This window comes from Ammospiza nelsoni, chromosome 4, assembly GCF_027579445.1.
Source record: "Ammospiza nelsoni isolate bAmmNel1 chromosome 4, bAmmNel1.pri, whole genome shotgun sequence".
Lineage (NCBI taxonomy): Eukaryota > Metazoa > Chordata > Aves > Passeriformes > Passerellidae > Ammospiza > Ammospiza nelsoni.
In genome coordinates this window covers 2059213-2129160 of record NC_080636.1, presented here as the reverse complement: position 1 = coordinate 2129160, position 69948 = coordinate 2059213, and the positions used below count along the sequence as shown (strand labels likewise).

Sequence of the window (69948 nt, the reverse complement as noted above, 5' to 3'; positions counted from 1 at the left end):
AGAGGCAGGATGCAGACACCTGGATGCTGAGCATTGAGCTGCACTGTCAGACCCATCCCTCTGCCTGTCCTCCTGGGCCAGCTGGCAGAGAGAACACCCTGTTCCCACCCAGAGCCCCTCACAAGCCTTCCCTCCTCAGCCAGAGCCTTGCTCTAGGGCTCAGGCAGAAGATGCTGGGAGCAGGGGACTCATTTCCATCCCTTTGCCCTGGGTAAGCTGGAGCAGAAAGGAGCCACGCTGGCTCCGAGAGCCGGCTCCCTTGAGATGCTGATGGGCAGAGCCGGGAGCCCGGCCAGGGGCTGCGTGCGCCAGATGCACAATCCATCCCCTACCCTGGGCTCTGTGTCTGACTCTCCTCCCCCAGTTACAGCATCACCTGCCTGTTTATACGGGAGATTTGAAAGCTGTTACCTCCAACTCTTTTTATACCTTGGTCTAATCTAGATACTGTTAATGATATTTACTTTCAAGACGCTCACCTTAGATTGGCTTTTCAACATCTAAATTAAGCGTTCCATCCCAGTCTTTGATATCATGACGGCACTTCAGCTACCTTTGATCATATCTACTAAGTATTCTCATTAGTAATCAACATTACTTACTTAAAATAAACACATGTTTTCTTGAAGCTTTGTGGTTACGCTTAATCAGCCACAAAAATTCCCCTTAAGACGGTTTGTATCATTCAAGGGCATTCGCGTCCATAACCCTAAACAACAACCGTAAATAGCTGTTGTTTTCCCTGCGCTCTCCAAAATGCTGTCTGCCCAGATCTGACTTTGCAGTGAAAGGATTTGATATCTGTAACATCCCCCCCACCAAACCGCTGTTCGATACTGCCGTGTAAACTGGACCACGGCGAGAATCGCTGTTGGCAAACTCCACCTCTCCCATCCCGGACTGCCTTGGCAGAGGGCAGCAAACGGCTCCGTGGTGCTGGGCCTGACCCCTGACTTCCCAGCAGTGGTGAAATCACCCGAGTCACGGCAGGAGATAACTGGTGGTGCTTTGGATGGGGTGGCTTTGTGCAGTGCCTGTGCCCTCAGACCGCGCCGTGGCGTTCAGACAATGCAGGCCCTTACAACAAAGGTCCCTCTGACACGCAGAAAATGGTGAGAGGCTTCAATGTTTTGGGTAGGGTGCGTGACTCAGCTGCTATTGCTGCACCCTGGGCACATAAACCCTGCCTGGCTCAGGGTCCTGCACCGGCACTTCACGTTGCTAATGAGCAGTTTGTGTATGAGCAGCCCTGACTCACCCCTGCCTGCTCTTGAGGAAGCTCCCAGGAGAAGCAAATAGCTGCCTCCTCCTCCTCCCAGCTCTGAAAGTGTCCCCGTGTCCCGTTCCACCTCCTTTCTCTTGCTCCCACCTTGCTCCTCACCTCCTCCCTTGGGAAACCCTATCCTGGTGTCCCACATGTTGGAGCAGCCCCAGATCACCCAAATCCATCACAGCCCTCTTGGTGAGGGATGGCAGAGGAGGCCGCTGTGGTGATGATGGGCTCCCACCAGGATTTCTCCATCCTATCTGTCTCCAACGGGAGAGGACCACGCCACCTCCCTGCCTGGTAGGCACAGAGGGATTAGGAACACAAAGGCCCTGCTGGGGGGTGATTTTGCAGGGTCTAAATCTTTCCTGCTGCTGATAACACTTCCTCCAGCTTCACCCAATCCCCTCCAGCCTTTGATGTCAACTGGAGGCACCAGGTCTAAAACAGCCACTGCTGTTCATTAGACCTAATTAGTCCCTAATGCCCTCTGAAATCCCATTTTAAAAGGGGACGTCCAGGGCTGAGACAGCCCTGGCTGAAGGCAAAGTTAAGGGGTCTGTGATCAAAAGGAGGGAGAGTGCTCACCAGGTAATTCAAGACGGAGGGATTTGCAGGCTGCTACCAGCTCTCACAGCACCAGCTCACACAGACTGGGCAGGAGGGCAGGCAGCATCCCTCACAGCTGGAAGCAGCCCAAACCCATGGATTCCTCATGGAGGAATTGTGTCTCCACTGAGATGCTGTTTTCTGACGGGGGCAGGCACCATCAGCAAGGTGAGGAAGGGGAAAGGGTCTGGGGGCTTGCGCAGTCCAGGAATAGCGCATCTGGTCTGACACAGTAGCAGTGTTTTTCCAACCAGAGGTATTTTTAGAAATGTGTTGAATCAACACCTCTTGGGGGCCATCCCTTGGCTGGGAAAAGGAGAGCATCTCCCCCTTCATCCAGCTCATCTCCCATGAATGCAAGAGGTATGAACACAAGCCAGAGCTGTGTGATTAGGGCTTTGATTTTGAAATACTCAGTGGGGATGGAATACTATTTATCCCATGCTCCAGTACCACTCAACACCACTTCTCCTTGCCACTCCATCCCCATCCCACCTCCTTTGTCAGGCTCAAGAGCTGCAAACGGGATATTCCCCAGCCTGGGCCTTTGCCTGAGCCACACAACCAACCTCCCGCCTTTAGGTCCAACTTTCTCTAGAAACCAGGCCCACGTCCAAATTAATTTTCTGTATGTGTTGTTGGAGTGATTAGATCTGCAAATCAACATAGCCACAAACTGAATAATGCACCAGCGCCGAGCGCTGTCGGGGCAAAGCCCCAAGTTCCTCGTCAAGTTCAGTCCTGCAGAGCCTGTAACTAATGATTTTTCTCACTTGGCCCGGAGTCAGCGCCCTGTCTCACATGCACACACAAACATTGTACGTGTGCCTTGTTAGCATAGCACGATCTGCAGATAAAGGGAGGGAGGGCAGAGCACTGGCCCTGGGACACTCATGTGGCACCTCGCCCTCAGCTGAGCTCTGAAACCAGGGGAACTGGCAGGATGTTGGGACAAGCATCCACTGCCCAGCTCCTGTCACATTGTGCCACTTGTCCTTTGTGACGGTGTTCACAGGGGAACAGGCGAGGGAAGAGACAAGGATCTGACTCTATGTTTTAGAAGGCTTGATTTATTATTTTATTATATATATTACATTCAAACTATACTAAAAGAATAGAAGAAAGGATTTCATCAGAAGGCTAGCTAAGATAGAATAGGAAGGAATGATTACAAAGGTTTGTGGCTTGGACTCTCTGTCCAAGCCAGCTGACTGTGATTGGCCATTAATTAGAAACAACCAACATGGGCCAATCAAAGATCCACTTGTTGCATTCTACAGCAGCAGATAATCAATTTTGTTCCTGAGGCCTCTCAGCTTCTCAGGAGGAAAAATCTTAAGGAAAGGATTTTTCATAAAACATGTCTGCAACACCCTTCTCCCTCACTGGGACAGTCTGCAGGTCTCTTTTTTGTCATGTTATTGAGAGCTGGCCCAAAGCCCTCGGCTGTCAATGAAAGCCAGGGATGAGGTCAGTGTCCTGGCAGGTCCCATGTCTGGACACTGCACTCCTGGACACATGGTCATGGATATAGAGAGTGATGGTAGCTCCCAGAAACTCCCCAAGTGTGACCTGCTTGGATCCAGGAAGGAGAAAAATAAGGGAGAAACATCTACAAGATGTCTTCTAGATGCATAGGCTGGTCCCCAGGGTTTATTTGTTGGACCCTGACTGTGTCCTCTTGTGACAAATTAGGGTTTCCATCCACATTCACATTCCACTCCAAGCCACAGGCTTCACCCCAGCCGGAGGGCTCTCCCAGGGCCCACAGCCTTTCAGGGCAGGGCTGTAGCCCCGCTTGGGACCCACTGGCCGTGCTGGTGGGACTCGGGGCTGCCCTGCAGTGGGACAGGCAGCACCCAGCCCTGGGCTCTCTGCCCTGCAGCCACCCTCTCACAGTGATGGATCTGCACCCATGAGCTCTCCTGCAGCCTGGTGAGAGGCAGTGATCTAAAACTAAAGGTAGGGAGGATGCTCATCTCCTAAGTTACCTTCTAGAACCCACCTCTAACCCCTTTTAGCCTAAAACATCCAGTGTCCACAGCAAGAGACAGGATGCCCCAGAGGCCCATCCTGCTCCAGCTCTGGAGACGTGTCTAGGGCAGGTAGGCTGAGCTGCCCTGCAGGCATTTTCTCCACTCTCTGCTGGAGGAGCCCAGAGCCAAGTGTGACCAGGGTGACATTTGCATCACTCACAGTCAGTCTGTGCAGCACTAACCTGGAGCACAGCAGGTTCCTCAGCTCCCTTTGCAGTCACCAAAGGCCCTCTGGAGGTAAAATTCACCCAGCCTGCTTCCAACTGCTATGAGACAAGATGAACTGCACCCTCAGTTTCTCTGGCTGTGCAGATTAAATCTCCATCCTATGAAAAGAACAGAGCAACACCTGGGGCTTTTACCTGTCTGCATTTGGTGATACAGTTCCCAGCCCTGGTGACTGAAGCTGGTCGAGATAAGGATTTGCATCAGTGGAGCATTAGCCAGGGTAGGTGAGGTCCCCATGGCTGGAGCACAGAGCAAAATCAGCAAAATGGGCTTCTGGGTAAAGAAATTTATATTGTTAAATTTATTTTGTGATATGCTTATCACATATCACATTTTATCTCTGCCCCACAGAGATGCCCCTGGGATCTTGGATGGGATCTGTGTGGTGGCAGCTCAGGGCAGAGCTGTCACCCCCCGTGGCAGATGCCAGCTCCCAGGACAGAGTGGGTGCTCAGTCCCACTTAAAGCCACCCTGCAGCGTGGGTGGCACCCCCTGGGCTCTCAGCACTGCCACGCAGTGGCACAGTGACACAGACCATCTCTGGCTTTAGCTGGCCCAAACTGACCTGACACTGCACCAACCCAAGCCACCTCACTGGTGCCAGCCCAAGGGAGATGTCATTTGTCAGGACTATGATGACATTTGCTGAGAAGCACCTTTGTGAGTGGCTTGGTCTCCCAGCCTGACATCCCTGTGTTTCAAATACATGGCATTTAATGCAAAGCAGAGCAGAAAACCTTCCCTTTCAGTGCTGAACAGGATGACTCTGTGCTCAGCTACAGCTTTAGCTGTGATCCCCAGTTGTATTACCCTCTCCACTACCCTGTTCATTCAATTTCCTTATGATGAAGAAATTATAATAAAATTATCATTCTTCCAAGTTATTTATCTTTGGTTGCCTGTCAGGTGTGATAACTGTAGAGGAGATTATTCTTTATATTGCACATCCTAAACAGACTGGGACATCTTAATCTGACTCCAGCAGGAGCAGCCATATCTCCACCAATGTTCTTTCCCCATCCCATGATCTGGCTGCCACTGAAAAGGAGACCCTCAGTGCTGCTGTTTCTACTGTAGCACTTCTAGACACACTCAAGCAAGGTTCTTTCCAAGGATATTGCCTTAGCATTAGCCCTGAGAAGGAAGTTGTATGCTCAACCCAAACCCATCTGTCCCCTGCTGTATCCATATATCCCCTTCCTCTCCCTTGTGACCGTGCAGTGACTCATCCAGCTGAACACTAACCTGGCAAAGTTTGGCCCCAGCTGAGTCAAAAAACTGCAAGGCTGGGATCTTGGGGGGCTGCAAAGCTGACCCATGCACCCATTCGATGTGCCAAGGTGGCAGGTGATGGGAGAGGAGCAGCACCACCCTGAGGTGGATCTCCAGAGCTAGACCTTGCTCACACCAGCAGAAAGGGAGAGGAGTCCTGCAGGTGTAGCTTGTACCAGCTTGCCAGGCCAAGGCCAGTGTGAAGGAGTGCACCCATGAGTTCAGCTCCAGGGCTCACCCTGGGGCCTCTGCTGTTCATTGCCCCAGCCCCAGCCAGATGCTGCCACACACCAAAGGATTTGGTGAAGGAGAGGAGCAGCCTAGAGGCCTTCTGCTCCATCCTGGCTGTGCACTGTACACAGGGACACCTTGGGCCCCCAGGTGACCCCCAGAGGAGACAATCCACCCCTCTGTGAGCACCCATCAGCCACTGTTCTGCTGCAGGAACTTGCTGGGGACCTTCTCCTCCTTCCATGGTTTCCTCTGGGAAGCAAAGCTGTAGAGATGGCCAAACAAAAGCAGGGCATCCAGGAGCCTGGGCAGGGCATGGTTTGCACCCCCTGCTCAGTTTGGGTGCCTTCAGAAACCACAGGTCAAAGCCCATGTTCTTCAAGCAGAAGTCTTGTACAGATATCTCCTTTCTGCAGGAGGCAGGGAGGGACAGTCACCCTTAGTCATCCCCATCTCCTCTTGGGTGACCTAGCAGTGTCAGAGATGTGCCCACCAGGTTCCAGAGTCTAAGCCTCTTGTGCTAGGAGCCATGTGGGGACCATGGCAGGAGGGTGATGGTCCCCATACCTGTGTGGATCCAAACACAAGGGGCTCAGCGTGGGAGATGCTGCCCCGGGCCGGTCTCTGCCGCCCACTCAGAGCATCTCCCGGTACCGCATCGCGCAGCTCCTCCTCCCGATGCCTTTGCTCCGCAGAGAGATCAAAAGGCATCCAACCCACTGATCGCTGGGTTTTGTGTCGAAAGGCTCCCTGATTACCTCACCATTAGCTGCGCCCATTAAACAAAATCCTAAAGGTTTTACACAAAGCTGAGGTTTCAGATGAGAGGGCGAAGGAATGACTCAGTGCCTTTAAACGCCAAAGTCTTCTCCTCCGTCCTGTTTGTACAGCACCTAGCACGAGGGGTCCAGGTGCATGCCTAGGGCTCTGAAACACCGCCACAATTAACTAATAAGTGTAATAGCAGCTGTACTCCCACCAGCACGGTTTCGTTTTATTATTTAAATATTCAGTTGCGCTGGGTAGCACCTCTCGGAGACGAAGTTTAATTCAGTGAGGTGGGGAAATGTCCCCCCACTGCCACAGGAGCAGCCAGTGCTGCAGCACAGGTACAGCCACAGAGCAGCCCCGGTGCTGCTGAAATCAGAAATGGGGCAGAAGAGAGCAGCCCCAGGGTCGTGCAGCCCCCGGAGTGCGGGGCAGAGCTGGGTGAGGAGGTTTTCAGCTGATATAAGGAGCTGATCCGGGTGGTGAGATCCCCCTGGGACCCGTCCAACTGAGACCCCAGGCTGTAGGCATCTCCGCAGCCGGCAGCATCTGGGGACATTGGGCACAGCAGCATCACCTGGAGTGGGATGCAGGCGAAGGGGAGGCAGGGAGGGGCACCAAAACTCTCTTCTCCTCCCTTTCCACCCGGAGAGTCAGCAACAAACACCGATTTTCAACCCCCAAAAAAGAGCCGATACAAAACAAAGCAGCGCAGTGGTTTGGCAGCGCGGCCTGAGGTTTGTGCTGGTGCTCACTGAGTCACGCTCGGGCACCGAAGCCGATGGGAAGGGAGCATCCAGCAGGACAGGTCTCCATGGGGACCCTGGGAACTCCCTACCCTGCTCCCAGCACCGGCTGGTGGGACTCTGGAAGAACTTTGGGGTTATGGAAGCACTTTGGGGCCCTGGAAGTGCTTTGGGGCTCTGGAAGAACTTTGGGGTTCTAGAAGCTCTTTGGGGCTCTGGAAGCACTTGGGGCTCTGGAAGCACTTTGGGGCTCTGGAAGCATTTTGCCCTGAGCCTGGAGCTTTCCCTGGTCCAGTGCCCATGGCTGGTGGGGCTCTGGAAGCACTTGGGGGCTCTGGAAGTGCTTTGGGGATGTGGAAGCACTTTGGGGCTCTTGGAAGACCTTTGGCGCTCTGGAAGCACTTGGGGGCTCTTGAAGCGCTTTGGGGTTCTGGAAGCGCTTTGGGGCTCTCGAAGCTCTTTGCCCTGATCCTGGAGCTTCCCCTGGTCCAGAGACCATGGCTGGTGGGGCTCTGGAAGAACTTTGGGGTTTTGGAAGCTCTTTGGCGCTCTGGAAGCGCTTTGGGGCTCTCAGAAGCACTTTGGGACTCTCGGAAGCACTTTGGGGCTCTGGAAGCGCTTTGGGGCTCTCGAAGCCCTTTGGGGTTCTGGAAGCTCTTTGCCCTGATCCTGGAGCTTCCCCTGGTCCAGAGCCCATGGCTGGTGGGGCTCTGGAAGCGCTTTGGGGCTCTCGAAGCCCTTTGGGGTTCTGGAAGCGCTTTGCCCTGATCCTGGAGCTTCCCCTGGTCCAGGCACGGCTCGGAGCCGGGGGATACCAGCAGCTCCTATGACAGAAGAAACAGTGCCATCTGCTGACATTCCCGCTCCGTTCCTCGAAAGCCAGCCGTGCTTATCTCCCCCCGGGATCGGCCTTTGGGGTCGTGCCAGCCTGAGGAACACCCGCACGGGGCCGTGCTGCGGGGGCATCCCCGCAGGTGAGCCCTGGGCACCTGAGAGCCCCCCAGACAGCCGGGGTGGCCCTGTGGTCACTGGGAATGCAGACCCCAAGCACCCCTGGGAGAAGAGCTGGAGGGGAAGGGGCTGCTCACTGCCACCCAGCAGGGTTTAATTAACCCCTTCACAGCAATTAATGACCACAGTGAAACCCCTACAACAGGCTGCTCTTCAAGGGACATCCCCCATCCCATGCAATTCCTTAGTACAGCTTTTTTCACCCTAACCTGTGCTCCTACCACCTCTGGGGGGCTGGAGTTACTGGGACTCCCAGAGGAATTACTGGAAAACAGCCTTTGGCTGGTATGGTGAGCATTCAAATTTGTTTGTTTTTTTTTTTCCTAATGAACCCTCCCAAAATCACAAAAGCCTCAGGTCCCATACAAGTTCCTGGGAGGTAACTGCATTTAGCATGATGGCCCCTGCTTGAGTTCCAGACCAGATACAAGGAACAGATCTTTACAAGGAGAGTGGTGAGGCACTGGCACGGGCTGCCAGGAAGGTGGTGGGTGTCCCATCTGTGTAAATATTCAGGTCAGGTTGGGCTGAGTCTGGGCACCCTGGTCTAGCTGAAGATGCAGGAGAGTTTGGGCCAGATGACCTTGAAAGGTCCTTTCCAACCTGGACTATTCTCTGGCTCTATAAAACATTTATATCCATTGTATAGACTGGATCTATGTGACACCAGGACCTTGGCAGGAGATGTCACTTGTCCCAGGCACTGGCAAGGCAAAAGTCACTGCTCTTGTCCAAAACTGCTGGGAGAAACTCTTCCCTGGGAGCACCTTTTCCCACACAGGTGGGAAGAGCCCTGAGACAGGGAGAGGGTCCCACCCTGCCACCTCCCCAGGGACAGGGACCAGGCTGAAGTGAGAACCTGGTGGAGCTCAGCCTGGGAATGGCTCCTGGAAAGTAAAGCTGCTGATTTGCTGGTTTTCCAAGCTGACCTACCAATAGCAAAACCATCAAAGCAAGAGACACATTCCTGAGGTCTGACCCAGCATGGCAAAGTCAAGGAAAGATTCCCACTGAACTCCACAGCCACTGGAACTGTGGCCACAATGCTTACATAGAGCCAAGACTTATTTATTATTTTTCCCCCATGGTTTTAATCAAGACTTCATCCCACTAGGGCTCTGTCTCATCCTGCAACAAGGAAGTCAAATTTATCCTAAGAGTCATTTTATGACAATAGATAGCCAAATATATATAGTTAGACACATTACCATGTAGGTATAACTATAAGAAACACATATATATTTTATATACATACAAATAACCTCTTGAACTAGAGGCCAGCATAAAAAACAGAGTAAACACTGTAATAGTTTTAATTATGCAACATATTCTGCCTAACATATTTATTTTTAATGGCAGTCATTTTAATAGCTCTAAGGCCCTGAATTAGTCCAATATGTTCTTAACTATGTTCACTTTAAATACAAATGTTAATGACTTTTCCAGAGGGTCCAGTGCCCTGGATGAGCTTGCTACACAGCAGTATATTCTCCTCAGCATGTTTGCTTTTAATAACAGGTTTAATGATGCACTTGGGGCCTTAATAACCATGTTTAGTCACAAAGAGAAAAACCAGCTACAAAATACTTTCCCTAAAAACTAGGCTACAGGGGATTTTGATGTTTCAAAGCCACACCAGCCATCCTTTAATGTGCCTCTGTGTGTTTTGGCTCTGCCTGCATCCAGGCTGGGGAGCCTGGCCATGGAGGAGCAGCCCTGATCGATTTTTGAGGCTGGTTTTGGGGTGACTTGGGGATCCTGCACAGCAGCTGGGCTGTTCAGGGTTAAAGGAGCACAGCCAAAGGTGGCCTCACCTCCTCCCACCCCCAGTGCTCAGTGGTGGGTTTGGGCAGACACAGGGCAAGTTTCAAAGGGAGCTGTTCCCGGGCTCCAGCAGAGGCATCCTGGGGCTCTCACCGAGAGCTGGCACAGACGTGCCAGAGGGAACGCGTTTGAAAATCACACCCACCACCCATTAAAAAAAAAAAAACACAACAAAACACCAAAAAGCACCAGCAGCAACTACAAAACCCCACCTCCTACATTCAGCTTGATGAGAGCTAGAAATACACCCAATTGCGAGGCAGGCAGGTGACAGCTACTCTCTCCTTTCATGCCCACACTGGGGCCCCGCAGCCCCACTCGTGTCAGCCCTCCCGGCTGGGGCTGGGGGCAGGTGGGACCCCCGGGCACATCCATGCCAGCTGAGAGCCGATCCCAGCTCCCCAGATTCACCCGCTGGGGCGGCTGGCAGGGCTCCTCTCCCGGCTGTGTCCAGACCTGTCCGAGGCCAGAGCTGTGTCCATGAAATCTCTCATGTCCGGGGGATGCTCAGAGCTGCCCCCATGACCTGCGGGCACAGGACCAGCCCAACCCTTCCCTCTCCACTCAGATTGAAGGGTCACCCCCCCAGGGTGTCACAGGTGTCCCCGGAGTGCAGCAGGTCCCCCACAGCATGTGCTGGCAGGGCTGGAGGTACCCCAGGGGCAGCACACTTCTCCCTCCATGCAGAAGCATTCTGGGGCATGCAGCTTGCACCAAAAAAACCCTTATGGTTTGTCCTAAATATAACCATGGCAGACTCTGCCAGGCTTCAGCTCCACTTGCATGAAAAACACTTGCAAGGCTTGAACCAGCTCTGGTTTGTCTACCTTCTGCCCCAGGGCCTGAGCAAAAAGGGAGGGTGGAATCCAATAGCATGTTGTGCATAAAAAGATTATGCCAAAGATAACCTTATTGCTAATAATAACCCTGGAATCTATCCTGTGAATAGGCCCTATTGAATGCTTGAACACAGGCATTCCTCGGTTAGGTTTTTCTGCCTACAAATATTTCACTCGAGTCTTTAAATACTAATCACAGAATTCAGACGAGGGGGTTTTTATCTTCAAAGTGCTGCAGTGAAAAAAAAATTAAAATTAATTCATTAATCAAGTATAATTAAAGGGCATAAAAGATGCCTTTTTCCAGAGCAGGGAGCCAACCAACGCAGCGTGAAGCCACCGTGGGGACTCCAAGCATCTTTCCCACCGCGAACGTGATTTTCCCGGAGCGGTGCCCGGGCAGTAGCTGTGCTTGTTCCCAGCAGCTCTGCTCAAGCTGTCTTCCTGACATGTGTTAGGCTGTATGTCTGCCACGCAGGAAATAGGGTTTGAAGCTCACAGCCAGGAGCAAAAGCTGAGATTGAAGCTTTAATGAAGCTGGGATTGAGTGGCTAGGGTGGTTCAGTGAAGCAGTAAATGCAAACACATTATCACCTGAGAACTTGCTCCAATTTCACACCAATTAACTAGGAATGAGAGAGGAGGGCTGGGGCTGGCTGCAGAGATGGCTGATAATCCTGTGAATGGGCAGAAATGGCTCGAACGCAGGCGCGCTTGTGCCAAAACGAGTTTGTTAGATAACGCCAGTCCCGGTAATTTTGTCTTTGGGAGGGAGCATGTCATTACTGGAGCTGCTTTTATTAGCAAATATTAAAAACATTTGCCGAAATACAGTTGCCCGTGAGGGAAGCAGGGGTGGAAAAAGTAATAAAGCAATAGCTGATTATTTTATTCCTCTGCCAATGCGTCATATCGCAGGGGAAGGGAAGGGAAAAGGGGAGAGGGAGAAGTGGGATGGGATGTGAAGGATTATTGGGCCAAAGTCGGCAGCTCATGGAGGGGAATATCCCATCCTCGAGGAGCCCCTCAGGATGCTCAGTTCTGGATTTCAGGTGGGTTTGGCTTCTAATCCACTGCCAGCAGATGTAGGTCTGAACAGGTCCCCAGAGCTCACCTTGGCAGCAGCGACGGGGCCCATCCCCGTCCCCTCCACCCAGGAGCCAGCTCACCTTCACTGCACTTTAATATTTGAGTTCTTCCAAATTTTTTCCCTGCCGTGATTATTTCCATTTTAGGAGTTTGAGTGGAAGAAAGGCAGCACTTTAGGGGAAGTGCTGTTAAATGGATTTCCATGGATTGAATGCTAAAACAAATCCCACCCTCGGGGCCCCACATCACCCCTCCAGTAACTGCAGGTTTCAGTGTCTGGGAGCGACCAGCCAGATCCTCCAGATCCACACCAGCCATGAGACATCCTGCAACCAGGAGGCTGCACTGGAGCAAAGCCTTGGATGTAAATAAAATCTTGGTTTTATTTTAAAAAGCATCAGTGATTAAAAAAGTTACTGCAAGTGCAAAGGCAAGAACGCCCTGCTGGGTTTTGTGTTGACACAAGGGGCTGGAGAAGATCTCAGGAGAAATCCTGTGCTGTGTGGTGAACCTTGGAGAAGGTCTGTGCCCCAAGAGGGGTCCTCAGTGCTCCCCCAGCTCTTCTGTGGCGAGGCAGCATCCAGGAAGTTGTGTTATTCTGAAAGCTGCCTGCCCTGCCCTCCAGCAGGGAGCTCGAACACAATAATTGCAAGAAAGGTGCAAACAGAGGAAAAGCAGTGACTGCAATCCTCTCACTCAATATTGAATTACTCGAGGCTACGGGAGGGACACAGATATCTCCCTTTAAGATCAGGAAAGTGTTTTCTCCGGTGATGAAGGCTGGATAGCCAGCAAGGGGCCAGGACAAACCATAATATAGTAAAAAACCCAAGTACTGTCCACTCCACTAAGAGCCAAGGAGAGTGCTGGGGCTGGCTGCTGCTCCTCATTTCTAAGCAAGGTGGGCACTGGATGCTCCTTACCCCGCTCTGAGCCTGATTTTGAGCACCCGGCTCACTTCAGGTCCTCATTCCCTTCAGAACAGATGTGGGACGGAGGAAAAAGCTGCAGCTTCAGTGAGCAAGGGTCAGTAAGTGCAGAGCCAGGTGCTGGAGGATTCTTTCCCCAGGGCAGGTGGGGTGGGGGGCAGGGGGACACCTTGTTCCAGTCGTTCCAGCCATGGGAAGCGGGGATCTGTGGCATTCCCTGCTTCTGGCATGCAAACCACTCTCCCAAGCAGGAAAAACACTTCCAAGTGGCAGATATCCCATTCCATACACAACGGTGCTCCCGAGCCCCGGTGCAAATCCACAGGGCTCTTCCTGTCCGTGCTCTGCAGCCTGTAATTATCTTAAAGGCAACAATTAAAACTATTGAAACACATGTGATGGGTTTAGGGAGCAGAGCTTGGCTAATCCCCACAAGCATCCCGGAGGAGCGGAAGCCAGGCGTTCCCAGGGCGCTGGGCTGGGCTGGGCAGGGCAGGTGGGCACCGAGGGAGCCGCAGGGCACCAAGGCCAGGGTGAGGAGGTGGCAGCAGCCTGGTGCCCAGGCACTGTGGGGAGTCCCCCGGGCGGCAGTGAGCAGGCTGGGGGAGCTGCAGGAGGGTCCTCCTGCTCCTCACCTCGACCATTCCCAGGGGGGCAGAGTCAGTGACAGAACCATCCTCAAACCCTGTTAAATTCTAATTGCAAAATTCAACACCAAAATACTTCACCTTCTTTTTCCCATGTCAGTCCAGGAATTAGCACAGTGAGTCCTGCTCCATTCCTTATGTTAGATACCAAAATAAACCCATGTTCATACACAGCCCCTTCTCCCTTTCCCACTTCTTTTACTGCAGCATCGTGCTGCTGTTTCATTTCCTGAGCAAAAAATTCTGCAAATACCTGTCATGCTCTGCTTGAGGGGTCCCAAGGCAAGAGCAATGAGATGAATAGTGAGGAATTGCACAAAGTATCACTGACCTGTGCTCATCACTTATTAATTTATTTGTTTTTCAGGAATCATTAGTTTTGCTGTTTTTCTGAAAGCACCACCCTCCTGGAGCCACGTTATATGGGATTTTCTGCTCTGCTTTCTTTAAGAATTGGTTTCTAACCTGCCCTAAAAGTGCTGAACCAGCTTTGGGAGCCTGAAAATGCAGGGAACTACAGAGCAAAAAAGAGAACACAAACTCTTTGTTCTCAGTATCTCGTGATCTTAAAGTGCTCGGGTGATCCCAGGGGTGTCAGGGCAAGGACAGAGGCACACAGGGCAGCTGCTCACTCGTCTTTTCCAGCCCTCTTGTTCAGCATTTCATCTCCCCCATAACACCTTTTTTTTGATATGGTGTTGTAAATATTCCTAGAATTTGCAAAATTTCTACATTTCCTTCTTTTTCCCAAAACTGAAACATAATTTTAACCATTTGAGCTAAGAGTTATTTTCCCTTTAAAAAACCTTTTTTAAGGCTCTTTTTTTTTTCAGTTTCTGCTCAAAAGAAGCTCATGTTTGCTGAAAAGAAAAAAATCTTGATTCAATACAAACAAATTCAAACTCCTTTTTAATTAAGTATTTAATTTCTGAATGCTTACTTTTTTTCCTGCTTTTTTCATCCCATTTCTCCCCCTTTCTCATTTTTAAAATGCAAATAACTGAGAAAAAAATCCCTTCTGAGCCACTTCTGTTGCTGCTGCCACCAAAGCCCCAAAGATGCTCCCAGCCCCATGCTCCCCTCACCAGGGAAGGAGTCTCAGAGTGTCCCAGACCCCTTCTTGTGTTCCCAGTTCCCTGTGGATACCTGTCCAGCTGCAGCAAAATCACAAGACAGCCACGGGGCTGAGGGAGACAGAAAAACCCATAGCAAATCCAGCCTTGACAGGACCCCAAAAGGGCTGTGGCTGTTTTATGAACTGTGTCAGGAGCTATCAAGGCAGAGGAGCATCACCCTGGGTGACCAAAGTGCTGCACTACCCAAATCGAGGATCCCCTCACAGGCAATGTGTCCGTCTTATATCCTCTATTTGTTACACAAATTCTACACATCTCAGGTTATAAATTACTCAAATGCATAATTAAATGTTGCCATTCACAAACAAACAAAACAAAAAAAATATATGCAGATATGCAGCTGTTGAACACAGAAAATTTTCCCTCATGGGCCATCTCTGACCAAGGCATCCTCTGGGTGAGCTGCATCTTCCCCCACCACTCTCATAAGCTGCACAGCAGACAGCCATGTTTTTTCCATGTATTTATTGAGTTACAGCAGTATTTTAGATAAGTGAAGCCCAGCTGCCTTTAAGGGCAGAAAAAATTTGGGCTTAGGTGTCATTCAGTGTTGTGGTCAAATGTGAAATTTTATTTCGTGGTTGCTTTCAATCGTGTTAGTCTCTGACATTTTATTTGCATTTCTAGAGGGCTTTAGTCTATTTTAAGATGGCAAAAAGAGAGGGCAGCAGGGCTGGGGGGAGCTCCAGTTTCCCTGAGCAGCACACCCTGATTTGGGAGATTAATAATGACCAGATGAGCAGCACAGGGATGGGGATTTACAGCACAGTCTGGTTTTTCACAGCAAGAGTGAAAAATACTGGGGAAAGCAAGAAACAAGTAGGCATGGAGAGAGAGGCATGGCATCCTATCTCCAGCTACTCAGATCAAAATGTTCGTAAGGCAATGAGCTTCTTCTGGGCATGATGAATGCATCAGGAGGATGTTCAGCAGCCTGTGCAGCCCAGAGATCAAACAAAGTGATCTCCTCTGCCTTTTAAATGTATGAAGCTGAGAGATCTTAAGGGCAAATAAACTTTGATTGCAGGGCTGAGATCTTGGAAGTCACATTCCTTTAATTTCCTTGGGCTGGTTGCCTTCCCTGTGAAGGACATGCACAGGGTAGTGAGTTTTCAGTGGAAACTGGTTTTGCCTCATTTTCCACTTCTCTCTTGTTACAAGGAAAGAAGTGCAGAGCTCCAGAGGCCTACCTGTCTTTTCCTATGCAGACAGAAAGGGCTGGGTGTCTGTTTTTAATTACAGCCTGAAAGAACTGCATTTAAAAGACAACAGAAAGCTATTTAATTAATACTTATCATTAGCACACATAGGAATGCCTAGCAGCAAATTGCAACAACAAAGCAATTCCTTTTTACTTTTTTTTTTTCCTTGCACTTTGGATAAATTCAAAAAAATAAGAGTAAACAAATGCTTTGCACCACGTTTGAGATGACATTTTACAGAGTGAGAGTAGTGGGAGCGTAGGTATCACCCTAGGAGAGCAGAGATGTCTGAGCAGCCTTCTCCATCTCCAGTTTTTCAGTCTCCAGCTCTCTTGGCCAAGAAGCTTATCTTCATCCATCCATCTATCTATCCTTCTATCTCAGCATTTACACCGGGCTCATCCCCATGTCTGAGCGCCTACTTGTCTTCATACCTGTCCATAAATTACATGGGGGCCCCAGGGCATTATAAATAATAATTCAGCTCCCAAACCTTCAGAACACTGTTTTAAAGCATTGGCTTGTAATTCACCACCACCTCCCAGCTCATAAATGGAGTAGAAGAACGTGACAGCCCAGTCAGTGGGGTAATTGCCCAAAGATCCATTCATCGGGTGGCCACGAGCTGGAAGATGGGGATGGACATTGTGACAAAGCTCAGGGGAAGGCTGCACTGCTCTGCTCATGGGAAAAAGAATCCTCACCCACAGCTCCTTTGGGATTTTATATTCCTCTCAATTTTATCTCAGGCAGAGCAGCAGTCAGCCAGTCATCCCATGTCCCCCTTTAGAGAATAGATCTCTTAATGGAACTCTTAATGACTGGAGTGTTGAACCACAGCACGGCTCTGCTGGCAGATGAAGCCCCCATAGGGCACACAGGCAGATGGCTTAGAGGGCAGACCCCAACAGATCCCAAACCACACCAGGACAGGCGCCCCAACCCCTTGTTGGACACACCAACTACAGGTGAGTTTGGCTCAGGACAGCAAGTTGCTTGGGTACATGTGAGTTATTGAGGAGAAACCCCAGCTGAGCTATGACCCTATTCCTCTATCTCAACACATTGCATCTCCATCCCAAGACATTACTTTCTCCTTGAGGTAGGAGTTGGGAACATGTCCCAGCCATGTCCCTTAGTGGGGGAATGCAGCATCCCCATGGAGTGTGGTCACCAGTTTGTGGGCATCACCGTCTCCTGGACGACCTGTCAGACAGACCTGGGGTCAGGGACCCAAAACTGGAATTTTTGCTGAAGAAAAGCAACAGCAGTTGATGTATGAGATCAATTATTTCACAAGCCTGTCCTGGGTTTGTGATCAGCTCTGGAAGGTGCAGGACTGAAATACCATCAACCCCAGGAACATGTGAACTGCCAGAGCCTGCAGCCACCCATCAACGCTGGGTGAGGAGGTGCCACTTTTTGTGTGACTTTCCTCCCTCCATTTCCCATCTTTCCATCAAACCAGGCTTTCCTCCCTCCATTTTCCATCTTTCCATCAAACCTTCCCTCTCAGACAGAGACCCAAGGATGAGCAGGCAGAGCCCCAAGCACCCCCCAAGCACTGGGGACAGAGTGGGAACCCCCAGTGTGAGAGTGGCCATGGAAGCCCTGGTCCCTGAGCAGGTTGGGACAAAGCATACCCATGGGGCCAGGTTCACTCCCACATCCCAGGCACCAGGCTGACACACATGGCTGTGCATTGCCCTCTCTGGGAGCACAGCCCCTCTGCAAGCCAAGCCTGTCTTGCTCCCTCTGCCTTGGCTCCAGGCATGGAACAGGCTTTTCCTGCTGTTCTTCTGCTCCAGAGATCTCAGAGAGGGTTTCATAGTGTCCTGCCCTAAAAAAAGGTCTGATTTGGGCTGGGGGAGATGCAGCATCCTCACCCCATAAAGTATCCTCAGGGATGGTTGAGAATTAAACTCCTTTTCACCCTGCAATGAGGCTGGACCCTTTACTCATCCTACTGCTTGAGGGCACTGGGATGGGAGCATGGAATGTATTTGTCACGCTTTCTGCTTGCAAAACACACCAGGATTTTGGCAGGCTGCAAGTCCAGCCCCACTCACCCCATCCTTCACAGTGCTCCCCAGTGAGGGATTGGGGTCTTGCCAGCCAGGTCTGCAACCAATTGCAGAACTGGGTGCAATTTTGGGTCTCTCCCCTCTCACAGGGTGTCCTGAGATATGATTAAGGGCTAAATTGCAACTGGGCCTGGCTGAGAACCCCAAGATTTGGGGAGGCAGCTGTTAAGGGCAGTGGAGTCCAATGAATATAACACCTGCATCAATGAAAGGGGAAACTGATCATGGGGGTCAAAATGGATTGGGAAGTTTCTTACTGCCGCCCCCAGAGATGTGCTGAGCACCCCCAGTGCAAAGCCATGATTTGGGGAAGGGTTATTTGTGAGGATGAAGGTGCTGCTTAAAGAAGAGGTATTTTTTTGGCTCCTAAAGAAGAGTGAATGATGGCCTCATGAAATATCATTCCTGGACCCCACCTCCCAGCTGCTCAATCCCTGCAAGTAGAGCTGCTAGCATCAAAAACATCCAAGTGCTGTGGTTTTTACATCACTCTCAGCTAAGCTGTTTCCCTCATCCCCGTTAATTGGGATGGGGCAGCCTCAGCCCCCACCCTGGAGGAGGCAGGAGAGGTCCCTCCTCTCCTGCAGGGTTTCGGTGGGATGGAAGGAGGTGGCACAGAGCCAGCTGTGCCAGAGGGAGCCAAGGAAAAGGCTGCCTGGGTGCCAGCAAGGCAGCCTGCAGCCCAGGCCAAGCTTCCCACTCTTCCCGCACATTCTGCAACATCCCAAGCTGAATCACTTCACAGAATTTACTTTTACCCTGTTAAATGCCACTAAACCTTCAAATTAATCCTCCCATTACAGGACTTCCTTTGATGTCAAAGGGGGAATTTTTTTTTGATGGCAAAGGGGGATTTTTCCCCCCTGGTATAATTATTTCTATTTTTCTTCCCCCCTTTTTAGGCACAAGAGATTCCTGCCAGATGCATGACTTGTGGAGGCAGCTCCCACACAAGGTATTTATGTATTTATATGTATATGATGAGAACGTGGTATTGAAAGACCTGAAGTTTCAGGCAGAAGATAAAGGGAATTTCCCATTTCCTACTTGTTACAGTGGAAGTTGCCTGGAAAGAGTCTGAAGGAGGACTAGGACCAAAAGCTGTGAGATACAACACTGGAAAATAGCTCTTTAAGTAAAACTTGTCCAGGGAAAACATCTGCTATTTAACACTATCACAGAGCAAGTTTCAATGCCTCAACACAATCCCTGGCACTACTTAAACTACAGGAATGGGTAAAGTGGATCCACTCCACTCTTGTATGTGTTTCCTATTGAGCATCTTTGGTGCTACTGGGATTGCTGGGCTGAACATCCCAGCACAGAGCCAGGATCACTGGATAATGCTCAAGGAGCAGGCACTGTGGGTAGTGCTATGACAGCTTTCTGTAAGAGCCAGTAATGATGGAACAGCCAGGTTTACTCAGAGTTTTAATCAGGTTTTGTGATTTATTAGGAAAAAGGGGATACAATTGCAGTGTTCTTTACTGAAAATGTTATGAAATTGTCGATATAATTGAACTCTTCACTGAAAATGCTATGAGATAGTCCAATTAGACAGGGAAGTGAATTCTTGCTAATACATCATTGCATGGAGACTCCCAGAATAAGACAGGGCTTTTCTGGGAGTGGAGAATGAGCCCTGGGACACTGTCCAGCTGAGCCCAGTGGTCAGGTCTGTGTGACTACCTGCCCTGGGGTGCAGAGTGACCCGCCTGTGCCTCCCAGTGCTGTGTCACAGCTTCAATCCGGCCCCGGAGCACCTGTGCCCAGTCCTGTCCCCGCTCCAGGGGAGTGGACCTGGTCTCCATTGCTGTCAGGGCAGAGATTTCAGGGGGGATCTGGGGAGCCAGGCCAGCTCGGAGAATGGCATCCTGAAATTTGGCTGCAGAGGCTGGAGCCAAGCAACACCGGGGGATGCTGGAAAGGAAAGACAAGCAAAGCAAACTTATGGTGTAAGTGAGCCGGGGCTGGAGATGCTGCAGGAGCAAGGGATAGTGATGGTCCAGTCCCTAATGCTCCTGCCCATGGCTGTCCCTACCTGTGTGGCTGTGAGTAGTGGTAGTGAGCAGCCACGGCAGAGTGGGGGCACAGCAGGTACTGGTTCTCCTCCCAGCAGCGCCGCATGGCTCCCACAATGTCCTGGTCAGAGGCTGAGCACGATCCCAGGGTCTCAGACAGCTGTGGGGAAACAGGGAGGGTCACACAGGGCACCACCACCCAGCTGGCTTTAGAGCAGGTGGAAATAGAGAGGCAGGAGGATGGGTTCCCCCAGAGACTGAAGGAAAAGGGGCTGCTGCTGCAGCCTGGGGATGAGGCACTGCTGGAATAAACCACAGGGATGGAGTGTGGGCAAGGGGTTTCCATCCACAGGTGCTGTGAGAGGGGGTGGGCAGGAGCCAGGCTCAGCTCCTCACCTCTGCACTGCTATTTCCAGCTCCTACTGCTAACTCCAGCTCTGAGGGAGTTTCTGAGCACTTGTAAAATCCACCTCAGTGCAACAGTTCTTTTTGCTTTTAATAATAAAATTGTTTTATATTTATCTTGCTGCAGCACAAGCAGGAGTGGGCACTGGGCAAAGGCTGCTCTGTGAGGGAGAACACATCAGAAATTGGACAGGAAAAGGCAGGATTTTGTATCTGGTCCTCTCACAACTCACATCTTTTGTTTTCTCTTGTATCTCTCTCTGCTTTGTGTTTGTGCTCCCCTTTACTGTAACAGCAAGGCTGAATTGCACCAAACTCAGCAGACCCACTCCCAAACACCCAATTTGTGCCAGCATCCACTGTACAATGCCTCAGTGCATGGCCAAGGATAGGCCAATTGCATATGCTACCTAAATAACTGCAGGTAATTTTAAATTACATCTGTGAAGAAGAGAGAGCATTCTTAAAAAAAAAAAAAAAGCGGGGGGGGTTTAGTATCTCCATGCACACACATTGATATCAAACTGTTCTGGAGCCACGCTTAAACTTTTGGTTGCATATTCTCCATTATGATTTTTTTTATTCTGAAAATGAATTGAAAATACCTGGTAGCAATAATCTTACACACACACACAGGCACAGTGTTGTATGGGTGAGGAACTGACCTTTCTGTGCAAATCCTCGGGCAGCTTCAGCCTTTTTGAGATGTTGAATTGCTCCATCAGAGTTTTTATCAGGCGGCCATCAGAGCCTGAGAGCAGCCAGAGGATCCTCTCCACATTGTAAGGCTCCTGGGACAACAAGGCAAGAGGTGAGGAAATTCAAATGGGGGGAGCATCCTTGTGGATTCTCTGATGTCTCATTAGGGCTGAGGTCCTACCACTGAGTTTTTCTTGGTGGAAGTCAGAGTGGGCTTTTTGTCTTCCCTTTGCTCACCTACATTCCAGAACAAGTCTTTGGGAACACAACGTCTTTTGAACCTCTGACCTGTCAGAGCAGTCTGACAGTGACCATCAGATTAAAACAGAAAATGAAGGGATGGCTGATGAATCAACAGCTTGACCACATCTGTACCATCACTGTGAGGAGCCCAGGCTAATAACACACTGTGTATTGGAGAACCAGACACATCCAGCTGTTTACTCAGTGTTGCAGATGCTGCTGTGAGTCATCCAGCTCCTGCAGGACTTAATGAGACACCCAGCTGGCTGCAGGGCTGGCTGATAATCTCCCTGAATTCACAGGGCACATATAGGGCCTGACTGGCCTGTATGGCTGTGGAGCAATCAGCATTGCAACACTGCAGCAGAACTGTGCAACACCATACAGGAGGGTCCCAAACCAATTTCTCTGCCCTGCCTCATTCCTGCACATTTACAAGCACCAAGAAATATTCATCCAGGTGGTTTGGCTGAGATACCTTGTAGGGACAGACAGGACAAGGGCACCAATTTACAGAGTCCTCATCTCACCTCCTGGGCTCAAGTTTGGATAAACTCTTCATAACTTTTAGCAGCTCACAGAGCCTGTGACCTTTTGTCACTGCATCGTGTCCTACCTTGTCAAGTCATCAGGACTTACTCAGCCTTTTGTGTCCTTATCTGGGTGTCTTATGGGCTCAGTTCTGTTCTTCATCTTCCCACCATCATCTCCCAGAGCCTCCAGCCCCTAATCTTCAGTCTAGTCTGGGTGTAGCCTGCCCTTTGCTCTAGGCTGTCCCCTGTTTTAGGCTGTCCTGGTCAGTGTGCCTGGACTGCTCCTGGATGTGCCTCCAACGCTGTGCTCCTGACACCCTTCCTCCTGTCCTTCTTTCTGCTGTTCCCACATCCTTCCCACATCTTCCCATTCCCACCAGCCTTATGGTTTCCATTACAGAACACTATGGTGACACCAGTAAGTTGAACTGGGCCAGGGCACTGGTGCAAGTACAAGCCTCACCACCTAAGTAAGGCTTTTGCTTGTGTCCTACACCACCAGAGCTCTCCAGGAGAATGTGTTTTGTTTCTGTCCCACACCACCAGAGCTCTCCAGGAGAATGTGTTTTGCTTCTGTCCCACACCACCAGAGCTCTCCAGGAGAATGTGTTTTGCTTCTGTCCCACACCACCAGAGCTCTCCAGGAAAATGCTGGGGCCCCATTTGGAGGCCAGGTCATACTGGGGACAAAGTTTTGGAGTGCGGATATGAGCTCTGTGGCTCTTCCTGACCTCAGGGACAAAGAACAGCACCTACTTGGCTGCAAAAGCTCAGTGTCTGCTGGGATTGTCCTGGGATTGCTCCTTGCAAGGCTCATCCACACCAGACTTTCTGCTTCACCTTCAACTCTTCAGGCAGCATCTAACAGGAAAGTTTTCTCTGCCTTATCAAAGTCTGCAGAAGCAGCAACCTAAAGAGGCTGTGCACTCTCCATCTTTGAAGGTTTCCAACACCCAAATGGACAAAGCCCTGAGCAATCCCACTTGACCTCAAGGCTGAATCTGCTTTAAACAAGTCCCAACCAGAGACCTCCTGAATCCCCCTCCAGAACAAATGTTCTCTTTAGCTATGGGAATATTTGCATGGATGCTTCAGATGTGAGTGAACAGTGACATCCCATGCAGCCATGGAGAGGGATGTGCAGAAGGATTCACTCATCTAGCTCCTCAGGAATCTCAGAAAATCGTCTCACCTGACTCTGCCCCCAAGATCCCAAAGTCTGGCACTTGCTGGCCAGTGCTACTGAAGGGAGATGGGCTGAAGAGGAACCCAGTTACCCCTGGAGCTCTGAGAAGCCCCACAAGTTCCTGGCTCAGGAGGAAAGCCAAGCTGCAGAGCACAGCCTAGTGAAAGGAGCATAGGGACTTACTGACTGCAAAGCATGGCAATCCCTCCAGACTGCCAGGTCCTCCCAGTGTGTTTGAAAAGCTTTTGGAAAATCCAGGTAGCTTAAGGCCACAGAGATACAACACCAAGGGTTTCCCACTTTGATCACTTGTTTGGAAGCAGATCCAATCCCTGGGGATCCCAGGGTGGGAATGAAAGGGGAGGTGTGTGCTTCCAGGTGTTTGGTTTCTGTACCTCCATGGCTTTTCTTTCTGAGGCCTTTCCCTGCCTGCTGGGACTTGTTTTGCTCTGAGCAAGCTGCAGGCAGCCATGAACAAGGCATTTCTTCTGGACTTCTCCACCTCCTTCCTAGTCTCTCTTCTTGCTCTTTGTGGACTTTTTCAGAAGCATCAACAAAACCCCAAGACATGATGGCATCTTTTTGTTCTCTAGTTGTCACATGTTGTGGAAATGTCCCTGTCTTTGCATAGAACAATCCCCAGAAACCCAGAACTCAAGAACAAAGATCAGAAAGTCAGACCCTGAGAAGTGAAGGAGAAGGAGTTTGATCTATGTCAGCCCAGCAGTCTGTAGCATAAATGGTCAATAGGAGTCACACCTCTGAATGCATCATTGGGTGGCAGAATTTTACAGGTAGAACAGAGTACAAGATTTAAAAAAACTCCAGCAATATTTTCTATTTTTGTATTTTGGCCAGTTCACTACATACCTGGATATCCATTGCTGAAGCTAAGGTAGCCTTCACACCCTGTGCCAGTGAGAAATCTCCATGTTGCACAGTCCTATGAATGATGTCATTGCTGTTCACCACAGTAACAAGTCGAATTGGGAGACCCATTTTCTGGGCAATACAGCCAGCTAGGGGAAAAGAGGGAAAAAAATGCATGAGTGCTCAATAAAGAAATATGTGAAGGAGATTTAGCAAAGAAGTCATCCTACAAATTGATTGAGCATCTAGTTCAGAAGCAGGCAGAAATTATATTCCCTAGTGGACTCTGAGATATCTGACTTCAGGGGCTTGGTAGAGCACAGATTATAAAATCCAGGGATGCAACGCTCCACCTGCCACTGAACACAGACCCTTGCTCATCTCCACTTTTGCTGGTGGACAGGCAGGGGGCAGAGAGTTCAGGCAGCTGACAGGCAAGCAGGAGAGATGAAGACTTTGGGCTTTTGCCTCTCTGATGGCAGCCTGGAAGAGCAGTGAATATATAAAATCCTTTATTGCTTTCATAAGAGAGTTCTACACCTATTTTGGGACTGAAGCAATCAAGGACTCTCATTTAGAAGCCAGATTATGCAATTAAGAGTGGTTGTCCTGACCATGCATTACGATGCAAACCAGAGAGGACCAGGCAGGACTCCACACCTCTGTTAATGTCTCACTTAAGAAATCAGAGCCACAGCATTTTCCCTCTTTTCTGCATCAAACACATTCTGTCCTCTCCCAATGTGCCCATCCTCAAGATAGTTACAGTCATCATCAAAGAGTGGTTTGGGTTTTTCTGCACCTTGCAAATCATCAGTGACACCTATATTGAGTAATAACCATACATGAGTAATAAAATATAAGTGGTTCTGAAGAAATCCTACCAGAGAGTGGGTGTTTTAATAAATAGCAATACCCAGTATCTGCAAAGTGCTTTTGGTTCATAGATCAGAGCATTCTCTCTCTCTTATCTAACCCATCTCTTTTTCCCCTTACCCGTGATATTTCCTCCTCCTCCCGTTGGCACAACAATTTCCACCATGGGCAGCTGGGTGGTATCCAGGGATGGGGCACACTGAAAGTAGGCATAGAAGTAGTGGGCAATCTGCACCATAATCCTGGACCAATTGACAGAATTCAAGCTCATCACGTTGTATTTTCCAGCAAAATCAACATCAGCAAACAGTTCCTTGATGGGCTCATCGATTTCATCGCTGTTCCCATGAGCTGTCAAAAGGAGAAAGGAAAGATTAGATCTGCCAGCAGCAGTGCATCAGGCACGAGGTGTTTCTGCTCAGAAATAGGGTTGGTCTCAAGCCCTGGGGTTTGCTGTGGCCAGGAGCTGCCCATCTGCCCTGAGGGCTGCGTGAACCAGGGCCTGAGTGGCACCCTGTGGATGTCAGGTGGTTTCTGCAGACACAGCACTCTGGGCTGCTGCTTCTAGCAAATATAAACCTGCCAGGGAGGCAAATGCTGCATCCCCTTGTGAGATGCCAAGGTGAGACCAGGCCGAGCAGAGAAGTCCATGGGAACTCAAGCAGCTCGAGCACCCAGTGGTGATGCCCATCCACGGGGATGGCACGGTGGCAGGAGGTGGCTCACCCATGAAGGCGAAAGGACTGAGGGAAGGGGTGGCTCCAAATCCCTTTAGTGACAAAAAATGGTGCTGAACTTAGTTCAGCCAAACACCAACCACCCACATGGAGGCAGCTCTGATTTATGGCCAGGAGAAAAAGAAGCCTTAAACTGCTTGGTTGTCAAACTGGGGATGTTGTCTCCTGTCAGCCAGGTGTCTGGGCATGGTGATAGCAATGACCCAGCTGGCTGCAGCTGCAAACCCCACTGAGCAGCCCCCTCAGACTTCTAGGGTCAAGGTTTTGACACAGCAGAGCCATAAAGTGAACAGTAGTGCCAACCAGCAAAGACATGGACATTGTCTTCAATGACAGTGGTCATCTGAAGCTCCTGTATCTGGGTGCAGAGCCCCTTGGGCAGCAGAACAAAGATGTCCAAGTTCTTCTGCCCTCTCACGCTCTCGATGGCCGAGCTCCCCGTGTCCCCTGAAGTCCCTGTTTCAAAGTGAGGAAGCACCAAGAAAAGCAAAATATTGCTGTGTCAATCAAACCTGCATCACTTCACTTTAAGAAAAAGATGTAGAGATGCTCCATGAGATGTTTTTGGCCAGAGCAGCCACTCTGGCATTGCCTGGAGATTATGAGGCAATACCATCCTGGGGCATCTTTGGGGAGGGCTGTAGGATGGTGGCTCTCAAGGTAAAGGCCTGCCCAAGAACCTTACCTCCAAGGAGTCATACTCACCCACCAGGATATTGACATGCTTCTGCCTTTTCTCCAAGAAATACTGTAAAAACTGTCCTGTGCAGGACAAGGACAGGTCCTTAAATGCATATGTAACACCATGCCAGAGCTCCAAAATGTTCAGCCCATCTTTCAGCCTGGACAGATGCACAACATTCTTGTGTCTGAATCTGCTGAAGGCCTTGTCAATCAACTCTAGAGGAAAAATTGTTAAATAGCCTGTTAAATGAAAGGAGTGTTTTTCTGACCCATGGCTTCCTGCATTTGTGCTCTTTGTGCTCCTGGGTACCTTTCTGCACAACCAAAGGCTCTGTGCAGTGACAGATATCCCAAAAGTTATTTGTGGTTATTCAGAATGAACCAGCCCATCTTCATGCTGTTTGATAACTCTGTGCTAAGTAATCCCAGGGGACATGCCGCACAATCAGAAAACTACATTAAAACATAAAATACAGGAAACCCGAGTTTTATACCAATGTGCTGTTGAGACAGAGGTTGCAGCTGCCCTCTGGTGGAAAAGATAGCTCATAACTGTTAAAAACATTTAAAAACACACGTCAAGGCAAGCGTGAAGCAGCAGGGAGCCCCAGCAGTGAGCAGAGCCACAACATCAGCTTGCTGCTGTCACCAGAACCCTTATTTTTAAACAGGGGACACCTTCTCCATTAGTGCCAGCAAGGTGACAGAGGAGAGCAGGCTACAGAAAGGAGCAGGCAATGTGCAGCAGGCTCCTTCTCTAGGGGCCTGTGAAGAGGATAGGGAAAGGCAGACAGATGCATCCAGACCCCCCCAAATCCTTGTCCACGTCCCCACGGGCAGCTCCCCACTCAGCTCACCACTGAGTGCGTTCCGTGGGACCAGCTCGGCCGGGACGAAGAGGGAGCACAGCTCCTTCACCAGCTCAGGGTAGGAGAGGCTGCTCCACCTTCGCAGGGTGTCCCTGTCCAGCGAGGGGATGCGCTGGGGCATGAAGAGGCCCCCATCGGGGGCATAGCCAGAGAAAAGGGCTCCCTCGAAGTCCACGGCCCCCGTGCCTCCCCGTGTGCTGATGTACTCCATCGCTGCTGGGGAGGCACCGCAATCGCTGCCAGAAACCCAAAGCTGGCACACAAACCTCACACCAGGAACAGGCCCTCACCCCAAAACAACTCCCTCCAAAAGCTCTCCTGTGGGCAGACAGAACTCCCCAGGGGACAAACCACCTCCTCCCACAGGGAGCTGGAGCAGCTGGGTCAGTGCAGGGCACTCGGCATTTTGCAGAGGGTGGAAAGGCTGCCTGGGATTTATGCCAAGGTCGGAGCCTCCTTGTCCGGCTTTCCCTCTACCCTGCCCGGGGAGACATTCCCGCCTGAGGAAAAGCCCTGACGGCGCACAAGTCGCTGCAGAAGCACGTCATGAACCTTTTGTGGGCTGTTTGCAAAAGCTGAAGCTTTAAATTAAAAAAGAGATCGCTACGTTTTCAGAGCAGGCCGATTTTGTTCAAAGGGGTTAAACTAAGGACAGGATTTGACGCAGTGTAGGAAGGGCTGAGCTAAATCCTCCGGACCGGCGCAAATCCCGCCGGCGCTGCTGGCCCCGGCCCGGTCTCCCGCTGCCCCTGTGCCCGCCCCGGCTGTGCCCGCCCGGCTGTGCCCCCTCAGGCAGCGCTGCCCCCTCAGCGCGGCTCAGCACGGCGGGGAAGTGCCCAAAGAAGCTGCGGCCACCGCTTCCAGCCCGGCCACCCTTTGCGCTTGTGCTCACGGAAAATTGTCCCCTCAGGGGTGTTCCCGGTGCCGCGGCAGAGACGGCCGGCAGCAAGCCTGGAATGGGGATAAGAGGGAGAGACGGAGCTCGGCTGCTTCTGCCGGTGCCAGGAGCCGGGACAAGGGGCAGCAGGTGCGAGCTGCAGCGAGGGGGAAATCTGGTTAAATATTCGGAGACAGCTTTTAACCTGAGGGTGATCAGGCACAGGGCGTGGAGACCTTGTGGTCTCTTGTGCAACCCGGGAGACATTCCGACTTCGAGTGGGGAACATGGAGAGACCTGATTAATTAAACCATGAGTTTGGAATTAAATTTGAGATTGAAGCTGCTTAAAGAAGGGTTTGAGTCGGGAAACCCCAGAAGTCCCTTGCAGCACAATCAGTCTGGAACTCAGCTCTGCTCAGCCTCCCAACACCTCTGTCACATCAGTGGGGAAACTGAGGCACGGGGGAGGGAGGAGACATGGGAGGCATTGTGCAAAAAAATCCAGTTATTCGTAGGGAAGGGCTGTGCTTCCCTTTGCTGGTTTTTATTTTAATATAATCAGCGTTTTTTGAAGGGCAAAGTCAGGACAGGACAGGTGGCTGCACAAACCCAGGGCACAGCTGAGTGCTGGAGGAAGCAAAAGAACTTCAGCCCAGGCAGGCAGGAGCTGAGGTACAAAGGATGGCTGATAACAGCCTGCTGTGAGCCACAGAGCCCACATCTGCAGCAAAGGACACACCACCTGCCAAAGCACAGGAGTCTGCCCCAAATACATTGCCTCTCTCTCTTTATTCTTATGGTTCTAACTGGAGCAATGAGAAAAATATATGGTGGAGGGTGGTCCAGTCACTGCCCTGGACAGTGGTGTGGAAGATGACTTTTCTACGCCCATCATCCCAAAAGACTTTCTGCAGGCTCTTTAGGTGAAGGCAGTAGGTAAATTTCAGGCTCTGGACAGAGCTGCTTCTGGTGGTGTTGCTGAAGGTTGAATAGGGCAGGTGTAGCAGAGCGGGAAGCAAACAGGAGTGTTTTAATAATATATCTGAGCTCAAACAGTGGGCCAGAGCAGAGCACACCTCTAGGAAATCAGCTAGGAAGGGAGCTATTTATCTATAACTATATAAATTATATCACCAACCAGCCTGCATCTCCCCACCATCTCTGTGCTCAGTATTCCTCATGACATTGCAAAGATGAAGCTTGAGCCACCCAAACCTGCTGTGGCCCCATAGTTCTCCCTGTACCTGTAGTCACCAGATCCTCTTGGCACACTGGTATGCAGTGGGATGCTCACCCTGTAATGGAGGTCTGTCCCCATTCCAGATGTGGATCCAGGTCTTTTCAGAAGGTTCTGGATAAAACAGCAAGGCTGGACCTTGTTCTTCAGGGATTGGTCAGGCTTAAATTGATGGTGAAACCTCCCCATCACCATCCCTGAAATCACTGGAAGCTCCCAGTGATGCTTTACTTAGATGCTGAGGGGAGTAGCTGATGTCTCCACAACAGTCTCAGCTCCTCAACATACTCCAGTGGTAGCTGGCACAAAAAACTGCAAGTAGTATCTCTGGACAAAACATCTGAAATATTAGAAATAAAGGAAATAGCAAAAACTGTAGGATATGTGATTTGCCTCCTCTGTTCTAACCTCTCCCCTTTTCCATGATGGTGTGCCAAGGTGAGCTCAGGATTTTCTTTCCTTGCCCATGCAGAGGCAGAGCACACTTTGAGCTAGAACAAGGCGAGGATCAGATCCATAGGAAGAACTGCACAGGCTGATAGTTTTTATTACCAATTTAATATTTAATATCACCAATGTACATCTTTGCAAGAATCACCCAGCACACTTCAATGAGACCTCACCTTTTCCCACCAGCATGGGACCTTGTGTCTCTGGGCATTCACTTACCGTGTGTCCAATTCTTTTAATGTATGTTTTAGCTATGAAATGAATTCATTAATACATCTGATTTTTTTTCCAAGTGAAGAGCTTACAATGAGATTGATGATACCTTCAGCATTACATCTCTCTGGGATGCAGGAGCCCTGTAAAAAAAACAAACTAATTATTACAGCAGGATACCTGCTGCTCTGCATCTGCAAAGAGGCTGCTGCCACAGGTCTGTCCATGCCCTGGTTATCAGCAGTGATAACCATCATTATCAAGGTCAGTGGTTACTGCTGGGGTGCAGGGACTGCTGATGTGGCAGTCACATGTGAGCACAGAACACAGCCTGGGACACAAACCAGGGTGACACTGCCATTTACTTGGAGAGGTTTTCCCATGCTCAGCCCTACAATTTCCATGAACTCAAGTTTAGAGTGGCATTTTATTTTGGGTGGAACTCTGAGCAGCCTGGTCTAGTGAAAGGTGTCCCTGCCCATGGCAGGGGAGTTGTAACCAGATGATCTTTAAGGTCCCTTCCAACCCAAACCATCATGATTCCATGATTCATTCTATGATTCTTTAATATTATTTTGAATTTTTAAGAAAAGGAGGGGAGGAGTGTGCCCATGCTGCCTGTCAGGACTCATCCACTGCAGCAACAGATGAAGAGCTAGAAAATGTAATAGCCTCTAATTAACCTGGCCTTACTTACTCACTGCCTCCCTATTTCTGCTGGGATTTGCAATTCTGCTTTGGACCTTGCCCATTCCTGAGCACTTCATGGTCTCTGGACTCATATGTCAGGAATCACCTGTAGCTGCAAACTCCAGCTCAAGCTGCTATCAGACTTTCCCTTTTATTTTCTCTCTCTTTTTTTTTTCTTTTCTTTTTTTGGAACACATAATTTTTCATCCCTCCAGGGGGATTTCCTCAACCTCTCCACCTTCCAAAGGCACCCCAAAGCATGATGAGGATGAGGGAGCAGGAATACATGTATAACAGCAAAAATTCAATTTTTTTTCAATTTTTGCACCAATTCTCCTAAAATAACATGTCTCAGCCCCGAATGTTGCAGCACTCATAGACAAGCCCAGCCAAACTCTCAACTTCTTGTTTGCTGAGCAGCTTTTCCATCGTCTCCAGCAAAGTGTGCCCCTGTACATGTCTGGCTGGGGGTCCCCGGGACATTTTCCATGCAGAGCATCCCCGGGAGCGCCGTGGACCAGCGGCTCTGCCGGCGAGTCCCAAATCACTAGATGGCGGCAGTGCCTCGTGTCCAGGCGTCCTGGAGGCGCCGCACATCCCTTCTCTGATCCCCTCCAGCCTTTCCCACCCTCCCACAGGTCCCTCCGCCCTTCGGGTTACGGATATGTCCCAACAAACGCCGGGGAACACCTCTCCAGAGTTTTGGAGCTGAGGAAGAGGAAGCACGGGCGGTGTCCTGCGGCAGGAATGTTGGATACAAAGCTGGTGCAAGAGCTCATCGGGGTGGGAAGGAGGTTCTTCATGTTCACCCGTCTTCCCCCCAGAGGATTCCATCCTGGGATTTTATTACCTTCTTCTCAGCGAGATCTCTCCTGTCCCCAGTGAGACACTCGGAAAAGGGCACACAGAAAGGACCTCAACTCTCATGCAGGTCCAAAAAGCACCACATTTAATAAAATAGTAACATATAACCCTGAGCAGAACAAAAATGTCCCCATTACTCCCAGTCCTGTCTCTGCCCACAAATTGTCTGGGGTCTGAAAACGGCATTCAAACAAAAGCTTTCAGACATATAAGTGACCCAGACAACACCAGGCAGGTCAGAAAGGCAGTGATCAGGATGTTTGGGATTTTGCAATGCCATTTACTGCCCTGTACAGAGTACCTCCCAGTGGGAAGTGTGTTATATTGGCTGAGAAAAATTACAGGAGCTTATCGCTGGGGGTTGTGGAAGTTATGTGTCCCCTGCCCTCTCATGTTCAGAAGTCTGAACATTCACAGAGAGAACAGGGAGATTCTAGGTACAAACTGCAAGGTTATGACCACAAATGAAAGTATTTCAGTTGTGCCTTCTCAGAGGCAGGCACAACTTAGTCAGGCTCAGAATCTACATCAGAAAGGGGGCTAAGGAAGTTTGCAGAATGTCTGCAGCTGCACAGGCAAACATGCACTCAGAATTATTTATTTGAGCCTCATGTCAAGGAGATACAAGACAGAAATGTATGACTGTAAATAAATTAAACTGTACAAAGCTTCATCTGTGCTACAGCAAAGGTGGCTCTTTCCCCCACTTTCTAAATGTGATCTAAATTGCCAATATCTCAGCTGATGTGAGGCAGAACTTCCACATGGATCATTGGATCACGTCCTCTCATCTGCAAATGTGCACATGGAGACTTTTCCACCTCTGCTGATTTTGCAGGGCAAGGAGCTGCCAGCATGTCAGCCCTTTCCCCACATTTGGGTGCAACACTCTTGCCTCAGAGCAAGGTGTTTCACAACCAGGTCAGGGACATCTGTGTTGTGGTTTGGGTCTTATAGGCCAAGGAAGGGAGCTCAAGGAATTGTGCAGTGCTGGCACCCTGGTGAGATATTGGAGGAGCTGTTGTATTCTGGAGAAGGTTGTGCAATCTGGTTCTACCATGCTGAAGTTCACATTTTTTTATCAATATCTGCAATCCCATAGCGTGTGGGCTCTATGACCCCCAGTTAGGGACTGGACAAGGAAGATGCTTTATCAGCTTCTCCAGGTGACTTTGGAAAAATCAGGCTCCATAATGTGCAAAATGGGGATACCTGTGCTCAGGGAGGCACTTTGCCTATAACAACACAATATAACCAAATGGGACACGGACAGTGCAATCCAGGTCCACAGCTCTGGTGGTGCTGGCACCATGGTTGCTCCCCATGGAGCATCTCTGTGGCCCTGAACCCTCAGGGTGAAAGCTCAGTTGCTGTCAGACTCCATGCAATTCTCTGCCCTCCTCACAGCTGTGTCTGCCTCAGCACTGACCCTCTGGCTGGTGCATCACTCTTGGCTTGTTGCTTTCCCCGGCCAAGAGGCACCCACCATCTCACTTTCCTTCATTTTATATATAGATTGTGGTTATATATTTACCTCAGGGAGAGACAGGAACAGGCTCCTCCCCACACTTGTCTGGCCCCAGGATTCTCTCCTTGACTCATCACCTGCAGCCCTCTGTGAGGAGCACCGAGTGAGCCACTGTGCTTGATAAATCAGCATGAAGGGGAGCACAGCTGGACAGCCAGGTGTCCCTCCAGGACTGGAGTTCATCTGACACCTGTGGGCACTTGGAGGCTGCCCAACACACCAGTCTCCTGCACTTGCTCAGATAAAAGTTTCCTTGTCCCCGCTGTGTCTCAGGGCCTCTTCATGTGCCTGGGTCAGAGGGAAATGTTTGCACTGCAGATGTGTGGTGGGGTCAGATGCAGCATTGGTTAAATCTTCACTGGCTCTGCTCTGGGGGTCTCTTCCAGACCTTTCTCACTCAAGAACATTGACTGCTAATGCCTCCATTTCTTTCCCAACATTTTCTTTGCTTGTCCTGGCACAAACTAGTTCCATAAGCAATGAGCACCATTTCCAGTCCTTTACCCTGACTGCACAAGGGCTGTGGGATGGAGAGCAGCCTCACCCCACCAAAGGCCAACCTGCTGGGACAATGCACATCCTCTGAGGGCATAAACAGAGGGTCCCTGTGCCTGGAGAGAGACCACAGCTCTACACCACAAATGTTGGAGGCAAGAGAATGGGAAGTGGGTGGCAGAGTCAGCAGCTTTATTCCTATTGTAAAGCAAGATCCCAGCAGCCGAGTCCAACTCTTCTGTAAGCTCTGGTCCCCAGGAGATCATTGATAAGCAGAGCTAAGGCTCTTTTGCTATCAGTGCTAGAGCCACCTTGACCTTGAAGAAGCAATACAAACCCTTTGCTCCCTTTGGCACCTTTGCAATAAGATGACAAGGGCTGAGGGCTGCTCTTTTCTGAATAACAGCATCGATGAAAAGCTTTATCAAGCAGCAGCTCTCTGCACAAGCTCCTGCTTTTGCATTCTTATCAGGGCTCTGATAATGACATATCTAATCTAAACCTATAGGAAATGGCATTTGCATATCTGCAGCTTGGAAGATACAGCTTGGAGGCAGGAATCTCAGCAGACTGCCAAGGGCATTTTAAAAAGAGAAGAATTTGGGAAAGATGCTGTATTTAATCTCAGTGCTGTCTTGGTAACACACCACAAGGAAAACCAAGGGGGATGGAGAGCTCTCAGCAGCAGCAGCATCTTCTCCATCCCATCCAACCTTTCGAAGCAATGCAGTCATGTGGCCTGATGAAGAAACCTTTGTACCACAAGGTTCAAACGAATGATACCAGAAATGTGAAAACTTGGCAGCAGACCAAGTTTCCAGGTTCAAGGGCAGCAGAAATAGAATTACCCAACAATACTATAAGTTGAGACAGAGGGGAGCCCACCTGGGGATCCATGACTGTCAAGCTTGTGACCAAGCTTTTTTAAAAAATGTCTAGGGGTTTTGGGGTGTTCAACTGGACCTGCACTAGAAAAATCCAGGACTGAATCATCAAAGGTCCTGCCTTGTAGCCTTTCACATTTGGGCCAAGAAAATCCTGGTGTAGAGCCCAACCCTGGCTTCCCAAAGCACTGATGTGCTGGGCTCACTGGAGTCTGGGGAGTCACTGGTGGGACAGATAAGAGAAGCAAATGAGCTGATAGAGGGGAGGTGCATGAAGACATTCCCAGACCTCCACAAGGCTGCCAGGGACCCTCCCCTGGGCCACAGGAAGTGCCTCTCCCCATACTTTGCCTGTAAAGTCATTTTTGTAGTTCAGAACTTAATTAAGAATTTCAGTTTGAACTGGAGGAGGCAGAAACTTTTTTTTTTTTTTTCCCCTGTAGGAGTTGTAAACCTGAAAATCTAGTTATAATGTTCAACTTACCAAGGAGTGCAGGTAGGAGGGTGGCTTCCCAGAGGCTGAGTGAAAGTGAGAGCTGAGAGCTGAGCTCAGGAATCCAGCGAAGGATTGAGGGGATGTCATAAAAGGATGCAACTGCTCCACAGGCAGCTACAGAGGTGACCGAGCCAAACTCTTCTTGATTGTGGAAGATGTTGTAACGTGAGGCACCAGCCACAAATTGCAGTTTGGGAGGTTTGGGTTGAGCACCTCTCCTTCAAGAGGTGGGTCTTGGAGACCCAGGATGAGTGCCCAGGGAGACAGAGGAGATGGGGTTTAAAATTTGGCCAAAACCATGGCTGATCCACTGGTGATATTCTTGCCTAAGATGTTCTGGCTGTCCCTATATCTGATTCAGGTGCAAAAAGCAGAAATAAGATACTTCAGTCTTTTTTTTTCTGACAAGCTTCTAAGACCCTCAGCTTTATTTTCAAGGCAGCTTAAAGACAGAAGTACCTGCTGGCTTCCCTCAAGATGTAGCTTCCTCAATAATTTTTGAAAATGATCCATGCATTTTCTCTTTATACAAACCAGATTCAAATTTTAGGATGTGGATTTACTTTAATCAAATTATCAATTGACATGGCCTCATGTTAATGCAAATCAAGTGCATTTTCTTGAAAAGTAAAATGATATCATACTTTAAAAGATGCTGTATTCTGTTGGGGAGATGTATAAGTATTCTGAACTTTGCTATTGAGATTAAGTTTATCTCACCTGCCATTTGCTCAGCAGGCCTGGCTGGATAATAATTACCTTGGCCAAATTTCATTCAATAAGCGTTTCTCCTTTCTTTAGTACGACCTGCATATCTTTGCTAAAGAAAATAAAATAATATTGAGCCCAACAGAACACAAAGTTCCAAATTTCTAACAGCAATCCATAGTCCCCACTTATAGCAACAGCAAATCAGGAGCAAGGATGTGTTATAGCTATTTACAGTTAGCAGAGGAAGAGAGGATACCTACAGAGACCAACTTGAGTTCCAAATGGGGTGAATTCTCTCATGAGTTGCCCATTTATGTGAATGGAAAAATTTCTACCCTGTTACCAAGAGAGTCCTGGATAATTATATTCCCCTTTTAACATTTGATGAGGACATGCAGCCCTTAGGAGCTTCATCTCCATGGACACTGTGGGCCTGGGAACTCTGCAGTTTTTTCAAGCCTAATCTCTCTCCCCATCATGCAAAGAGAGGGAACCTGAATTGCCTGGAGGAGCAGCTGGAGGTCCAGGGCATGAAAATGTGGGAGGCACACATGTTCTTCCAGGTGTCCCCTGGCCAGAGAATGTTGGCTGACAGGAGGCAGGGATCTGGCCAGGACACAGCAAAAGAGGTCAGTCACCGCTGTCCCCATGAGGAGGACACTGAAAAGGGACATGTCAGCACAGCCCCACGTGACACCAGGCTATTCACCTGAGGCAGGCATAAAAATGAAATGCAATTCCTAACGTGGCATCATTCCTGAGGGAATAAAATGGAAAAGAACCCAAAAGCTGTTTGGAGAAACCCAAAAGCTGTTTGGAGAAATTGCTGAGTCAATCCACCCCTCCATGAATGCTCTCTGAACCGGCCTGGCTCCCTCCATGGCACACAGGGATGATGTCCCTGCGGATTTTCCCCCCTCCCAGCCAACTTCATCCGCTGTCCGTCCCACCAGCCAAGGTTTTCCCTCTCTTGCCTCATCTGCCAGGCACTGCCTGTACTAATTAACCAGAAACTGAGGCTCACTGCTGCAGCACAGAGAGCAGGCTGAGGTGGCAGCAGCAGGACAGACAGCGGCAGAAGGCTCTGACAGCATCTCCAAATTGGATGGAGATAGGTCTTTGTCATTCTTATACATTATTTCACTTCAAAAAAGGACAAAGATGTGAGCTGACTTTGGGAGGGAGGAGGAATACATTGAGGCAAGAAGCCCAGCCTGGGAGTTCACACCCAAGAGGATGGATGCTCAGAAGCCATGAAGCAATCCTGGGGTGCTCAGCCAAAGGGACTGGAGGAGGAGCCCAGCTCTGAGTCCTGCTTTGGAGGGAGGAATTGGGCTCAACTTGGAGGCTGCTGCTGGCCCTTCTGATGTGGCACCTGGGAGCATTGAATTCCAAGGTTTGGAAAGCTTCTTCAGTACACAAGTGACTGTGGCCCCTACAGGAAAAGGAGATGAAAGTGATTTGGTAGATCACTAATGGCACCAGCTCTCTATCCACACAGGACCATAGAGGTGGAGCCTGATTCAAACTGCAGTCTTCAGGTGGGCCAGTGCAAGGCCAGGAATTGATTTGGAGCATTTTTCTTAGAGGACAGCGATGGGTTTGTGCTGCTGCTACATCTGGGTTACACCAAACCCCACCAGCACAGGTGTGTGAGTGAGTCAGTCCCTGCCGGTGTGCAGCCGCTGCTCTGCCAGTGCTAAAGACCCACCATGCACACACCAGTGAGCAGAAGCCCCCAGGGCCAGCCCCAGGGCACACACAGTCACCACATTCTCCTCCTCCACATACGTGCTCCCAGACTGCAAACTCATTAGATGATTTGGTTCCTCTGATAATGAGACTCTTTGCACAATTATTATAATATTTTTATCATTTGATTATGGATGCTACATTGCAACCTCCATAAAATGTATTTTATGGGGTTTTCCCTGCCCCCACGTTGTAAATTGTGATCTGTAAAATGCAGAGAAATTTATCACTGACCATTGCCCAGTTTTACGTTAATGTTTGAACATGCCCATAAACCAATTACATCATCTTACCTCTGGCCAACTTTTAAGGCAGAAGGATGATATAAAACCAAGCTCTGCTTACCAGCAAGGCACCTTCTCTTGTGTTAGGAGCACAGAGAGCTTTTCCACAATGAGCTTCACTGGAAAATACGAGCTCCAGCACCAGGAAAACTTTGAGCCCTTCATGAGAGCCCTCGGTATGTGCCTTCATGTGCTGTGTACTGCTTTGTCTCTGCAGATCCCACTGATTTTTGGGAGCCAGCTGTGCTGATGTGCTGATGATGTAGATTGAGACATCTCTGAGATTTGCTGTTTCTGTCCGTCACCTTGTAATTATTGGGATTTTAAATGTATTTGTGTGGAGATGTGATCTCAAAATAGAAGAGAAAGCATCTCTCTGTCTGGGGTGGGAGGTCAGGAGATGATGGGTGAAGTTTATGGCTTGCAGGAAGTCAGTCCTAGCGGGTTCTGCAGCCTCTGGCCAGCATGGCTGAGTGCTGCACACACGTGGTAAGCCTGCAGGACCTTGGTGGCTTAGGGGCACTGCAGACCTGCTCCATCAGGCTGTGAAATTTGGGGACAAGCAGGACATTGCTCAGCCACTGTGCTCTGATGCTGCACAGCCTCACATCCCACCATTCATCAGAACAATAGTTGGTGTTGTTTAAATGCTGAATGATGAATGTGTCTGATAGATTTCCACTTGTGTCTGTGACAGGGAATGTGGTCCTGCAGGGATCCAGGGGGCTTTGCAATATTTCTGCATGGTTATGTGCCAGAAGGGCTCTACCTGTCAGATCACCTTCAGGCTTTGGGAAAAGATTTTATAAACTGGTTCTGAGGAACCCTGAATCTCATTAAAAACCCACTTTGTTCCTTTATTCTTTCTTATTTAATCCATTTTTCCTTGCCTGTCAGTGAAGGAAGGAAAGCAGGATTTATTCTTAGACAGGGAGGTGGTGTTTGTGCTCCCAGTCAGGTCAGCAAGATACGGGACATGTCTAGTTCCCACACAAAATTCAGGATGACAGAATTAATCTTCCTCCCCAGCAGACTCAGGGACATATGGCTCTTGGGGAAGCACCATCACTGAAAGGTTTTTGCACACTGGAATAGAATTTTTCCCAACTGTAGGTCCCCAAATCCTGCCGCATTGATTTTTTCAGCAGCAGCATTCTGCCCACAGATGGCTCCACTGTTCACTCCATGTCTTTTGTTCCTGGGCAGGGCTCCCTGAGGACCAGATCCAGAAGGGCAAGGACCTCAAGAGCGTCTCAGAAATTGTGCAGGATGGGAAAAAGTTCACGGTTACCGTGACCACTGGCTCCAAAGTGATGAAAAACCAGTTCACCATTGGGGAGGAGAGTGAGATTGAGCTGCTGAATGGAGAGAAAGTGAAGGTGAGTGAGCAGCCCCTCCTCTGCCAGGGCCGTGGGGGTTCAGGGACATTAAATCTCCTTTCCAGCCATTCCCTCTGCATATGAGCAAAGGGATTGACCATATCACAGGTATTAATTAATACACTGCACTTCCTGCAGAAGAAGTCTTGTATTTCTGAATCTATTTCAATAGTAATTTTGGAAAACACTAGAAGCCAGTGTTTTAATATCCCATTTGGAAAAGGGGGATAGAGATGCTTTGGTAAAAATCTTTGACAGGAAGACTTCTGAAAGATTTGAGGTGGAAAAGGATTGACTTTGTGTCATGTTGCAACACAAAACATACCTCTGCCTTAATTTGTTGATTCAAAGGTAGTGCAGGAAAATCAGAGAATCAGTTATAAACCAAAAAATTTCCTTTTGTAGTCCCAGTAGCTGTTAGCTGCTCTGTTAGCCTTTCCCACTGCTTCAGATTACCCTGGGGGAGATGATTTGGCAATGTGAGGAGTTGCCACCCTTGAACTTGGGTGCTCCCTTTCCTGGCCATAAGTTTCCAATGGTTCATAGAATGGCAACACCACTGGCAAAATCTATCTCTCATCTCTGCCTCAAGAGAAGATGGAATTGCAGGGACTTTTGAAAGCAGGAGGGATGATCCCCAAAGAAATGCCCTGTGAATGGGGCTCTGAGAGCTCTACCAGCTGTGTCACAATTTCCAGCACCCCTGCACTCCCTTTGGCATAAACTCTTTTGGAAAGAATTACTAGAAGACTTTTAGCCTCTGTACATCAGCAGCTCAAGGGCGAATGAACACAGAGCTGGGCAAGACAGATAAACAGAAATGGGCTTTGCTGTCATATTTATTTGGTTAATTTCATTGATCAGTGACAGCTGCCCCGGGGATGCTGCTGCTGTCTGTGGCCTTTTCAGATGTGCAGCTCAGGTGGCTCTGCAGTCCCCTCCTGCTATGGCAGGGGAAGGACAGCATGCAGGGGTCGAGGTGGTCTCCAGCAATAACATGAATGCTTCTGTCTTCCACCAGGCTGTTGTGCAGATGGAGGGAAACAACAAACTGGTCACAGAGGTGAAAGGGATGAAATCCGTCACGGAGCTCAACGGAGACACCATCACCTACGTGAGTGTAGAGGGGCAATGGCTGCAACAGCAGGGCTGCCTTCCCTTCAGGAGCCTGCCCTGGGAGGCTACAGAGGCACTGGGAGGTGCTGGAGCAGAGCACGTGCTTGCACACAGGCTCTGCAGCCAGGAGCTGAAGGCAGTTTCTCATTAGAGTATGATCCAGAAAGTACTTTTTAAGACCCCAGTTTAGGCATGGCTGATCAAAGTTTTGGGTAATGAGGGTGTGTTCTTACCCACCAGAGCAACAGGTATGTGCCAGGGCTTGGCACTCTTAGAGCAGAAAGCATCCCAGCTGAGGGATGCCTGCTTATCCCTACGTGCTTTTGGATAGTCATGAAGAAATTCAAAGCTTTAAAAATCCAGTTTATGAGAGATAGACTGGGGAGCAGTCCTGTTTTGATTTGCAAGACCATATCCTAAGTACAGTATGGAGCTAAATACCATGATGATCCTTCTAACTTGAGATATTCAGTGATTCTACAAATTCATAAAAAGCTAACACTTTCCATTTCTTTTTCAGACAATGACCATGGGTGACCTCACCTTGAAGAGAGTCAGCAAGAGAATCTAGAAATATTACACATGCCAGTAGTTTACCATGTAAAATGTGGCCATTAAAATAAATTTTTTTTTGAATCCTCTTCATTGTCATCAACCTCTTCATTGCTACTATAAATAGACACAAGCCTCTAAAGCTCATGGAAGCAATGGCAGAAATTGGGCAACAAACTGATCTAAGGGTGTGCTGGTTTGGAGAATGGAGCTGAGGCAAGGCACAGACCCACTGAGTGACACATGCTGATGAGTTTCTTTCAGCCCTTTCCTGGGGACAGGTGCCAGCAGCCTGCTGGGGGTGCCCTGGTGGGTCCTGCACCTATGATTGATCTGGGCTGGGGAGCACTGGGCAGGAGAAGGGCTCTGGTCCCTTTCCTTGCAGACATGGCCAAAGTGATCAGAGTGACCAGCAGGGCCAAAGGATTTGGGGTGGTTTTGGTGGAGTCAAGGAAGCACCAGTGATCCTGTTTGGAAAGCTGCCTTGGGAAAGAAACCAGCATGGAATACCAGCCCTAAAGGCTCTGGCCACCCCATCCCCATCTCCTCCCCACCCCTTCCCACCAGCAGGAGGGTCAGAGCTCCCTTCAGGTATACAGTGTGTGTTTCAGCCCGAGCTGCACCTGATAAATTGAGTTGAACTGGAACTAAACACTTCTTCCATGGTGAAATACAGGTTTTCTCTCCTGGCAGGAGACAGGCTGGTTGTAGACAGAGGGAGCACCAAAGTCATCTCCTGCACTCTTGCTTGGCACTTCAGGACAAATGGAGATGTGGTTTTCTGCTGCACACAGGAAAGGAAACTCTTTCCTCTTACCTGCCTTTTCCAAGGCTGCTGCCAGGACTCCTCTGTGCCCAGGAAGGGTTTTCATATTACAGATCAACATTGATCCTCATGCCAAGAAATGAACCAATATGGATTGTCACACAGGGCAAAGGCACCTCACAGACAAATGGAAGGGCTTAGCTAAACAGCACCTAAAAATCAGATCTTTAGTGAACTCACATCTGGAGAAACATCAGAAAAATCACTGAGAAATGTCAAAGAGAAAAAGCCCTGGTTTTGTTTTCTTGCTGTTGTGCTGAGGAGCAGGTAGGGATTCTTGAATAAACCTTTTACTCTCCTGGCTACCACTGAAAGTGTGCAGGAAATCAGTTGGATTTTGAGACATATGGGCAGACAACAAATACATTTTTTAATATCTAGAAGTCCAACTTTAGCCATTAGACTTCTCCTTAATTCTGTTAGCAGTCCACTGGCAGCTGATCTATGGACTATCCTTTATTCCTCAGTGCAAAACTGATTAAACAGCTAAGTTAAAAGACAGGTGTTTTAAGTCATTGGAGCCCCCAGCTCACCCTGAAGGTGAGCAAGGGTGGATTCCCCTCCCTGGAAACTCCTTGTCCAGTTAGAACAATCCACACAGCCAGCGCACCAAACTAGAGCAACTGGCTTCTGGCATGGCCCCGTGTCCATCACTGTGGACATTTTCTGATTTGTAACTAAGGAGAATAATTAATCTCAATTAACTTATCTTGATGTAAGGATTCCAGTTAGTCTCACTTGCAAATGGCCCACAGTTCAATGTTGCACCTGTGCCAGGTGCAAAATCATTTTCCAGCAGTTTTTCATCAGAAAAAATATCATTTAACACAAAACACCATTTGTGGGGTCTTGTTCAGTTTGCATTCATTGCCCACAGGTGAACATGACACTTCTTGGGACTGGCTTCCCACTTCTATCGTCCCTTGGACACCACTGGAAAGATATTATGTCATCCCAAGGAAGTGGTAGAACCCCTTAGGAAAGATCAATCAAAATTTAACAAAGGAATTCAGAACCAGGATGGGTGTAGAGAGAAACACGCTTCCAATAAAAAATGTAAATAAGTTTATAACAGGTTTTCTCTTTGATTATTTAATGCCTTAGTGATAGAAAAAGGGATGTTTTTTCTGCCAGGACCTCTTCTGCTTTAAGCCCTCAGAAGAGTTTTCAGGGTGCTCCCCAGCAGGTCCATTCTGTCAGACTTGTGCCACTGGAAACAATCCTTGGATATATCCCATTGCTGTATGACATTCCCAGTGTGTGGAAGTGCCACAGGTGATGGTACCCTGCAGGCATGAATTGGTGCCAAGCTCTGGGTTTATTCCTTTTTGTGGAAGAGGCTTGGTGCATTCTCATTGCTGGGCTCAGGCATGACTTGGATCTTCTGGTTCTTGAGGGCAGCTTCCCTCATCTTGTAATACATGAACTCGTTCTGCTGGAACATGCGCAGCTCCATCTCCGTCTGCACGCGCATGACCTGGGGACACAGCAGGTTACTGTGGCACAGGACCTCAAAGCACGTCAGTCAAACACTGCCAGTTTCAGGCACTGTCCCCAAGGGGTGTCCCAGGCCATGCAGGGGCTGAGGCACCTTGCCCTCAGTGTCCCACCAGCAGGACCAAAGCTGGCTGGGCACAGATATTCTGCTCCTTTCCCACTCCCATTTGCCTGCGTGCTGAAGAAGGCATCAGCCTTTCCCACATCCAGCTCCTCCACAGGCTACTGGGAAGCCTCACACTCCAAAAAGTGATGCAGGACCTGGAGGTGATGCTGTGCAGAGCCAGGAAATGAGTGAACTTCCCATCCACACCCTGGGCCTGGCCCCTGGGGTGGCCCATCACCAGGGTGGGGTCACATCAAGTGAGAGACAAGAGTTGCTTAATCCCATATTTGCACCCTTTAGACCCCAGAATTCATCAGCAGCAGTCATTCCTAGTGCTGCATTATAGCAGAGGAGCAGAAGGGATTCCAGGATATATATTTACACCTGTCTGTGTGTTTATTCAACCCTTGGTTTAGGAGCACAGGGATAAGCCTGTGCCATATATCTGCTATTTTCTCCCTAAAATGTGAAGGGAAGCACAGAAATGGAGGTGCTGTGTCTCATCCTTTGCTACATATATGGAAACAGTCAACAGATTTGCTTTAGGTAGTAGATACTAATTTTTCTGAAGATATAAAATTGCACCAATAAAGGTTATAGCTCTGCTATATGGGGACTAAGACATCAATAAAGGATTTCATCTGGTATCCTCTAATTTTTTAAAGGTAATAAAGGAGAATGCTGTGAAGCAAACAGGTCACATGAAGTGGATTAGGGGCTACAGAAATGATAGATCCCCAGCTGCAATTGTAAATAATTCCTCTTATCTGAGCAGATGCAATTCCCTGGGATCTCCACTCTTGACTCTAAGCTAGGAAATACACCTATCAGTCATCTGAGGAAAAACACACTGCTGCTGAGAAGGAGTGGGGAGTGGTAAATAAAGAAGAATGGACACCAATAAAGAAAATCAGGTGGGAAACTGGGCACATCCACCACATGTAATTTGATATACTCAAATTGCAATGTCATCCATCTGAGAGCAGTGAAATCAGCCTGCTGGAAGTATGAGCGGGGCTCTGTCTTTTGGCACAGCAATTTCAAAGAAGATTCAGGAGCTCAGCTGCCATTTCTTGTGTATGTTCTGGTGCAGAATAAAAGCTGTTTTTCAGGGATGAATATTTCCAATAAGAAAGGACATGCATTTCCCAGCAGAATGTAACAGAATCTAGATAAAACTACATCGCTGATAAGAAGCAGTCAGCACTTAATACATCTCTCAACTCTTACAGGTGGTTGTTTCTACAGCTTGGCTGTAATCTTGCCCAGGTAGAGAGCAGAGACAAGGCAGGAGATGGCACCTACCTCCAGGTCTTTGGTAATTGGGTGGGAAGGTCCATGGGTTATCAGGAGGATGGCATAGGCTTTGCAGATCAAGCCATGGCCAGCTTCAATGAGGCCAGCGTGCCAGTGAGTCACTCCCGCCCGCATCACGGCCATCCCCAGCTGAGCGTTGTTGGGATGGTAAATTTTCCTGGGAAAACATTGGGTAATTTTAGTTCAGGAGAAATCTGGGTTCCTAAAAGTGTCACTGACATGATATGTTTGCCAAAGAGCAGATTGTTTGCTCAGGTGAAGAGCCTGTTGCAGCTAATGCCCTTGAAATGTGCCCTTCTTAGAAAGGGGAGGGGACACATTACTCAAGGACAGGGCTGTACAGGGTCATGAGTTATGAAAGATGGGATGTGAACTGGGAAAGTTCAGCTCCTGACTTGGAGAAAGCCAACCTCTGTCATCTCCTGCCAAGAGAAAACCACACTCTGTCAATATTTTGGCACAAGCAGAACACAGATCTGACCCTACAGCTCAGAGGGCAGCAGCTTAACCTGACACACTTAGTGGGGTAAAAATGCAACAATCACCAGTTCCTCATTCAAAGCAGGAAGAGAAACAGATGGTTCCAGAAGCTCCAGAAATGTTCATCTCACCCTCTGCAGATGCATCCCTTCATCTGGGAATTTTCAGTGCCTAAGGTGGGAAAAATGAAACCTCTCCTCTACATCCAACTTTGAAAGGTGAAGCAGAATTAGAAGCTGCTTGGACCTGCCCTCAAGGGCTTCCTTGGAATTTTGAATTGGCACTTAAAGCAAGAAAGGAAACTACCAAGGTCCTAACCATGGTCTGAAAAACTGAGGAACAAAGAGGGGAAGGAATTTTCTCTCAGTCAATCAGCTCAGCACCAGGGCTGGGACATGAAGTTGCTTGTCAGGCCTACAAGCCAGGGAGGTGACTCTGTCACCCCTCTGCAAAAGAACAAAACATAACAGGCCTTTGGGGTAGAACTGACCAAAAGTCAAGAAATGAGTGTGAGATGTCCTCAGCAGGAGGGTGAATGAGATGATAAATCAGGCTTTTCTCTCTTCTCAACAGTTTCCATTATTTTTCTGTCTTTCCTTTTTTTTTCCCCTTCTGTTAAATACTCATCAGTCCTGTTATAAAACCTCAGTAATAATAAAGCACGTAATTTTTAATGTGAGGTTTACCCTGGATCTAAACCTGAATTTCTTTATTCTCACTAAGCTTTTACCACAGGACTGTATAATTAGCCAAGAGAAAATCCATGTAATATTGAGGAGTGAAGTTATGTGTTTGACATGTTTCTCTTTGACCTCTCCTCCCTGCAGCGTGCAGGGAACAGGCATCTCCTGCAGTCACAGCCCCTTTGTCCTGCACCCAGGCTCTGTGTCTTGCTGTCAGGGCAGCCCTGAGATGCCTCTGAGACAAAGCAAAAAGGCCAGTGAAAGATGTCCCTAAATCATTTGCCAGCTCCAGTTTAGTAAATCAAGGTGTTTGGAAGCCCTTGTGCATTTAAGAAGTGACCTCTCTCTATCTGGTGGTACAAAGAAGGTTCCCATATTAATTTCACCACCACTGCCCTCATGAGAACAGACTAAGAAAATGATTCCTGTGGCACACTGCTGAACAGGGCAGGAGCACAGAGCTGCCATAGGAAGGGCACACACGCACAGGTAGCCATCCACCATCCTCTTGGCATAGTCAGCTGCTTCCTCGAACATCTGCAGGTAGGAGAGCACCTCGGAGGCAATGCTGAGGATCCTCAGCAGGTAAATGTTGGTGTCCCCCAGCACAGGCTCCTGTTTCTTCAGGCAGTCACGGCACAGCTTCACAACCTGGGTGTGGAGGAAGCAGGACAGGAAGGGTCAGTCCAAGCACCTTGCTGAAATAGGAGCCTCCTCAAGCCAGCTCTCATAAGCTCTTGGAGGTCTATTTCACAACCAAGATAGCTCAGCTACCTTAGAAGGCATAAAATCAGCAGGATGGCTTCTGTTGTAGTGTTGGAAGCAAAAAGGTTTTAATAAAAGGCAAAATAACAAACTCTGTATTTACAGAGAAAAACTGATCCAGGTGCAAGAAGTCCTTGTCCCTGGTAAAACATCTCACAAAAGATATTGGTTTCTTTGTTCTCTTCTTTTTCTAGTAAATTGCCCAGGCAGGACTTTTTGGCTCCTGTCCAATTAGCTATCCTTAAGTTGAGGTGAAGTCCTCCAGGCATATAAGATGCTTTTTTCACCTAATCGAAGAAAAAACTTCTGGGCTTATTTCCTTTTTAAGGGGACAAGGGGTAGTTTTGTGACTCCATCTACAAAAGGCACATTCCTACACCTTTGGGCCTGAAGCTGCCACCCCAAGACCCTGTGGTTTGCACAGTCCAGACCAGTCCCAGAGCTGAGCCAGCCCCCTTGAAGGTTGGGGAAGAGAGGATGTGCTTTGATTTATTGAGAAAATTCAGCCTAGGAAAATTATTGGAACTCGCAGCTTTCTCTCCCAGGGTTACACTCCTAAAACTGATGAGGAAAAAGTGATTTCTACTGCTCAGGAGACACCAAGTGCCTAAAGGACTCATACCCCAGTGCCATCCACCAGCCTCCTGAAAATATTCAGTGCAAGGAATACTCTTAATGACCCCTTGGAGCTGGAGACACAGAGCTGCACTGTTCCACACCTGATCTAGCCATGAGTCAGTGTCCAGATTTCTGTCCCAGGGGGCTTCAGCCTTTACCCGAAGACGGCTAAAACCCAGAGGTCATTACTCAACCTGGAGTGCTCTCTGAGGAGAACAATTAAATATTTCCTGGGTGAGAAAAAGAGAGAGAAAAAAGAAACTACTTGAGTTTTCTCACCCATTGCCCTTGCAGCTTGGTCTCCAAGGTGGGACATGGTTCACCCAAATCACACACCTATCCTCAGCACCCAACAAATGAGCAACACAGAGCACTAAAGAGATCAACACAAAGACCCCTGACGGTCTTGTTGCACTTCCAAACCCACTGTCCTTTTTTAGAGGCTAGCTGGCAGAGCTGACTTGCTACACCTGCCCCGTAACTCATGAGTTTCACCCAGGAGCTTCAACACCTGTGTTGGCCAGAGGTGCTGGAAGTCACCTGAATCTCCTTGTGTCATCACTATGAAAGAAGTTAGTCTGGGATGCCTCAGACATGGCTGTGCTTTACAGTTTCATCCATAAATTGTGAATCTAGAGGGGGACAAGGCCTCCTTTCCTAGGCAGGGTGTGTGCAGTGAGAGAGCAGAAGCCCCAGGTCTCACCTCGTGGTAATGTCCCTCCATGCGGGCCTTGTTGATCTTCTCCAGCGTGTCCTTGGAGAGCTGGATCACCTCCTTCACCGTGTCTGCAGAGGGCTGGGGACAGCAGAGGGGACACCAGTGAGGAAAAGGCACTGCCTCACACATGCCAAGAGGTACTGCTTGGAAGGATGCTTGGTCCAAATCAGCTTGGTGGGATGCTTCCCACCACATCACCACTCCCTACTGCTGGTTGCAAATCCAGTGTGCTCCTCAGACCTGCCCAAGGCTGAAATGGGCTGCAGTGTCCCAGTTCCAGGTCAAAAGGGGAAGGTCCTGCTGACTTCAGTGAGTGTTGCCCATCAGGGTAGTGGCCATGTGCCTCTGAGATGCATGACTGGGTTCCTCAACCCTCCCCACCACTCTTCCCCTCTGGAGAAGGGGCAGAATTCACCCTGCAACTGAGAGGTCTTGTGAGATACCAAAGAGGCTGTGAAAGCCACCAGCTGGTGGGTATCAGGTGCTCTCAGTGCAGCTGCTAGAGAGGAATGAGAGATCGGTGGAATTGGAAATATCCCTGAATTTTACCTACCCTGAGAAATGCTGTCATTAGTTCCAAATTCCCTAAGATAGCTAAGCTCAGATTTCAGCTGCACCCCAATAGGGAAATGTATTTTCCTGCACACCTCAAAGAAGTTTGTGTTTCACCATGCATTTAGAGACATGAAGCGCATCTGGGAACACCTGGCAAAACACTAATGAGCTCATAATTAGCTGTCACCTCTTTATTATCTTAATACTGAAATATAACATGATATCCAGCACAACCATTCATCCTCTGCTTCTCTGAGCCCTTCAAATTTGCATTTCCCAACTATTGTATCTATCAATCGTGGCCTTCCTTTTAATAAATGAGGAAATCTGAAATCAGCCCACAGTCACATGACTCTGGGAATTTTTGGGAAGATCCTGGTCTGGAGACACACAGCAGAGCCAGCAGCCAGGAGACACCTCTGGGTGTAGATCAAAGGCAGAGTCCCAGTATTGCAATGAAGGATGCAAAGACTGGGAGTCAGGACTGTAGGACTGACCTATTGTCTTTTTTCCACACCTGGTCAATTGGACTTTTGATGAATCTGAAATTCATCTAGTTGGGAAATCCTCTTCGAAGTCTAGTATTTAAGGAAAACCCATAATTTTCAGATCCATTTACCCCTATCTGTTACAGATGTTAACAAAATGTTAACATTTGTGTTATGATTTATTATTCTATAGCGTTATACTGAAGCTACTGCAGCTAATCAGGTTTGGGCAGCACAGGGTGTCCTGGGGCACAGAGCACACCCAAAGGCAATGTTAATGTCAATGTTAATGTCAGTGCAAATCACATTGCTGTGCTGTCTGAGTCAAGACTCCCAGAATAGGCACCTTAAACAGCATTTCCACAGTGGCTTTGTCTAATAAAAATCCTCCCTTGCCTTTACTAGACTTCTAAGTCAGTTGCCACTACAAACAATGGGAACTTTGCTGCTCTTTGGAAGGGGTGAAGGACTGGAGGTCAGAGCAGCTGTTGAGGATGGGAGCTGTCCATCTCCCATGTATTCCTAGCGCTTTTTCCATGCAGCTGTGAGTGCTGCTGCCCCCAGGCAAGGGTGCCTGAGCTCAGGAAATGTGACACAGCCAACGTGCTCTGAGGGTGAGGTCAGCCTGGATACTTATTGTCTGTGGATGGGGTGTATTTTTAATAGCTGAAATCATGCACCTTGCATACTCACAGGATTTTCTGCACAAGCCCTTCAGGCTATGGAGGACATTCCCCCCAGAAGTGCTGTGCTCACAAAAAGGGGATGCTGCATGTCTAGTGGAAGGGTGTCCCTGCTCGTGGTAGGGCAGATGCAATGAGATGATCTTTAAGGTCCCTTCCAAGCCAAATCATTCTGTGATTCGTGGTCTCACTGTTCAGTCAAGACTTGACAGCAGGTGTTGAATGAGGGATGAGATTTTTTTATGCTGTCTACTGGAGAATGTGTTCAAAAATACTCCTGCTGAAAGCCAGATAAAAATCCTTCTGCATCAGAGAACTGAGCTCTGGAACAGCTTTATATTTTTAGTGGAGAGGTACAGCTGTCAGCATTAGCTGTAAGGTGAAGCTTGATGATTTAAAATGGGTTTATAGCAGGGTCATTTGCAGCAGAGGAGAACTTGACCCAGCAAGGAAAGGGTGTCCTGTAGTCCAACCTCCTGTCTCCCTTATCAGCTCAATACTATTTCTCTAAACCTTTCTCAAGGAGAGATTTACCCTCTGCAGTATCCAACCTTTCCTGGCTCCATCTCTCTGAAAGATGAGTTACAGGGCTGAGCTTGGCTTCCTGGCACCTCCTGAGAGGGAGGCTGAGGGTTCTGTGCTCCTTCCCAGGAAGCTGCATCTCACTGGGCCTCTCCTGGTGGCCCTGCTTCTGTGAGGTCACATTTCCTCACCCCAACTTTTCTGTTTTGCTTCCCACATGCTGCACATCAACCCTGGGCTGTTTGACTGCTCAACACTGCAGATCAATGACTTGGGGGTACACTTATTGCTCTGCCTTGCTTTGCCTTCCCTTATGCACTTTATAAGGCTTGCAGGGGTAGAAATCCCCAAGGTAACACTGCCAGAGATCACAAAACCTATGAGCAATTATATCCTTGGGCAGAGTAACTAAAAAGAAACTCTTAGAGCTGCCAGCACACTCAAAAACTGGAGCTGCTGGCCAAGCCACCGCCAACAGCAAGACACAGCCTTATACCTCCTACTGGATGGCTTGTGAGACCTCCAAGGAAAGGAAAGATTTCTTAAAAATGAGCAGTTCGACATGTTAATTCCTCACAGTCAGTCTGCCTGCAGCAAGCATGTAAAAAAAGTCAAGTGATGGTGCAAACTCCTTGTGACAGGCCTCTGCAAAGAGGGACTGGAAGTTCAGGCTTCCCACGTTCCTGGAGCCAGCGTGATGGTGGAAACCATAGAGTTCCAGCAGCGCTGGAACTGTCACCACGGATCACCTGCAACACATTTTTCTTTCTGCACTCAAAATGTGGAGTCCCTTGCAGTTTTTCAGGAAACAAAAAGCAAGCAAACAAACAAACAAACAAACAAAACAAACAAAAAACACCAAAAAAAAACCCACAAAAAACAACAAAAAACCAACCAAACAAAAAACTACAACAATCTCAAAATGCCAGCATTTTTTGTCAGCTCTAGACCTAATTTTCCAATATTTTTGCATTCTGTCTATTGTTGGACTTTTAGGTTAAAGGCAACTTCTGGGGCTTTTAAAAATTAAAAACTGTCCTTGCATAATAAGGATTAAGCCCACCATTGTATGGTGGGCTTGAATTGCTGCTGTGCCCAATCAAGGTCCAGTTCTGTTCTCATTTTTTCACATTGCCAAAATCTGACCATGTTCCTACCGAGACTGCTGAGAAGCCACAATCCTAGAGACCCACAGATGCCTTGGCAGAGGAGAAGCAGCCACCACTGGGTTTGGGCACTGCAGGACAAACCATACCTTGCTTTCCCCTGCCTTCACTGCCAGCATCAGGTCATCCTTGAGCTGTTTCTTGCAGTGCTCACAGGCGCAGTCGAAGTAATATTGCTTCTTGAGCTGCGCGCGCCGCTCCTCGCTCAGGCTGAGGAAATCCACGTAGGAAACCGTCAGCTCATCCCCCGGGGAAATCTTGCTCAGGGCCCTCAGCTCGATCCTGGGGGCACAGGAGATGGGATGTGCGCTTGGAGAAGCAGCAGAAGCAGAAGTGCAGCCGCAGAGCCGGCAGGGACAGTCCTGCAGCCTGCCCTGCTTGCAGAGGTGAGCCCTGGCCCTAAGGCACGGCTTTAAGGCTGCAGGGAGGCAGTGCAGAGGTGAACAGCAGCCTGGTAACTGAATACAGGGCATGAACACTGTCACAGCAGTTTTTCCTGCCCCTCTACAAGTCCCTGGTAGGGATATGTAAAGGTCTGAGCTATAGAGAGATTATGGCCCCAATAATTTATCCACATGGTGGCTCAGCCTAAACATCAATTTCTAGTTTGTTGCAGATCTCACCAGAAGAAAAAAACAAAAACCATTGAGATCAGAAATACCCACCAAAATGCTGAGTTTGGATTTGGGGTCTTTTTTTAAGTGCTGTTTTGCGTGCTACCCACACACCCCTGGCTATACTCCCAGATCCCGAGCTCTGCTGCCTTCAGTATCGTTTTCACTTTGAAAAGTTAAGATAAATTCCCTCTGGGTGCTGCATAAGAGATGCCCTCACCCTGTTCATGCATTTCCACATAAAAGCTTAGAAGTAATTATCTGGAGAGAGTCTATTTTTAAACAGCTCATTTGACCTATTACCATAATTCAATTGCCAATCTCTGTTACTGAAATCCATGGCAAGCCCCTGATGATGGGATTTGGAAAGCCAGACCTTTGTATCTCTCTTTCCCTTATTCATTCCCTGCAAAAGGTCTTAAATAATATGGAGATTCAGAACTATTCCCTTGCTGTTTCACTCTACATACTGAATGTCCCAGTAACTCTGGGCCATCTCTCAGATGTAGGGGCTAAGCAAGCACAACTGGCTAGAGAATTTGGCCAGAAATTTGGGGGAAAAAATCTATCAAATACCAGCTGTGTGGGGTTCTTTTGTATCCACCTCCTCTCCCAGCTACTAGTGAGCTCAACAGTGTGTTTAATGTACATGTCTGCCCTGAGATGGACCTGGGGGAGACCTGCTGGCTCCCACCTGAGCATGAGATGCTCTAGGTGGAACCCAACAAAAGCCTCACTAAAGGCAGAGGTGGCAGAGCTATCACCTGGTGCTTTAGCAGTAAGCTTTTTGGGGAGGACAGGACTTATTCTGTGTGATCATGTTTTGCAAAGGGATTCTCCTGTAATTCCCTTTAAATTCCCTTGGAATTCCTGTTACAGGCTCTCAGTACCAAGGGCGTAGCTCTGAGTCTTCCAGCTCTGCTAAAGCTGCTGTCAAAATTCTTCTCCAAGGCTGGTCTTGATCTTCTCTGGGTGTTGCCATATCAGCAACAAGTTTCATACAAAATTTACCACCAAACATGCCATTGTCACAAAGGGCAGCTATTAGTTATGTCACAACCACAGGAAAGTGCCAGACAGAGAAAGGTGCAAACAGCTATTCCAGGAGGAAGTGCACAAAAAAGAGCAATTCCCAGCTGAAAAGCTTACACATATAAACATTCCTGGTCACACTTCACAGGATCCTTGTCAAAGCGAGCCATGCAACCAGAGAAGCGAAATCAAGCCTCTGACTTTCATGATGCCCCTGATAGCCCAAGCACCACAGGGGTATTTTAAGCAGCCATCCCTTGTGGGGAGGGCATTGATAGCCTTTGGGGTAAGCCAGGAAACACATGGCATATTTTAAATACTGTAGTTAAAGAGACACTGTCAGCCAGGAGCACACCACTGAGCTTCTCAAGGGCTCTTTCCCCACGAGCAGCAGGGACCTTGATAGTGCACGCACAGGCACAGCGAGTGCCTGATAGCTCAGAACTCAAATTGCTCCAAATAGCAACTCTAATCAGAACTGAAACTCTTTTTTCCCCTTTTTTATGGCCCTATCTATAATGTACTGAGTAAGATTCAGTCATGAAGAAAAGCACTTCAAATATATTTTGCATCTTCTTTGAGGAAAGTGCATGCCTGCTTGAAATTAAATTTTAAAGGCAAACAGTGTCCCTTTAAGAACACTGACTATAATATACCAAATGCCATGAGTTAAGCAAAGATTCTTTTTTTGCACATATTTTTGTGATTTATTTAGTTTGGATCAGGTAACAGTGGCATCATTAAAAGGTGGAACATTAATCATGGATTATGATAAAAAGGAATTGAAACCTACATCTCATGGTATTACTGCTCCTGTAGGCAACACATTCCTTGGGCACAGTTTGTTGCAGGAGAAACATGGAGTATTTAGTGTGTCAGTAACACAGTCATTTCTCATCTCCTAATATGCAAGGCTTTATTTTGGGCTGTACAAGATTAGCAAGACCTCGTTCTGACTTTCATGCTCTTGCCATGGTCAGGGGAGGAGAAATGAGAAGTGGAGAGGGGAAATACTGACAGGGAGGCAGCCAAGGGAGAGGGTGGGAAGGCAGAGAGGGAATTCACCCTAGGGAAAACAGTCTATTACTACTATTATTTTAATTTACTACAAAATGCAGAGTTAAATGAGGTTTGGGTTTAGTGGGGCTTTACACAGGGGAAGAGGAGAAGTTTAGAAAACAGGAGAAGTGGAATTTGGAATAAACAGAGCCCCTTGGGGTCTTTGCATCTTTTCCATTAGACATGGGGGGTACAGGGTAATGGAGGAGGATGATGCTTTCAAGACTGACCCACCTCATCTGTGTGTGGAACATTGATCTTACAGCCTCATGACTGAAAGACAAAACAAACATCTGCAGTTTACACATGTACAAGTACAACAACAAAGAAATGGGTACATGGCATAGCACTGGACACTGCACTGACAGGAGACAAGGGGGCTGCCTGTGCTGGCCCACGTGGCACTGCATGAGAGCTTCCCTTTTGGTGTGCACTGCCAGGACCAAACTGTCCATCACTGGGCCATAGGGGATTTGGTGGAGTATGCCCTGGCACGGTGATTTTAGGAGTGGTCTAGGTCAGGGAACATGAAAAACCTGCTCCTGATATTTGGCAGGAGCAAGGGGACTGGATCTCCCGCACAGAAAGGTCTCCACTGACATCAGCAGTTGTGCTCTCTAGAACACAGCTTGAAATGGAAATCAGACTGGGATATCAGCCACAATTCACCTGGCCAATAACCCCATGGTCAAGTTTAAAGTCAGTAACCAGATACATGTGGGAGCTTTGACAATCTGCCAGGCAAATCAATGCCATTCCTGTACTTACCCAGAAAGTCAGGGCTGTTATCACTGCTGGGAGCTGTTTGGAGAGGCTTTTCTATCAGCCCACCATGGATCCAATCCAGGGCAACTGGATGTCATAGTACAGACTCCAAGCTGACTTTGGATCAGACCCTATTTCCCACCAAGGTAATCACCCAGATTTGTTTTCTTTTGGCTCATTTACCAGCTGCTTGGTAAGTGCTGGTGTAGTTTTATCAGGGAAAACCAGCAGTGATAACTGGAATGCAGAACCAATGTGTTAGTTAAAAAATGAGGGGCTGGGGGGAAGAGGGGTGGTTAAGTTATAGCACTAAAGTTTAGTGAAGACAGGTAGCTGTAAAAAAGCAGCAGAAAGATCAGAGGAAATCCTGTGGCTGTACAGTTTTTGGCAAGCAATTCCCCACAGTTAATGTTTTACACACACTGCAACTTTCTGAATCAGCAGCAGTTTATACCTGTCATGGCTTGGAAACTGGGAAGGGCAGAGCATCCCTCCTGTGGGCTACCACCTTCACCATATCATGGTTTCACTCCCAGCTCTGGTGAAACATCTCCCATTTCCCACTGAATCTTTTCCCATCTCACTCGTCCTGCAGAGGTTTTCTTACAGGACTGGGGTGGGAATAGGGAATGCCCAGAGACTGAGAGCATCCTGCACTCTCAGGTGACTCTGCTTGCAGATTGCAATCCCATCTGTCACTAAAGTCCCGTTGCTGAAGAGTTAATCAGTGATTAATTGGGATGGCACACTCTCACCAGATGGGGGTTGTGTTAGGAGTGGTTATAAACACACCAGCAGATTGTGATACACAGCTGAGTGCAAGCTTCAGTTGGAAGAAACTCTTGGGTTGTAGACTCAGCATAATCCTCGATAATTTGCAGGTAGAATTACTCCTCAACTATCTATAAATGAGACTTCAATATAAGGGGTGAGTTAAACAGCTGCTTCTTAATTTAGCTACCTATTTTGAGACTAGTTACAAAACTCATAAGAAACCAGGGAAAAATTCTTTGCTTGTTGCTGGATTTGGTGTCAAATCTTATATATTTGTTAGTGCATCAGATGACAATTTTTTAAATAACAAGGAGAGAAACCAGTTTGTCTTCAACAAGAAAATACTGTTGGTTTTTTTTTTTTTTTCCTGAGCTAGAGAAGGAAAGAAGAATGAATAAATTTTCTGGGGCAGGAACCTGACCCTGGGGGTGGCAGAGCCTGCTGAGTTTTGGCTGTTAGGATCCATCCCTGCTGCACCAAAGGACAGAAATGCACTCACTTGCCATTGTTGAAGACGACAGTGCAGTTGGGCCAGCAGTCATGGTTGGCCTGGCAGAGGTTGGGGAAGATTCCCACTCCAACAGCCTGCAGTCCTCTTTGGTCACTGAGGGTAAAGCCATTGCAGCTGATCTAGCCCCAAAACACAGGCAGGGAGAAGGGTTAAAGCAGAAAAAGCTGAAACTCCATTTGGGATAAAACATCAGAAGAGAAGCAATGCAGGACTCGTGCAGAGGGACCAGGCCAGAGCTGAGTCAGTGTTACAGAATATTTGCTGTCAGCGTTCACTTGGGATGCCTAAGATAAACTTGGTTTGGCCATGCATTGATTTCCTTATATTTGGTTCCTGAAAATAATCCAGAGAAAGGTCACAGGAAAATGACTTTGAGGCAATTCAAGCAGAAAGCAAAGTTCACACTCCTGGAAACAGGTATCAGTTAGAAATTAACCTTGACTGCTGTATTGGACCTGGTCATGTTTGCTGGGTTGCCCTCAAAGCTCATAAAAACCAGCTACTACTCTTTGCTGTGAATTTTCAGCATTACTACTTTTGCATGACATATATTCCAAGAATGAATTATTTCACTTTTCTATATGATACACTACTATGAACAGAGCAGTTTTTAGTCACAAGCATAAATAATGGAAATATCTGCAAAGAGAACACATTATAGGATAAACCAAAGGAAATAATTAACTCAGCTACTGATTATTTTACCCTGATAATAGTTTTGTCTCCTTTGTGAACTGATTCTGTAGTTTTTCTGTACTTCCTTGCTCCTGCACAGACAAGCTGTGCTGGTCACTAGCACATAGGGTCTCCCTGTGTGCAGTGGACTGGGTTTTCTTTGTGGTGTGGGTACCAAAGCATGCTGTGTTCTCTCCCTGTACTGGGAGTGGCAAAGGCCAGCTTGTCTTGCACAGCAGCCACGGGCAGAGGGTATTACTGTTTTTATTGTATATATTATGTCAATGTCAAAAAACTAATTCACACAATATTAGTAGACATTAATGCATCTACTAAACCAGATCTTCTATATTCAAATATATTGTGGATGTATTCACTAAAAATATACTTTCTCAGCTGTCCCAGGTGCAGAGAGATGCCCAGTGGGACTTGTGATGAAAATGCAGCACCTATGATTGAGCAAACCACTTGTCTGCACATTGAGACAGACAAAATGCTTCAGCCTTTGCTATGGGTCAATTCCCAGTATCAGCGCAGAGGAGGAGCAGGTGGGGAATGGGATGGAGCCAGCCATCCTCTCATGAGGCCAGCTGCAGAGTTTCTCCCCAAGCTGGCATTACAAACCCTCCCCACGTGCCCCCCTCGGACGTACCACCCCGAAAATGTGGGAGATGAGCTGCATCCCGAACTGCTGGCAGTGGGGCGGCCAGAACTCCAGGAAACTCTCCACGTCAGCTCGCAGCTCCTTCTTCTCCTCCTCCCCAAAGCTGTCCACGTGGTTCTGCAGCTCCTCGATGGGCACCAGGCAGCCCTCGGACAGCCCCGTGCCCTCCCGCTCCATCTTCCACAGGATGCGGGCAGCCAGCCTGGCCAGGGGACAGCAACGGGTCACGGCACCAGCACCGCGGGCAGAGAGCAACGTTCGGCGTGGGGAAAGCAGAATTCATCAAAATTCGTCATGGGGAAAACAAAATTCATCAAAATTCATCGTGGGGAAAGCAGAATTCATCAAAATTAATCATGGGGTAAACAAAATTCATCAAAATTCATCTCCTGGAGGGAATAGTGTGAAGGTAGATTGACTGACACAGGCTCAGCATCCAGTGGGTGATGGATGGTCAGCATCCCCAGCCTTCTGAAGGACAGGGAGATGCAGAGGTTTGTCCCAGCACCTGTGTTCTCATCTGGAGATGTTCTACAGATCCCCAGCCCTCCACAGCTACTCCCATTTCCTTGAGGATTCCTCTCATTTTTTTTATGGTGGAACCAGAATGTGAAGACAAGTTAATGTGGCATTCACATTCTCTGAGAAAATCCCTTCGCTCAGGATTTTTCTCCTGGGAAGCTGAGGAGCCTCAGGGGAAAGGAAAACAATTCTTATCTCATTTGCTTCTCCTGTGTTGTGCTCATGTGGAATGTGTTTGGAGATTGTTCACCCACAGGTGATTGTTCCATTGCATTCTGCTGGGAGTTGTTTTCACTCTTTGGCCAATCAGGGCCAAGCTGTGTCGGGACTCTGGAGAGAGTCAGGAGTTTTCATTATTGTCTTTTTAGCATTCAGTAACTATCCTTTCTGTATTCTATAGTATCGTATTCTTTAATATAATATAGTATTATAAAATAATAAATTAGCCTTCTGAGAACATGGAGTCAGATTCATCATTCCTGCCTTTGTCAGGCCATCCCTGCAAATACAATAAAGTTAATGTATCCTATAGGCAAACTGGGGAAGAACCCATCTCTTCTTTCACTTTCCCACCTACTCCCCAGCTTCCCACACTTCCTAAACCATGCAGGGTAGGTTTACCTCACCACATTCAGAGTTTTTGAGGCCCAGCACCAAAAAAACCAAACAGGAACACATCTCTTGCACCACTGATGCTCCTCTGTCACCATGATACTTTATGAAAAAACCCTTTGCCAGGATTTTTTCTCTTGGCAAGATGAGAAGCCTCAGCTTCTCCATGTTTTGCTCCTCTGGAATGGGATTTGGAGAATTATTTACCCAGCATGTGACTTGTTTTAACTTAATGACCAATCACAGCCAGCTGTGTCAGGACTCTGGTCAGTCATGAGTTTTCATTAACATTTCTTGTCTCGCCTTCTGATGTATCCTTTCTCTTTATTCAGTATAGTTTTAGTATATAATATATAATAATCAGCCTTCTGAGAACTTGGAGTCAGATTCTCATCTCTCACCTCGTCCTGGGGACCCTCACAAACACCACAACACTCCTCCACGTACCTTCCCCATCTCAGGGATGCTCCTGGCCTGTCCTCAACCTTCTCCCACCTCCACCTTGCCCAAACCAGGCCACCCAGCTGTTCGTTGCCACGAGAAGAACGTGTCCCAGGTCTGTCCCATCCTCTCCCAGGCCACGGGGGCCAGCTCTCACCTGATGTTTTCAGAGGGTGCCTTGCCATGCCTCTTGATGGCAGAGCACTCGTTTTTGTGGTTGAGCCAGGCCGCTCTCTGGCAGGTCCTGTCGCAGTAATGGGCAAACTTGCACTGCCCGCAGCGGTGCAGCCTCTCCTGCCTCTTGAAGCAGGTGTGGCAGATGACGTGGGTCAGGCTGCAAGGACACAAGGACACCTTGGATCAGTGGGGCCCCAGCTCTGCCCAGCGAAGTTCCTGCCGGTTTTGCATCCCTGCACACAAAGGAACTGTCGCCGTGATATTTTATGAAAAATCCCTTCACCAGGATTTCTTCTCCTGGCAAGATGAGAAGCCTCAGCTTCTCCACGTTTTGCTGCTCTGGAATGTGGCCTGGAGATTGTTTATCCAAAAATGTGAATTGTTTTTAATTAATGTCCAATCACATCCAGCTGTGTCTGACTCTCTCAGTCTGTTACGGGTATTTATTACTCATTCTTGTCTGACCTTCTGATGCCTCCTTTCTCTTTCTTTAGTACAGTTTTAGTATATAATTTTAATAATATAATATAATATAATATAATATTATATTATATTATATTATATTATATTATATTATATTATATTATATTATTATATAATACAATATGATATATAATATAATATCAACCTTCTGAGAACTTGCAGTCAGATTCTCATCTCTCACCTCATCCTGGGGACCCTCTCAGCACCACAACAATGAACCCCTCAAGATTTTTGGGGAGGATGGAGAAACATCCCACCCAGCTTAATGGTTGTGTTCTTGCCTGGTGCTGTTGCTGTAAGTTAAATGGTGATGGAATAACTGGGACCCCTTCTAAAGGGGTGTTTCATCTCTGGGGATTCAAAACAGGATTTCCAAGAAGCATCCTACAATTGTGTGCATGTAACCATAACCAAGGCTGGGGGATGATGAAGTCTGACTTCACATCCTCCCTCTGAGAGTGTCCATGGTTCCATACTGAGGAGAAACCTCCTCCATATCCCCCTTCAGGTGTCCAGCTTTTGCTCCTACAACTTAATTCACTGAGAAGGAGGGGGGAGACACTTTGGTCTCCTATCCAAAAAAATTTTGGGACTTTCCCCTTGCTGCTAGGGAGGGCTTTTCACTGCCTGATTTGGTGTCTGCAGCTGTCTGCTTCTCCAGGCAGCCACCCACTTCATCTGGGCCTCCAGCCAGGCTTGACAGTGCAGGAGAATTTAAATTCCCATCACTCAGCCACTGCTGGTGCCAGGAGGGAGGTTCTCCTCACTGCAAAAACCTCAGGGACCACAGAGGCTTCGTGATCAAAGGAACATTTTATAATTGTGCACAGTGCAGAGTGGGGAAACTGAGGCACGGGGAAATAAAAAACAAATTATTGATGAACCTGTAGGGAGGATGTGCCACAAGCAGGAATCAGACTCACAGCCCCAGAGATTCCAGCCCAAAGATTCTCCTTTGTCTCTACTATACCTATATATAGGTACACACATACATACGCATATTTATGTTTTTATCACAGTACATTTTAAATGCATTTTCTTTTCCCTGAAAATATTGTGTGAGCTGCTGACTTAATCTACCCTGTGCCGTGGCTCTTGCAGGATAAAGAGGGGCACAGATTTAAAAGCAGGATGACCCACATCAGACAAAACCATGTGCAAAAATGAGGTTTGGAAAAAAAAAAAAGGTTTGGGAAAGTGAGCAGTGCTGGAGGGAGCCCAGTGTAAGGCAAGCAGCTGGGATGGGGCAGGGGGAAATGTGTGTGGGAAGGGGGATGCAGGCAGCTCCACTGTGCCCAATGGAGAGCTGGGAGCTGGTGAGAAATGTGAGGCTGTGCTCTGTCAGCTGTCAGGTCAGGGGGGCAGAGAGGTGCAGGAGAGATTAAACTCCTTGTAAGGCAAAGCAGAGCCAGGGAGCTGATAAACCCACATGCCAGGGAGATATCTCACATGGGGAATGGGGGTCCCTCCTGCCACCCGGGTGTTTTAAGGGCAGTCAAAAAGAAAGAAAAAAAAAAAAAAAAGTTTCCAAGTTTCCTTGTAGAGGAGAATGACAGGTTGGAAGGGAACATGGTGCGGAAAAATCCAAGTCCTCTACCAGGTGCTTCTCTATCCTCAGTTTGCTCCCTGAAAATAAAAAATACTGAAACGCTGACTTTGCATTTTGCTGTTCATAGCATGGGTATCCAGATTTTCCAAAGCAAACCTGGCTGGCAGAACTTACCACCAGCTCTGGAAATCCCTCATTTCTGAGGAGATGCAAAATGCACCAAAAATGTTGTACAAGACTTTCTGAGAAAGAGAAGGAGCAGCCCTTGCGGTATTGAAACTGCAGGGACAATTACTCCCAGGTAACCTGACTGGCAAGTGTAAGAAACACTGCAGCTATTAACAAACCATTATGGGACCCTCTGTGCCCCAAAATGGTCTCAAAGAAGACTGGATTTGTTGATATTGTGTGTTATCAGGACTCCAGAGGCCTGGGCTCAACTCCTGGCACAGTAAAAAAATCAGGAGACATAAAACTTCAACTAGAATTGCTTAAACATCTGCAAGCTCCTAAATCTGCCCCTTGGCAGTTGTGAAGCTCCTGCTGTGTCAGAGGAGCTCCGAGCTGGATGCCCCAAAAGGGAAGGACGGAGTGGGGCTCTCCTTGGCTGGGTTCTGGTTCCTCCTGTCCTGAGACACACAACACCCAGGCACCAAAGCCTTGCATGGCTCACAGGCTCCTCTCTCCTGCCCTCTGCAGAGCTCAGGCTCTCCACGTGGAGCAGCCTGAGATTAAATTTAAGTCTCTCAGCCTGTGGGAATCATTGGTCTATAAAACCTTCTCTGTCTGGCCCAGAAAGTGTTTAACACAACCCAAAGTGGTTCCAGTGTCCCAGATGTCCCCTCCAGTACAGAGAGCAGCATACACCCGTGTGGGCAGGGTGCTGCATGGCCAGGCTGATGCCTTGGGAAGGCTGACCTAGAGCAGAGACTGGACAGAGCTAAAGAATAAAGCAGGGATTTATTAAAAGGATCTCCTCAATGAATGCACCTTGGGCAGCACCAGAGCCCAGCCAGGGCTGCACCCAGGATGAACCAAAATGGTCACAAAAAATGGTCATAAAATGCACGAGTGGTCATGAGGTCTCTCACTTTCATAAGTTCTGCTCCATTTGCACCTTGCAGTTCATTGTCCCGTTCCAGCTTTAGCCCTGCAGTCCCACCCTGCTTGTTTTTCTCTCTCCAGCCCACGGGGTTTGTGCTCCTGGGCTGAGATTTGGATCATTTGTCCTTGGTGCCCAGCTGGAGCAGGGATTGTTTTGTCTCCCTGCTCTGTGCACACAGCTCACCATCCCCTCATGTGAAGCCCAGACCCACACACTAAAGCAGCACAGAATGTGAAAAATATAAAAGCCAAAACCCGAGGCACAAAGGCAGCACTAGAAGTCCCTGGAGAGGAGCCTGGGGAGGTGCCTGCTGCTGTGGCAACCCCCAAGGAACCCTGGAGCTCTGAACCCTCTGGGTCCTGCTGCTCAGCTTCCCTTGCTTCATCACAGGGGCAGCACAACTCATTTCTGCTCTGTCTGTGCCCTCACAACCCCTGAGGTGATCAGTGCCCTTTCCCACACATAGTGAGAACTGGTTCTCACCCTGCCCAAACCAGGATCTCCTTCAGTACAGTGATGCCTCCAGCCCACCACAATCCTTGCCAGGTCAGGATTTAGGGCTGACACAGAGGGCAGATGCCACTGGCTGACTCACTGAATGACTTTCTGGGGAGCCTCAGGTTTCCTTGGCCACTCTTCCTTCCCACCCCAGCATCAACCAAGCTGAACTCTGAAGGGCTCATGTGCTCTGGTGTCACTTAGGTGTGCAAACCCAGAGCAGTGGGAATATTTATTTGTCTTCTCTGGGGTGCCCTGACCCCCAGGGCAGCACTGACTTTCACCCTCATCCATGGAGAAAGTTTCCCAGACTTCAAGATAGACTGGAATCCACAAAAGTGTAAAATACATTATAGAGAGCAGTGCAGGTGTGTCACTGGGTGAGAAATTGAGGGTTTGGGATTTTTAGTGTGTTGTGGATGGCAGCAAGATGGAGGGCACAGGGTGTCATCCTGGGTTTCTTCTTCATGCTGCTTCTTCCTTCTTCTCCATGGGTTTGGGTGGCATTTTGTAATGGGGCAGAAAAGTCTGCACTGTGGGCTCTGTGGGATCAGTTATTGGGTTAAAAGGGAAAATAATCCAGGTGTCAGCTCTTAATTGGGTGGTTTAGTCTTAAAAGCCCTTGTAACAAGAGATTGTTGGGCATTTTGTGCCTTCTAATGAAAAGCTGCTGAACTCACAGCAGTGAGACTGTTTTACTGATCAGAAATAATAAACACCTGAGTCCAAACACAAATTACTGTCTCAAGTGCCTAAAATCCAGAGCCAGAGACACCAACAACTGGGACCCCAGCAACTGGGACCCCCACACTTAGTCGGACACACAACTCCAACTAATCCTGAATGCAGCTGCAGTGACAAAAGCAGTGATTCAATGTGCCAGCCAACAAATGCAAGAGGGAAGACAGCACTGACAGCTGAGCCATGGCTCCTGCAAGCCCAGCCTGCAGTGAAAGCACAAGAAACAACTCTTGTGACTGCTTGGATTGCATTCAGACAGATTAAGGTCTGTTGGACCTGCCAGGGTCGAGCACTGTCACAGGAAATGTATTAACCTCATCTCTGAGACATGCACAGCACAAACATCTGCCACCCAGCACACAAAACATCTCATTCAGTGGCCTGGGAAAGCCAGGTGAGATGGCTTTAGTGCAAAGAACCAAGGAGGATTTCATTGAGGAGATGATTGGCACAGTGAGTGGCTCCCACACTGTTAAACACGGGTCCCTGCTGTTCTGTACACCACAGATGACACAGAGATGGCCTAACTTACACCTAAATCCTATTTATGATTGCTTGGCAGGGCATCTCTCTCCTCAGTCTGCTCCAGAGAGCAGCATAAGAACAGCTGAGGGTGTAGGGCAAAGTCTCCTTGGTTTTCAAAGCAGAGGCTGTAGCACTTCACTAAAGACAGCAGCCTCAGAAAATGCACCTGCTACCTAAAGATGAATTATTAGCATAAGAATGGGTTTGCTCCTTTTAAAAGGAGTTGGAGTTTAGTGCTTTCATCTTTAAAATGTCAGGGATGAGATACCCTGGTTTTTCTGATTTGAGAGGAGGATTTATTTTAGACTAATTTTTGACTATTTTATTTTTAGTCTTTCATTACAAGATTTCCCAGCCTTTTCTTAGAGGTGTGGGTGAGATTTTCTTTTACAAATCTGGGTTTGTTCTCAGGTTTTAATTAGGCTTTTGAACAAATGAGATAGTAATAAAAAATCAAACCTCAGAACATTTTTTAAAATATGAATATGATCCCACTAGCTCTCAGTTTTTATCGGTGTCAGCTCAAAGAATTTGTTCCCATAATCTTTTCAGTCATGCTGTTATGGAAAATTTTGTATTTTTTATACGTCTAGGTCATCCTAACTACAATAGAAGAGCTCCCCACCTTTCCTTGGAAAATGTTTTTGGCCTCTTTTTACATCAAAAGACATGCAAAATTTGCATGATCTCAGTTTTTTATCCATTTGCAGATCCCTCATCAAGCAGATCTCCAGGTGATCTCGATTTTCCACCACATGACACTGTTTCCCTCGACTACTGTCCCTCAAATCCTGCTGGTCAAAGAGCAAATTTCTCTTGGCAAAGGCTGACAGAGACAAATGAGGCATCCCCTTGCTTATAGGCAATGTAAACTCCTGCAGGCTTGAGAGCCAAGGGATGTGCCAGAGGAGAAGGTCACAGAGAGCACACTGAGCCCAGGCACTGGGAACGCCTGGCCAGGAAGGTGGTGCAGGAAAGGAGACCTGGGGTCTGCAGGGAGAAAGCAAAGAGGGAGGGAGGGTCAGAGAGAGCCTCAGTGAGAGGCTCAGGGCCCTTGCAAATTGAAAAATTACCCCAACAAAAGCAAAGAATCCCTTGAGAAGATGCATTTCCAGCTTTCTGTTTCTACATCAGGGCAAAGCCTGACGGTGGTGTTTTCTGGGTGATATTTCAGCTGGTGACAGCAAGGGTAAATCAGAGATCAGGCTGTGTCTGCACTTCATCCTGGAAATCACACAGAGCTCTGCACCCCTTTGCCATCACTATTCACCATTTCTTTAAGCAGCAGCCTGCTCTCAGCCAGATAGGTTTGATACAGGAGTCAACACTAAGTATACACTGTGTGAAGCAACTGAGTTATAAAATCATAAAATCAGAATGGTTTGGGTTGGAAGGGACCTTTAAAGGTCACCCAGTCCTAGTGCAACCCCCCTGAAATGAACAGGGTTAGCCTTGTGAGTCATGCTCTGGCCTCAAAATCTGACTGTGAGCTGGCTGGTGTTTATAGGAACCTCATTTTTCTTTGAGTTTTACGTTCTTCTGGATTAATAGTCTCTGGCACTGTGTAAAAAACTCCTGCTCAGATGACCATCATTGGCCTGAAGAGCACAACCCTCACCAACTTAAACAACTTCAGGGGCTTTCAGGGTCCCTGTGACCTTCAGGGCTTTCCAGGGTGGGATGCAGCCTGTGGATTTAGACACCAAGATGTGTCTAAAGGGTCTAGAAAGCCATTCAGCTCAAAGGTAGATGTCTGTGTTCACTGCACATACAAAGTTCCGTTGATTATATCAGCATTTATTGTTGGATTCACTCATCTGGACACAGAAGTCCAGTGTTAGGCTCTACCTGATGATAGAGTTTTGTCAAAGAAAACATTCGTCCTTTTTCCTATCAAAATAAAATCTCAATTCCTCAACTCAGCCCCCTGCTGAAAGACAGACATCAATAAAGTGCAGTTGGGTGCCAAATGACTTTGACAGCTCCTCACATGTGTCTGTTTGTCCAGATATCCATCTCCATCTACACATGTAAGTCAGGTTGGTGTCTGTACTGTGATATCCACTATATATATATATATATATATATATATATATATATATATATATATATATATATATATTAAAAAAAATTTTATGTATGCATGTATAATTTTTATGTATGTATATGTGTGTGTCTATAGATATATATATGTGTGTGTGTGTATATATATATATGTATGTATATATATGTATGTGTGGATATATATGTATGTATGGATATATATGTATATATATATGTATGTGTATAAATGTATATATGTGTATATATGTGTATATGTGTGTATATATATGTATATATATGTATATATGTATATATATGTATATGTATATATATGTGTATATATATATCTATATGTATCTATCTATATATATCTATATCTATATATATCTATATATCTATATATATATCTATATATCTATATCTATATATATATATAGATAGATATATATATATGGGTTGGATCCATAGTGGGCTGATAGAAGAACCTCTCCAAACAGTGATAACAGTCCTGACTTTCTGGGTAAGTGCAGGAAGGGCATTGATTGATTTGCCTGGCAGCTTGTCAACGCTCCCACGTGTAACTTGTTACTGACCTTAAACTTGACCATCTGGTTATTGGCCAGGTGAATTGTGGCTGATATCCCGGTCTGGTCTCCATCCCAGGCTGTGCTCTGGACAGCACAATGGTTTTGGATCTCTGCAGAGCTGCTTCTCCTAATCTCAAAGAGACCTTTGCTTTGCCTGCCCATCCTATGCAGCCACACAGAAATCCCTGTGTGGCCTCTGCACTGCAGCTGCCTTCCAGACACCTTTCAACAGCAAATCAGGGGAAGGATTTCAGGGTCTCAATACCCACAGAGTGGGAATGGACTTCCCAAAGGACTGAGTTCTTCAAAGGGCTGCAAAGCAGAGACCAGTTCTGCGCTCTGGTGCATCTGTGTGGTCTCAGAGACAGCTGAGATCTCTGGAAAATCTGGTCACATATCTGGTAGGGCCTGAGACAAAAGCTTAAACCCAGCAATTCTTCCAATTTGAATCCCTTTTCCATAGTACACAGTGCTTTCAGCAAGGCATGGAGGATACTGAGTTGAGTTAGGATGAGGGACTCTGGATTTTGGGTTTCCCTGTGCAGACTGAGGCCCTTTTTTAATAGTGTAGATTCAATAGCAATTTTAGGAGATATACACCTGTGTTTGTGGGCTAGGAAAGGCACATGCCCTTTCACTGGGCTCTTCATCCATGCAGAGGCAACAGCAGCTCCTCTAGGGTAAAGCCAGCTACCAAGGCCAGGTGTGGATTTAATCTTGCAGGAATAAAGAGTATGAGGATGCAGGCAACCCTTCTTTGACAGCACTTAATTCAATGGAGTTTGATGCAGCTGAAACCCAGGGATAGCAACACAAGGGACCTTTAAAGCCAAAGCCCTGGGTGTGGAAGGAAAGCATCAAGGTAATTTCCACAAGAAAAATGTGTGTTTCCATTTTATCTCACACCCAGGGTATATCCTGCCAAGCTCTTACCAACAAGCATTTGGTCTGTTTCAGAGATTTTGGGGCTGTGTTTCACCCCTGACCCAAATTCAGTGCTTTGGGATGAAATGTGCTGCAGGAGGGTCAGAATCCATGATTATTGCTCAACAGTTGCAGAGAAGGGCTGTGTTTGCCTTGACTCCTGCACCTGCCCTCTGGGAGCTGCACAAGCCCAGCTTGGGCAGGAAGGGAGGGAAGCAGGGAAACACATCTGAGCTTTTCTGTTGGAAACCTCAGCCTGAGGCACAGCCTGCAGTCTGAGCTGTGATGGCTTCTGCCCGTGTCTCACATTACACCAGTGACATTTGAAAATGCAGCAAAGTTGCAGCTCTTCAACATGGGCTGCTCTGCTCTCTGCCTGGTGCAACACTGCACATGGAAGAAAAAAATGTTTTTAACCCACCATCAAAAGCCAAGATGTTTCCAGCTGTTTAAAAAAAAAAGTATTTTGAATAAGGCATTGGAGAGAAATAATTGTCCATAGGCACTTCCAAAGCAAATCACCACAAAATTCCAGGTAGTGACATGAGTGAAACTGAGGTACTGACTGAAGAGCTAAAAGGACACATCAAGGAGAAATTATTTTGTCACCAACTCCTGGAATTGAGCTCAGGGTTAGGACTTCAAGAACTCAACATTTTAAAGTGAAAAAACGGCATTTTTAAAGTGAGCTCTTGCAATGACATATTAAAATAAAAACTAAAGGTGTCACTCCTGCTATGGCAAAGATTCATAATCATGTTCACCCGCTGACAGTTAAAGGACAAAGAAACAGTGAATGAAAGACACATAAAAAACTTATTTCTGCCTCTGCCCATTTAATATTCAATTCTCTGCTGCTGCCAGATCACACAGTGGCACTGAGCAGCTTCAGCTACGATATCACCAGGGCTAATGCAGCAGCACAGCCTCTGCTTGTGCCCCAGACTTCGTTAGCAGAGCTGATTTAATTAGATAAACTCAGCTAAACAGAATTGCTCACACCCCTGTTAGGTGTGCAGGGTATTTACTGGAGTCATTGGCTGTTTGGGGCTAAAAATTCAGTCTCAGGACTCACCATGATGCCCTTGATGAACACTCATAACTTTCTTAAGTTCAGAATTAAAACTTCAGCTGCCATCTAAGCCCTCAGTTTAAAAACCAGGGCCACATTCTGTTCTCAGTTACCATATTATAAGGCTGAAGAAATTTAATTTGTGTCAGAGGCTTTAATTTATATTTAATCCAATGGAAATCAGCACAGAAACCATTTTTGCATCTTTTCTCTTCCAGGTTATTTAAGCGAATCTTCCACTGATCCAAAGGGCAGAAGTGGGCACCTACCAGCAGCACAGGTTGGGTGAATGTTGTGATTAAAACAAGCGGCAGAAAAGAAAAATATCCTTGCACCAGAACTCAGAGTCTGGCTACATCAGTGTGAGCATAAATTCAAAACCAGTCTCGTGAAAGAGCAGAAGCAGACGTTTGTCTCCAGTTGGCTCCGGCAGCTGTAAATATTAAATGTGTTTAACAGAAACAGTGTCACTTGCTGATCCCCACCAGCTCCTCGCTCCAGGGCAGCGGTGATGGAGCTGAAAGTGCAGCTGGGGATGGTAAAATGAGCAGAGCACCACAGAACTCACTTTTATCGTGTTTTACCCACCAGAGGCTTGAGCAAAGCCAGCCTGGGGCTCCTGTACCTGAATTCCCCTGGCTCCTGGCAGTTCCCTGCAGTGCAGCACTGCTGCTTCTGTGAGGCACTGAGTGCATCCCGCTTTCCCTGCTTTTCTCAAAGGCTCCACCACCAAGCACCTTGCAAGGTCACACCCTGGACACAAACTGCACCTCCTGCAGGTGAGCAGGCTGGTCTGAGCCCTGGGAAGGACATTCACTGCAAACTGTGAATGTGTCTCTCCAGAAGTGCTTCTGACTTCCCTCTGATCCTTCTCTGATGCATCCAGGCACCTCCAAACTTTTACACAACCACCCCGATGGAATTTTGCAGCGGGATTATTTTTGCCCTGAGCTTTCCAAACGCTTTTCTCTTACCTGTCAAAAACCACGGCTGCGTAGGCTGGCTCCGCAAAGATGACATCCCCAGGCAGGAATTCCTTCTGGGCTTTCAATCCCCTGCCTTTGCCTTCGGCTGTGAACAATTCCACGGCCTCCATTCCTCCTTTGGTCATCCCAGGGAGCCCAGGCTGTGGGCGGTGGGTGTCTCAGAGCAAGGCAAAGCTCCTGGCACTGCTGCCAGCTCGGGTGTGCTGTGGGGTTTATAAAGGGAGGGCTGCTCTGCCCCCTCCCCTGGGCACATGGATTCCCATAGCAGGGCCAGGGGGTGGGAGCAGGGGACAGGAGATCCTCTGCCCAGCAGCCCTGAGCTATGCGGGGATGGGACAGGCCTGGCGGTTCTGCTCCATTAGGAAAACCCTCTCCGAAAGTGACGTGGGGAGGTGTTTCTCCCAGCCACAAGAAGTTGTATATGTTACAACTCAGCTTAATTTACACTCTCCCATTGGAGAGAGAGCGTATTCTCCTCACAGGGTATTTTTAGCCACCACATGCTTCTGTCTCTCAGGAAGCAACAGCTGAGACAGTGGGATGGGGAGGGCTGGGATGCCTATTTCTGACCCCTGCACTGCCGTCTGGCTTTT

The 69948-nt window shown here is 48.1% G+C and overlaps 3 protein-coding genes across 5 annotated transcripts; 1 reads left to right on the top strand and 2 right to left on the bottom strand.

The window, feature by feature from the left end:
* Window positions 1–19348: 19348 nt before the first annotated feature.
* On the bottom strand, window positions 19349–27669 carry THNSL2 (threonine synthase like 2). Of its 2 annotated transcripts, XM_059470562.1 has the most exons (8): window positions 27031–27669; window positions 26195–26389; window positions 25793–25945; window positions 24873–25103; window positions 23877–24025; window positions 21011–21136; window positions 19961–20100; window positions 19349–19839 (listed from the first exon to the last, which is right to left on the bottom strand). In XM_059470562.1, exons 1-8 carry the CDS (start codon window positions 27251–27253, stop codon window positions 19605–19607), a joined length of 1452 nt encoding a protein of 483 aa, XP_059326545.1. In that variant the 5' UTR covers window positions 27254–27669; the 3' UTR covers window positions 19349–19604. The 2 variants fall into 2 exon arrangements, with proteins under 2 accessions (XP_059326545.1, XP_059326546.1); XM_059470563.1 differs by lacking the exon at window positions 25793–25945.
* Window positions 27670–37564: 9895 nt separating this feature from the next.
* FABP1 (fatty acid binding protein 1) lies at window positions 37565–40661 on the top strand. The gene is made up of 4 exons (XM_059471014.1): window positions 37565–37701; window positions 38732–38904; window positions 39926–40018; window positions 40541–40661. The coding sequence occupies exons 1-4, from the start codon at window positions 37635–37637 to the stop codon at window positions 40589–40591; spliced, it is 384 nt and encodes a 127-aa protein (XP_059326997.1). The 5' UTR covers window positions 37565–37634; the 3' UTR covers window positions 40592–40661.
* A 1575-nt stretch (window positions 40662–42236) lies between these two features.
* On the bottom strand, window positions 42237–69718 carry SMYD1 (SET and MYND domain containing 1). 2 transcript variants are annotated; one of them, XM_059471175.1, is made up of 10 exons: window positions 69344–69718; window positions 58823–58999; window positions 57079–57292; window positions 55740–55870; window positions 53936–53974; window positions 51086–51278; window positions 47568–47660; window positions 45969–46132; window positions 44307–44475; window positions 42237–42875 (listed from the first exon to the last, which is right to left on the bottom strand). In XM_059471175.1, the coding sequence occupies exons 1-10, from the start codon at window positions 69478–69480 to the stop codon at window positions 42717–42719; spliced, it is 1476 nt and encodes a 491-aa protein (XP_059327158.1). In that variant the 5' UTR covers window positions 69481–69718; the 3' UTR covers window positions 42237–42716. The 2 variants fall into 2 exon arrangements, with proteins under 2 accessions (XP_059327158.1, XP_059327159.1); XM_059471176.1 differs by lacking the exon at window positions 53936–53974.
* Between the last annotated feature and the right edge of the window lie 230 nt (window positions 69719–69948).

Bases quoted from the DNA above. Each gene is read 5' to 3' on its own strand.
- THNSL2 (XM_059470562.1), bottom strand. From the start codon at position 27,253: ATGGAGTACATCAGCACACGGGGAGGCACGGGGGCCGTGGACTTCGAG. The intron at 26,390-27,030 runs GTGAGCTGAGTG...TTTTTCCTCTAG, and splicing joins CCCACGGAACGCACTCAGTG to AGTTGATTGACAAGGCCTTC. The intron at 24,026-24,872 runs GTAAGGGGAAAA...CTTTTCCCCTAG, and splicing joins AGGAGGAGGAAATATCACGG to CTGGCTGTATTGCCCAGAAA.
- FABP1 (XM_059471014.1), top strand. From the start codon at position 37,635: ATGAGCTTCACTGGAAAATACGAGCTCCAGCACCAGGAAAACTTTGAG. The intron at 38,905-39,925 runs GTGAGTGAGCAG...GTCTTCCACCAG, and splicing joins TGAATGGAGAGAAAGTGAAG to GCTGTTGTGCAGATGGAGGG. The intron at 40,019-40,540 runs GTGAGTGTAGAG...TTTCTTTTTCAG, and splicing joins ACGGAGACACCATCACCTAC to ACAATGACCATGGGTGACCT.
- SMYD1 (XM_059471175.1), bottom strand. From the start codon at position 69,480: ATGACCAAAGGAGGAATGGAGGCCGTGGAATTGTTCACAGCCGAAGGC. The intron at 59,000-69,343 runs GTAAGAGAAAAG...GTGTCCTTGCAG, and splicing joins GCAGCCGTGGTTTTTGACAG to CCTGACCCACGTCATCTGCC. The intron at 55,871-57,078 runs GTACGTCCGAGG...TTTTGGGGCTAG, and splicing joins TCTCCCACATTTTCGGGGTG to ATCAGCTGCAATGGCTTTAC.